The following is a 72089-nucleotide window of genomic DNA, read 5'->3' as shown; positions in this document are numbered from 1 at the left end:
GCCCTGCAATGGATCGACTGCAGGGAGCGGCACGTCAGCCGGGTCCATGGCTGATCAAACTGTCAGGTCACCTAGAGCCCAGGTGACAGGTGCACACCGTAGGGTTGGGGATGCACCGCAAGGCTGTGGACCCTACGGCTGACGGCTGCAGACGGGGGACAGATCCCACTGGGGTAAGAGCGTAAGATTCCCCGGGGCGCGGAGTCTAAGAGCCAGCTGGTGTTCACCAGAGCTTCGAGTGGTGAAGATGGTCTTGGCTGCAACTGGCTCCAGGTCGCGACCCCCAGGGTCCCCCAGCTCACACCCACAGTAGGTAACAGGAGGATAGGGATGGTGAGGGACAAAGCCAAGGTCGGGGCCACAAGCAGAACAGAATAGTCGGGTACACGCCAATAGGTCAGGGTCACAGGCAAGCAGGGATGGTCAGAACACGCCAAGGTCGGTAACGGAAATCAGAAGCAGAGCACACGACAGGAAACAGGAAGCTAACACACAAAGGTTGATCAGCAGGATAGGCTAGCAGTGCAAAGGTTAATATAGTGTAGTCTGATAGGGGCTAGGGTGGAGCCATTCCAGAGGAAGGAAATAAAAGCAGTCAGGTGAAGCTCGGCTGGTCTCTAGAAATGAACACATGCAGACAGGTAAGGAGAACAACTCTAATGCATAACCATGACAGTACTTACTCAGGAACAAGTCTCTGCCACAGACTTTGTTGTAGAACATACAAGAATAAGTCTCTGCCACAGACGTTGTTGTAGAACACTTAGGAAAACGAAACTTGTAGAACACTTGTGTGATACCTGGATCTTTGAGCCAGCTTGGTGATATCCACGAGACTGGATTCTCTTGGGTATGTTGCCTTCTTCTGAAGAGTCCTCCCCTGGATAGCGTGAAGTCACTGGGTCTCTCCCAAACCGGAGACGGCACCCAAACACCTCAGAATCCTCCTTTAGTTTCCTTGCATCGGGCTAGCCATCCCCGAGACAACAAGATCAGGTGGATCCGCACCCCAGGCCATAGCCTTCCCGGGGGCTGGTCAGGAGGACCAGGACCATGAAGTCAGTACATCCTTCTGGACCGGAATCCCGAACCACGTGACATCCGCATCTTAAATACGCTCTCCCAGAAAGCACAGCAAGAGCGACACTCCCACTGGGCAGGCTCTGAGAGAGTAACTTAAGCACACAACCAGACCATAGTTCCATGCCTGCCAGAAGAGACAGTGCCCCCTGTGGCCAGGCTGAACATCCCATAGTCCAGTCAGACTGATGCTGAGGTCCAAATTTAGACAATTGTACCCAAACCAAACTGCAGTTCAGGTTTAGCCTTAAATTAGAAAAACACATAGCGCGTGCTCTTCAGGAGACGGTGCTACATTTAAAATACTGAAGCAAGAGGGACTAGAAATATCGGCGAACATCTGGTGAATGAACCTGGAAAGCGACAAGAAATTTGTCACTTCTGGGTTTACACATGTCATTCCCTGACAGAGCTAGAAAACAAGTTCATCAAGCATCAGAGGCAGACTTGGCCAGGGGCAGGGGGACAATTGCCCCCCCCCCGGCCACTCTGATGCCCTGTAAAAAGGCCACACCTGAGCCTTTGATCATTGCCCAATGTGGGTCTTGGTGTCTCCACCTTTGTGCTTGGAAAGGGGATTTGGAATCTGGGGGGAAGAGGAAATTTGAAGGATAGAGGATTTGTACTAGAAGGGGTGATTTATTTGGGGAGGGATTACTCAATATCTCATTCACACAAATCCTGTGAGTGAGTTATTGAGGGACAGGATTCAGAGTGAACAACTCCACCCATACTCCAGCCCCTGATGTGGACACACTTACAGCCCTGTTCTAGAAGTACAGAAGGTGTGTGTGCCACAGGCGACAAATTGAAGGACAAACTCACTATAGGCTGCAAAATTGGTGAGTGAGTCCACTCTCAGGTTATAACATTTCAAAATCAAGTATAGCGTGATGCTGTCTGCATTGGCTGTTGAAATGTGAGAGAAGATGTTGACCTTGTGTAATTACTGTATTTCCATCAATCTACTGCCATCCACTCCTGCAGTCTTCAAATGTTTATAGTGTTGTCATGTTTCAGACACTGGGAGAGGGTGGAGGAAGTGAACAGTTAGCAAACACAGGTTTAAGAATGCGACAGTCAGGGACCACATAATGAATTTATCAGAAGATCAAAAGATGCATTTACAGGCTTCAAGCTAAATAGCTATAAAGCATGAGGATACATTTTCTTATCAAAGGCTATCTGCATAAAAAGATAAAAAGTACAAAGTATAAGGATCCAAAAAAATGAAACCACAAAAGCAAGAGAAAGCAACAGAAGGGGCGGAAAGGAAATACAACAAAGGTCCACTCTTTTCCAATCTGGGTCAGGTATATCACCTTTTGCCAGTCAAAGAGTTATGAAGTCTCCATAAACTCCCACTATTCAGAAGTGTAAAGGAACTTATGCTAGTAAAACTATTTTTAAAAAGAATTTGTCACACGTGCCACTCTCAGTCATTATCAAATATTCCATCTCACATACCGTATATCATTCGTTTTAGCCAACCACATAACCTGGAGAGTGACTGCTGTTGTGTCCAGACATCTGGGATACAGCTTTGTGCTGCATTGATTAAATGTGGCAAGATTGCTCGCCAATAAGAGGAGCTAGGGAAGTCATTATGTTGCAACAGAAAGAAGGCAGAGTTCAATGGAAGTTCATAGTTTGTAACCCTTCTGTAAGGTTGGACCGGAATCATCGGGAGCAAACTCTCCCAACCCGCCCCCACCATTACCCACTCACAGACCCACAACTGAGTGTGTCAGTCCAGAGCAATCTCCATTCCTTAAGAGCAACAGAAAGAAGACAGGGTTCAATGGAAGTTCATGGTTTGTAAATTTCTGGGCAATGTGGTGTACTTCAGACCAGAATGTACTAAAATTATCACATGATCAGAAAATATTCAATATGCCTCCCATAGCCTCGCCACACCTCCAGCATAATTCAGAACTCCTCGGAAACATGTTATGTAATCTATGTGGTGTATAATACCACCTGGTTAATATTTTAAAACCAGATTCCTGGAATTTAGAACATATGGAAGTTTTGTAAGTGAAGAGCAGCATTCTATCATTTTCTGCGGTGGAGAGCGTAATCTGCAAATCCCATTCACACTTAGATATGAATGGCAATTTGGAATCCAGATAATTAAGCAGTACATGAATCAAGGATAGTGCATTTCGAAGGGGGGGGGGGGGTCAAAGAGTGGCACAGTTGTTCAAATTGTATAAGATCCCACGATAAAGCTGACACTGGTGGGAGAAATGTCAAGTAGTGCGAAAGCTAGGCTTTGCTACAGAATGTCAAGTTAGCCAAATGCGGATGCAATGTAATTTGATGTATTGTGGGTCACCAGCCCCTAAGCACAAAGTGGTGGGCTCTATACTGGTAGAATTGCTGGTGCAGTAAGACTCTAAAGCAGGGGTCTCCAGGCCAGGCCTAAAGGTGGGATTCCCCTAAATTGACATAAGTGAAGGAGAAGGCTAACAGTCCAGGTAAATCCAATGGTGGGATGGGACTTAAGGGAGTGCAGTATCCCATTCGAGCACCATGGAAAGGCGGAATGGGCAACACTGAAGCCCATTGCTTAAGGGAACTATGTCTGTAGAAGTCAATAACTCTAGTCAACTGGCATGCAGTGCGGTAGAGAACAATGTCAGGGTTGTGCCATTCCACCATGTAACTTCGCAGGTTGAAGGCACATTTGAGTAAGTCTCAGAGGTTTACTGGTCCAGGGAAAATGCTATGCTTAATGATTTCAAATTAGACATGTGCAAAAGGAAAAAATTAGTTTAGTTTCGTTTCGTTTTAATTCGTTAATTCATTAATTTCGTTTAGTTATATTCGTTAACTTCCTTAAATTCGTTTTCGGATTTCGTTTAGTTTTCTACCGAATCCGAAAAATCGGCCACATTCGAAAATATTTCAACGAAATTCGAAAATATTTCTACTGGATTCGAAATGATTTCAACATGATTCGACATTATTTCAACCACATTCGAAAATATTTTGTGACCCGACTTTAGGGCCATGTATCTCGGGGTCACTTGGTGCTAGAAACTCCAAATTTGGATATGTTGTAGTGCTAGTACTATTGTGTTTGCATACCACATTTGGGGTTTCTAGCTATAAGTGACCCCGAGATATGTGGCCCCAAAATCGTGTCGCAAAATGTTATTAGTTAATAAAGCAGAGAATGACATTTTGCGACCCGATTTTGGGGCCACATATCTCGGGGTCACTTATAGCTAGAAACCCCAAATTTGGTATGCAAACACAATAGTAGAATTACAACATATCCAAATTTGGAGTTTCTAGCACCAAGTGACCCCGAGATACATGGCCCTAAAGTAGGGTCACAAAATATTTTCGAATGTGGTTGAAATAATGTCAAATCATGTTGAAATCATTTTGAATCCAGTAGAAATATTTTTGAATTTCGTTGAAATATTTTCGAATGTGGCCGATTTTTCGAATTCGGTAGAAAACTAAACGAAATCCGAAAACGAATTGAAGGAAGTTAACGAATATAACTAAACGAAATTAATGAATTAACGAATTAAAACGAAACGAAACTAAACAAATTTTTTCCTTTTGCACATGTCTAATTTGAAATCATAGATACATGGCCCTAAAGTCGGGTCCCAAAATATTTTCGAATGCGGTTGAAATAATGTTGAATCATGTTGAAATCATTTCGAATGCAGTTGAAATAATGTCGAATCATGTTGAAATAATTTCGAATGCGGTTGAAATCATTTCGAATCATGTCGAATTCATTCGAATTCATTCGTTATATTTCTTTCGTATTCGTTGTAATTTGTTATTTTTTTAAGATGCAAAATTCGGCCGAATTTCGATTAGTTACTAAATGAATTGCACAAGCCTATTTCAAATAGGTGGTTGGCACCTGTATTAAGAGAGCATGCACAAAGTAATATAAAATTCAGGGCATAATACAGGCATACCTTACTTTTAAGTACACAATGGGGTTTATTTACTAAAGTTGTAAAATGCAAAATCAGGCTCACTTCTACATAGAAAACAATAAGCTTCTAACTTCAGCTTGTTCAATTAAGCTTTGGTAATAAAACCTGGAAAGTCATTGGTTTCTATGCAGAAGTGAGCCTGATTTTGCACTTTCCAACTTTAGTAAATAAACCCCATTGTGCACTCAAAAGTGGGGTATGCCTGTATTCATTTTGTATATATTGCACCTTCCAACCAAGAGAAGGTGCTGAGTTACCTTCATAGCATCTCTTAATATTAAAGGTTTAGATATGTTTATTCTCCAATTCAGTGGTCTCCAAGCTGCAGTCCTTTGCTTGCTTTTATTTGGCCATTGAGGTACTATTCCTCCACTAATATGAGGCATTTTTCCTCCCACTGACATCAACAGTGAGACACTAGTCTTTTCGCTGGCACCAACAGTGGGGCATTATTTTTCCATTGACACCAATAATGGGGCATTATTCCTCTCACTATTACCCATGATAGGGCGCTATTCCTCTCACTGATACCAGCATTGGGGTACTATTCCTCTCACTGGGACCAACAATGGGACACCCCACTGACACCAACAATGGGGCACTATCCATCCTACTAATAATAATAATGCTGAACTATTCCTCCTACTAATGATCATAGGCCCTATGTATTTTTTTTTTTTGCTCTCACTTGCCACCAAGATGAAGGTGTTGTTTAAACTCACTGGCACTGAGGCATTTACTACAGTATGATTGACATTAAACTGGCCTTTAGTTTACAAAGTTTGGAGACCCCTTCACTATTTAAAAGCTGGATTGAAGACTGAAAGAAAATACAAGCAATCTCACCTTGCTCCCTTATTCCTTCTCAATTGTATTGCTTTGTTTGACTTTGTGAGATTTTATCATCAGTTATATAGGGCTGCCCTTTTTACGATATACTGTTTTTGCTTTTCTGTATATTCTAAAATGAAACTTTTCATATATTCTACAGCTACCATCTGCAATTCACATTGTGCTCTTTATTTTGTCTGACAAATTATGTCTATGTAATGTGATGACTGTCAATAAACCTTTTGTTAAAGAAAATACAAGCAATCTCACCACATCTGTAATTCTCATTTAACCAGTTTTGAATGATATTGATTAAAGCGTAACTAAACTTTCTCAATCAAAATTCACCATTTGTAATCCTTATGCTGCTAGCATGAGTAAATAGATACAAAGGAGCATTATATTTACTTGGATTAAACTTTTTTATATCATTTCTTCAGTTGCTTCCTGGTTTCTGTCCTAGGCTCATATGATAGAATACATGCCAGAAGCATTTCTTCTGGAGGAAAGTGCTTTCCCAGCTAAGCACACGCTCCTGCCTACATTCCTGAGCTAAGGGCAGATGGATTCCAGGAAGTACATTTTACATTAAGCATCTGCCCTTACTCAAGATGACCACAGCTATAAATGCTAGGGTTGTTTTTCAAATTGATTTCTCAACAAAAAAAAGCATGGAGGCATGGATGGTGAGTTTGCTTTGAGTATTAAAAATTACCTAAATAGTGTTTTCAGTTTGTGGTGCTCAGATACATAGTTCTGATTTGAAAAGTTTAAATCATGTCTAAAATGTCATTCTACCTGTATTACATTCCTTTACTAGTTACAATTTCATTGGCCACTACATAAAACTAGAAAATAACTAAAAATAAAAGATGACTGAATAAAATTGACCTATGGGCATATTCAATAAGTGGTACAATGGAGTTGGATACTGCATCAACTACCGTATATACTCGAGTATAGGTCGACTCGAATATAAGCCGAGGCCCCTAATTTACCACAAAAAAACTGGGAAAACTTATTGACTCGTGTATAAGCCGAAGATGAGACATGCAGCAGCTACTGTAAGTGGAAAAGAGGGTCAACAATGCCCATCTGCAGCTGCATACCTCCCTGTGTACCTCCCTGTGTCCATTGCAGCCTACCTGTGTCCTGTGCATGCCTCCGTGTGCCAATCTGCAGCCTCCGTGTGCCAATCTGTAGCCTCTGTGTCCTTCTGCAGCCTCTGTGTCCTTCTGCAGCTCCGTGTGCCATTTTGCACCGATCAGCATGTCATAAAAACATACGGCGGCCATTCCAGGATTCAAAAGCCGCACTTCTCCTCCTCGTCTGTGATAGGCGGAACACTCAATTTCCCAGCAGTCAGTGTTCCGCCTATCATGGACATCCGCTCATCCTCATACTACGGACGTGGATGAGAGGATGTCCGTGATAGGCGGAACACTGACTGCTGGAAAATTGAGTGTTCCGCCTATCACAGACAGGGAGGCGCGGCTTTTGAACAGTGGAATGGCCGCCGTCTGTCTGCACGACACGCTGATCAGGTAGGCAGACGGCGGTGACTCGAGTATAAGCCGAGGGGGGCACTTTCAGCCTAAAAAAAGGGGCTGAAAATCTCGGCTTATACTCGAGTATATACGGTATATTGGGGTTGATTTACTAAAACTGGAGAGTGCAAAATCCGATGCAACTCTGCAAAGAAACCAATGAGCTTCCAGGTTTTTTTGTCAAAGCTTAACCTCCCTGGCGGTATGATTATTTCAGATTTTTGGTGCTGAAAGCGGTACCATTATTTTGCATGGAATTTTTGCGTTTTATATTGTAGGCCTGTCATTCTTAGGAATAACACACTTAAATCTGTCCAAACCAGAGTCTAGCAGACATCCCGAGTATAATAAAGTTTGAAAAACTAAATCATAAATTATAATATAATAAATAATTATAAATAATTATACCAAATAATAATATACTAATAATAAACAATATTCAATAATGTAATCAAATCAAAAACACTGAAATTTGCTCGGTTGCAGAATTGTCGCTGTCATTACTTTTCGTTATTTGATGACGGATCTCCCCACAAATCGCTATCGCTCAATTCTGCGAGTGATTCTAATTTATTATCGCTGTTTTCTAGCTGGTCTAAAACCCCTTTTGATGTAAAGGGACGGTTTTGCTTGCTATGGACAATCTCCAGTTTCCAGGCAGAAAGAACAGTTTTTATAATGTAAAACTGAATGAAGGGCACTGGGCAGACCACTAGGGACAAAAGGGATGTGAAATAATTTCATAAAGTAATGTAATCTGTACGATTACAGTAAACTGTATGTATAGTGTGTTTCACTTTTTGAATTTGGCGCCGTTCTCCGTCCCTGTGCATCACAACGCTCGCAGGGAACGGAGCCCGGCTCCGTGATGAAACGAGCGGAGGACGAGCCGTTCACACTTCAGGCAGACATCGCAGGATCCTGGGGACAAGGTAAGTAAGCTCTTCCTGGATCCTGCAATGCGATCCCGAGTCTGGCTCGGGGGTTACCGCTTTTGGTTCTGAAATTCCACCCCAAGCCAGACTCGGGAATACCACTAAGGAGGTTAAGTGAACGTTAGAAGCCGATTGGCTACCATGCACACCTGCACCAGATTGTGCACTCTCCAGTTTTAGTAAATCAACCCAATTATGTTTTTGAAATAGTAAATGCTGTAAAATATACAGGAAAACATAATGTTCATGTTCAAGTTCATGTAAACACATGGGCAAAAAAAGAGAAGACATGAATTGTGCAGTTTTCTTTCTAGAACGAATAAAAACAGAATAAGTAGTCCTAGGCCAACACAGCAAACACAATGGCCAAAATTTGAAAGGAGAGAAATAATTGTACCTCGCTGTCACCTTAATCAATATTTTGCACTTAAGATCACGCCCACAGATGAAGACGTGATGACGAAACGCGTATGGGCGTGACCAAGCAGCTATTCGTAACTACAGAGCGGTCGATTTGTACGATTGCCCGGGACCCGCCGTGGAAGCCGAGCCTGCATTCGATCTAAGACGCCCGGAGCCGCGGTGAGACAAATCCGGTTGTTCTAGTGGTTACATCTCTGTGAATGAATTTTTATTGATTATGTACGTATGGTGTATATGCGCACAAATTTTTTAAAGAATAAAGCAGTTTGCACTATGGAACCTCTTTTTGCTGTTTTCTATATGTGAACTTGCTGCTGGGAGTGAAGTATTAAATCCGAAAAATCTATGAGGACACAGGAATTGGGTACAGAGGAATACCAGTGAAAGACTATTTATAAAGAGGTGCCTGTTAACCCATTGGGTTCTGGTGAGTGCTTTACCATAAGGGGTGTCACCGGCTAACAAGCTCTTTCTGCACTGGTGGTCTTTTCTTGGAGATGGACTTTTCTTTCTGTTTTCCATCATTTTGGTGTTTCAACTAAAATCCCATCCTCAGATGTGTGGGACTTTTTAAGGACATTACTGTGGTTTTTGTTGTAAACCATGGGGCTTCTACCCTCTTAAGAATGATTGTTTTGTTGTTTTAGCGCTGTCAATATGGTATATATTGGACAATAGATTCACGAGGGCTATATACTATATAATTTTTAATATTTTGCACTTGTTTACTTAAGTTGTTTGGCAAGTAAATGTGCAGTCTCTACGGGTACGGTAATTTATTTATTTCAATTTTCTGCTCTGTAAAACCAAATGTTGTAAATATTATGTGTAGAAGGTTGGCACAGGAACTGCATATTTAAGTGTGGACACTGATATTTTGCTTGGACCATGCAGTAAACCACAAACTGCACTGAGGAAAGCAGCTCTGTCTGTATAGAAGGGAGAATGTTTGACCTGCTTTTAAAAGAAAAGTGACAAATTACACTATGGATGGGTGAAAATGAGATTCATAGTTGTATAATGCCCTTTACTTTATTTGGAATCTCCCATCCTACCCATGTACAGCAATAGCTGAGATGTAAGGTTCCATAGTCTGCATAATGCTTGATACAGTTGTGATTGCTTCGTGGTCCATCTTGTAGTAGCGATAGGCACCTTCCAGCAAACTGCGATTTGAGTATGAAGTTATGAGTACGAGTCCGATAAACATATGTGGGGCTCGGAGACCAGTAGCTATAGCAGTAGAGAGGCTCCCACCAACCAGCTGGAAAAGTACACAAGTAGGTCACCCTGGCAGATGACACAGACTCACCAGAGCACCTAGCATTTAACTGCTTGTCGGCCAGCCGCCGTCATTATACGACAGCAGGTTGGCACAGCTGCACGAATCACCGTAGGTGTACGTCGGACGTTTTAAGAGCTATAGGGGGCGCACGCGCCTGCAGCACGACGCCGGAGCCAATCACTACTCAAAGAGCCAGAACGGGGATCTGTCAATGTTAACAGACAGATCCCTGTTCTGTCAGGGAAGCCAGTCCACTTCCCCATAGTTAGAAACATCTCCCTAGGGAACATTTAACCCCTTGATCGCCCCTTAGGCCGCGTACACACGCGGGGACTGTTTGCTCAACTTTGTCCGTCAAACAGTTTCAGCAAACAGTCCGCTCAAAATTAGCATGGACGGACTTGCCCACACACGACGAACTAACAGTTTGCTGAAACCGTGCGCGATGACGTGAACGGCACGTACGACGGGACGGAAAATACGACGTCCTATACACTGCATTATAACTTTCGGCGTGTAAATCCTTTCTGAGCATGCGCGGAACTTATTTTGACGAACAAGCCTACACACGAGGGGACTGTTCGCTGAAACCAAGTTTCAGCGGACAGTTTTTCGGAATTTCCGAAAAACTTTGTTCAGCAGACTGTTCGCTGAAACTGTCCGCTGAAAGCCCACACACGAGCGGACTGTCCGCCGAAACACTGTTCAGCGGACAAAGTTGGGCGAACAGTCCCCGCGTGTGTACGCGGCCTTAGTGTTAACCCCTTCCCTACCAGTGACATTTATACAGTAATCAGTGGCTATTTTTAGCTTTGTATAAATGTCCATGGTCCCAAAAAAGTGTCAAAAGTGTCCGATCTGTCTGTCGCAATGTCGCAGCCCCGCTAAAAATCGCTGATCACCACCATTACTAATAAAAAAAATGAATAATAAAAGTGCCATAAATATATCCCCTATTTTGTAGACATTATAACTTTTGCACAAACCAATCAATATACGTTTATTGCGATTTTTTTTCTTTTTACCAAAAATATGTATAAAGAATACATATTGGCCTAAACTGAGGAAGAAATTAGTTTTTCGCCCTTTTTTTGTTAATAGCTTAAGAAATAAAAATTGCAAAGGTGATCAAATGCCACCAAAAGAAAGCTCTATTTGTAGGGAAAAAAAGGACATTTTGTTTGGAAACAATGTCACACACCTGCGCAATTGTTAGTTAAAGCGACGCAGTGCCAAATTGCAAAAAAATGGCCTGGTCATTAAGTGGGGTAAATCCTTCCGGTTCTTAAGTGGTTGAACAAAATTTCTGTGAATAGTAGGAGAGAGCAGAGAGATGATCTTATTAGTCTGTTGCTGGTCCTCCACTATCCAGTCAAAGTTTGAGGTCAGGAAGGTGACCTAGCTGTGTTGCTTAACCTCCCTGGCGGTAATCCCGAGTCTGGCTCGGGTTGGGATTTTACTATCACAAGCGGTAACCTCGAGCCAGACTCGGGACACAGGGAGAGTTACTTACCTTGTCCCCTGGATCCAGCGATGTCCTCCGCGCTGTGTGATCGAGCTGTCCTCCGCTCGATTCACACAGTGCCGAATCCCGCTGAGCTCCGTTCCCTGCGACGTTACGGCGCACGGGAGTGGAGATCGGCGCCAAATTCAAAAAAGTAAAAAGACACAAAACACACACAGTACTGTAATCTTACAGATTACAGTAATAATAATCTGTATAATTTTTATTATTTTTTATTATATTATAAACTTTATCATACCCGGGATGTCTGCTAGACTCTGGTTTGAACAGATTTAAGAGAGTTATTCCTAAGAATTACATGCAAAATAATTGTACCGCTTTCAGCACCTAAAACCAGAATGAATCATACCGCCAGGGAGGTTAAAGTGGAACTTTAGTCAGAAAATTAAGTCCTGCTAGATCACTTCAGGTTGGCCCTTTTTTCAGGCATAGCTTTGTAGAACATTAAAAATAAGTACCTATTATCCTCTCTATTTCATGTCCCCTTCCACAAGGACCCCAAATTTGCATTACTTCATTGCCCGCTCCTGGGCCTTTTCTCTCACCAACAGAAACTAGCAACATATCTATTTATCGCAGCCAAGCGAACAATAGCGAGGGCTTGGAAAAAACCTTCTGTCTCATTTGCAGAGGTAAAGAATACCCTGACGACCCTTATGATCCACGAAAAAATGTCCAGCATCCTCCACGACTCCCATGCAAAATTTCTTAAGGTATGGGCCCCGTGGTGGTCCTTTGCACTCCCTAATGTCAGTCTATAATCTAAACCCCCATAACATATGTTCTATTTTGCACTTTTAAGTGAACTTCTTTCTTATATTTTATGTTCATACTGTATCCCCTGAGTGGGAATTTGTCACCTGGTTCGTCCCCTTTTTTTTATATTTTTATATTTCAATCAAAACATTGTACCAGAAAAATAAGTGCCTATACTGTTTAAAATCCAGTAATATACTGTCTCACCCTGCTCTGCACACGCTCAGTTGCTCTCTATTTTTTTTACATATATAGGCTGATCTGCTGACAGCCTAAAGATTCACTGCTGTTCAGGGGCTCGGGGCTTCAGCAAAATGGCAACCTCTGTGAAGAAGAAACAGGAACAATCCTGGAGACAATTTACAGCACATACTGAATTTGGTAGCAAAATTATTAATGTGGCATGTATGTTTCCTGCTTTATCAAGTTGTTATGGGTAAAGTTCTGCTTTAACTGCTGAGAAAAGGTAGGTTGCTTGGCTGGGCATGCTGTACATGAGGGTGGTATAAATCGCAGGAATGGGTAGACTGAAATACAAATCCTTTGGCAAGTAGTACAGTTCCCACATACTGCCTGTATTTCAGCTGTGTATTTTCCTGGTTTATTGGAGTTTGGCTTTAAAGTCTATCCTCTACTTGAATGGCTCTAAAATCATTCTATTTTTTATTTTTTTGTTATGTATTTTTGCAGATGCTTCAATGTCTGTTTGCTCTCTTGCACAGTGCTTTCCAATATTCTGATAGCCACTTTGATCTTTTATACTCTGATTCACACACAGTACAACATTTTATAGAACTACTAAAGTAACTAGAGACCTTCGTGTATTTAAGTCCCAAGGTTTTCCCTCGGTTTTCTTCCCTCTTGATCTTTCACCAGTCTTTGATACAGTTGCAGTAGACTACTGGTCCTGATTAATTATCTGTGCACAGGTGGCATTAGCAATTACACACGTGTTTTTCATGTTTCTGTAGTATCATATCAGTGTTTCTTTTTCGCCTCCCTTTTTTATTTCTCGGATCATTTTTGGGAGTAGCCTTTTCCTGCATGGCTGTGACTATTTTAAAGTCATTTCCAGGGAACCTAATAATAGGCCAGGACATCAAAGCCTAAACTCATAAAACTTTATTGAAGAATGACAAAGCATTACATTTCCCAACAGGAATTCGTTTTCAACGTTGTGTTACAATTTTCTTAAAGGGCAGCTTGAGTAAAACAGCCAAGTAGACCATTGAAGCACATACATAGGAAAAGTTGTGCTTATAATATAAACTAACTGTAACGTCTTTTTTTTTTTTTTAAATCCCTGCCCATTCTGTTTCATTGTTCCACGTCTTGCCTGCACTTTGGAGCACTAGTGAACAGATTGGGGGTTATTTACGAAAGGCAAATCCACTTTGCACTGAAAGTGCACTTGGAAGTGCAGCCGCTCTAAATCTAAGGGGTAGATCTGAAATGAGTGGAAGCTCTGCTGATTTGATCATCCAATCATGTGCAAGCTAAAATGCTGTTTTTTATTTTCCTTGCATGTCCCCCGCGGATCTACAGCAACTTTACTTTCAAGTGCGCTTGCAGTGCAAAGTGGATTTTCCTTTATAACCCTCATTGTGTCACATTCTTTGTGCTGTTTTTGTCCTAAAAACCCTACCTACAGTACAGGCATACCCCACTTTTAAGTACACAATGGAGTTTATTTACTAAAGCTGGAAAGTGCAAAATAAGACTCACTTCTGCATAGAAAGAAAATGAGCTTCCAGGTTTTATTACCAAAGCTTAATTGAACAAGCTGGGTTGGAAGCTTATTGGTTTCTATGCAGAAGTGAGTCTGATTTTGCACTTTCCAGTTTTAGTAAATAAACCCCATTGCGTACTTAAAAGTGGGGTATGCCTGTAAGTACTTCTACCTCCAACCTGTCACAAGTGTAGTATGTTCAGCTTTCAGCGCTGTCACAATTTGAATGACAAGATGTGCAGTCATCCAATACTGTCCACATACTAAATTTTTATCATTTTGTTCACACAACTAGAACTGGTATTTAATCACCACTGGGTTTTTTATTTTTTTGCTAAATATACAAAAAAAGACGGACATTTTTGAAAAAATTATTTCCTGAAAGGCTCCATGGCAGCATACGTGTGGGTAGCCCCGCCTCCACGATTACCCAATAGGACCCAACTCCCATAAATCTTTGCTCCTGGCCACTATCAGTGTTCCTTTTTTGTCCTCCCCAGTAGGACCAGATGGTTTCTTTCCTGGAAATAAAACTTCACGACGATCGATTGGCTGATTGACTGAGAAATTTTCCTCCGATAGGCCCTGACTGTTAAGCAGGGTATGGAGAGTATTTGCAGAGTAGCGCTGAAGAAAGGATTTCCTACCTGAGTGCGCACGGTCTGTGTCCCGTTGTTATGGGTGACCATTATCTGCTGGAGGTATGGCGTGTGTGTTCCAGTCCGTTCGGCCAGGTGATCGTTGGTGGAGTGGTGAGCCTTTTATCTATCCATGGCAGCATTGTATTTGTGTGTATTTCTTTTGTTTGTCTTGCGGTCTCCTCCATGCCGTTTGCGTTCGCTTCCGCGTTCCAGCAAACCTCTCTCCTACTTCCGGGTTATGCAGGCGTTCTGCGCATGTGCGAACCCGGTATGAGACCGAGGCTTGGTTCCCGCGCATGCGCGCGAGCGCCTCGCGTCTGACGTCGGCGATGACGTCACGGGCGCCAAATTTAAAAGGCTTTGGAAGCTGTCAGAACCCTGGGAATGTTTGCAGTGGTCGCAGCGACTTCCCGGGGCTGTCAGCACGGCGGTTTAAGGTAAGAGCGTGTCCCTTAGGCTGGGGAAATGCTTTTTTAAAAAAAAAAAAAAAAAAAAATGTGTGTTTTATTTTTCTCTTTGGTTGCAGTGTTTCTTAAACTGTGGGTTTATTGTGAATATGGACGCCTTACTGCCTCCTAGTGGCCAGCCCGCTCATGTTAGGTAGGTCTTTTAGTATTTATGCTTTTTATATATTGGAGAGAGTGTTTGGCATAGGTAGGATTGACTGTATATCCTTTTCTCTCTCTGTCTGTTTTACCCTTACAGCCCTTCTGGGTCTGATCCACAGCCTAACACTTCTAGACGCAGTGGATCATCAAGATCACACCGCCATAAATCCTCCTCAAGATCTAGACAGCATAGGTCAAGATCTGAACAGCATAATAAGAATTATTCTCACCCCCCTGCTGCTCACTCCAGCAAGCGTACGGAAAAATCATGCTGGGGGTGCAGGATGCCTGTTCCTTCGGACGTATCCTTATGCGATCATTGCTTCTTCAAAGCTGCAGATGAAAGGGATGGTGCAGACCAGCGTTTGGAGTCAATAGTAAGACGGGTTGTGAAGGAGTCTCTGCAGGAGAGGGATGCTCTACAGCTGTGTGAATCCCCGTCAGAATTATTGGCTCCTCCACCTGGAGAGAACCCATTGCAGGAGACATGGGAATCCTCTCAACCAAGTCGCCTATCTGCTCCCATCTCAGATAGTGAATCTGACTGTGAGGATCCTAGTTTAGGTTTTGACTATGGACTGGTGCCTTCGTTGGTCAAAGCAGTGAGAGAGGCTCTGAAGTGGGAAGACCCTATTACTTCCCCACCAAAGCAGAGAAAGTTCTTTAAACAGCTCAATAAGGAGCGACAATTTTTTTCCCTTCCTTTCAGAGTTGGGTGACATTATTACCGAGGAATGGAGCAAGGTGGATAAAAAGGGTTCCATGCAGTCAAAAATCCTGAAATTATATCCCTTTAAAGAAGAGGATGTGAAGCACCTGGAGTCAGCACCACTGGTGGATGCAGCGCTCATGCGTTTGGTGAGATATGTAACCCTACCCTTAGAGGATACGGTATCCTTTAAAGATCCTTTGGAAAGGCGGATCGATTCAGACCTTAAGAGGATATATCTGACTTCTGGAATGGCTTGCGAACCAGTGCTTGCAATGGCAGCGGTATCCAAGGCCATAGAATCATGGGCTGATTCTGTAGAGGAATTCCTGAGGGGTATTTCTATTGAATCAGCAAAAGACTCCCCTATTCAAGAAATCAGGATGGCGTCTGCCTTTTTGGGGGAGGCATCTATTGATGTTATCCGCCTGATATCTCGGGATATGTTAGCAGCAGTCTCAGCTCGCCGTGCGTTATGGCTCCGTCCATGGCTGGCGGATCCAGCATCCAAACAGGCCTGGTGCCGTATTCCCTTTGAGGGGTCATCTTTGTTTGGTAACAAGCTGGATACTGCCATATCCCGGGCTACAGGTGGGAAATCTGGGTTTCTTCCCCAGGACAGACGTCTTCAAAATCAAAGGCGTCCATTTCCTAGAAGACAAGGCCCTGATCGTGCCAGGGAGGCGCGGAGCTATAGACCTGGTCGAGAATTCTCAAGGTCATGGAGATCCAGGCAATCTTCTTTCAAAAATACCTCAAAAGGGGGTTCGTCCGGCAAGCAGGATTCCGCGAAATCCTTTTGAAATTGGGCCCGCTCAAACTTGTCAGGTGGGGGCTCGTCTTCTCCACTTCAGGCATGTTTGGGCGGCCTCAATTCGGGATTTTTGGACTGTAAAACAATTTCCTCAGGTCACAAGTGGGGTTTTATCAGCACCCCAAAGCTAAGATTTATTCCCACAAATCTTCCAGAATCAAAAGAGAAGAAACAAGTCCTATTGACCTACGTGAACTCTTTACTGGATCAAGGCGCAGCCGTTCCCGTTCCAGAAGAAGAACGTGGAGAGGGCATGTATTCCCCTTTGTTTCTGGTTCAAAAGAAAAACGGCACATGGAGGCCGGTAATAGATTTGACCCATCTCAATTCCTTCATTCGCAAAGAGAAGTTCAAGATGGAATCTCTGCTTACCATCCAGCAGTCCGTGTATCTGGGGGACTGGATGATATCAGTCGATTTGAAGGACGCTTACTTCCATGTTCCCGTGGCAAAGGAGTTTCAACAATACCTCCGCTTTGCAGTAGGCATTCAACATCTTCAATTTACATGTCTTCCCTTTGGGTTAACAACGTCCCCACGGGTCTTCTCCAAAGTTCTTTTGGCAGTTGTGGCCTTTCTCAGAGTCAAAGGTGTTCGTCTCCATCACTATCTCGACGACCTTCTTCTGCTATCCCAGAACAAAGTTCAGCTCTTGGAGCACAAAGACCTAGTCATCTCCACTCTACAGGAGTTCGGGTGGCTTCTGAACTTAGAAAAGAGTCACCTAGATCCAACTCAGTCTCTTGTTTTCCTAGGGGCGCAGTTCAACACAGCAGAAGGTACTATCGCCCTTCCAGAAGAGAAGGTTGGAGTCATACGAGACAGGATTCATGCAGCCCTTGCAGCATCCCATCTCTCGGCTCTCCAATGTCTGAGGGTGATTGGCACAATGTCAGCCACCATTCCCATGGTAAAGTGGGCCCAGTGGCACACTCGTCCCTTTCAGAAGGGGTTTCTACAACAGTGGGACTTATCCAGCCAGACACAGCGCATATTCCTCACTCCAGCCATGAGGACATCTCTCTTCGTTGGTGGCTACAGGGGAAGAACCTGCGCAACCACCATTCAATCATTCCCATCTCATGGGTCACGGTAACTTCAGATGCCAGCAACCGAGGATGGGGCGCTCACTGCCTTTCGGAGGTCGCTCAGGGCAGGTGGACGTTTCCATCACAGAGAGTCGTCTCCAATGTTCTGGAGCTAAGAGCGGCCTTCCAGGCGCTTCGGTCATTCCATCATCTGACAGCGAATGCCTCGGTCATGCTAAGGTTGGACAACACAACCGCGGTGGCTTACGTAAAGAAGCAAGGGGGAACTCGCAGCTGGTCCCTGTTACAGGAGACGGAGCCAATAATGAATTGGGCTCAGAAGAATTTGTCCAACCTTTCTGCAGTCTACATCCCAGGGGTGCAGAATGTTCAGGCGGACTTCCTATCGCGTGTCGAGTTGGACAACAACGAGTGGTCTCTACACCGGGAAGTATTCGATTGGCTCCTGACCTTAGGATTGTCCCTGGAAGTCGACTTGTTCGCTTCCCCGTGCAATCGGAAGCTTCCGAAATATTACTCAAGGTTCAGGGATCCCCAGGCATATGTGATAGATGCCCTCACAGAACATTGGAAGTTTCAGACAGCTTACGCCTTCCCTCCAGTTCCGGTGATCCTGCAATTCCTTCGGAGACTCAGGTCAGAGAAGGCGGAGATTCTCGCAGTAATTCCTTTCTGGCCCAACAGACCTTGGTTCCCTCTACTGCTGCTCCTCAGTTATCAAGAGCCAGTTCCCCTGCCTCTCAGGTCGGATTTGCTATCTCAAGGCACAAGGTTACATCCATGCCCATCATGTCTGAACCTCAAGGTATGGTTTTTGAGAGGGAAAGGCTAGAAGCTCTTGGTTGTCCGGAAGAGGTCATCCCAACCCTTCTCAATTCCAGACGCGGGAGTACTAATAGGGTATATGAGTGTATATGGTCCAAGTTTTCGGCCCATATGTCCTCCAGAGAAAATTCTTGCAGTTCTCCAACAATACAAGACATACTAAGCTTTCTTCAAACAGGCCTTGATTTACCTCTAGCTATCAGTTCATTGAGAGTCCAAGTATCGGCTATTTCAGCCTTTACGGGTATTTCCTGGGCAAACCATGCACTGGTACAACAATTCTTCAAGGGAGCTACTAGGCTCAGACCCCAAAGAAAACCAAGGTTTCCTAAATGGGACCTCCCTTTAGTGCTGGATTTTCTCTCAAACCTTGGAAAGGATTCTACGGAGCCTCTGTCCATAAGGGATCTCACTCTCAAGACCATCTTCTTGGTAGCTATAACCTCAGCCAAGAGAGTTTCTGAGATTAGGAATCTAGGTTCGGAAGAACCCTTTCTGACTTTCTTTCCAGATAGGGCAGTATTGATTCCCATGTTGGGATCGCATCCCAAAGTAACCTCGGTCTTCCATGAGAATCAGGAAGTTGTGCTTCCCACTTTCAAAAACTCAGAGAGTCAGGATGTTCATCCTCTGGACGTAGGACACGCGCTGAAACAATATTTGGAAGTCACAGCTCCCTTTAGACAAACGAAATTTCTTTTTGTTCTCCCTCATGGCAAGAATAAAGGATTGCGAGCTTCGGCTAGATCTATCTCTACCTGGATCGTTCAGATCATTCAGAGGGCGTACAGAGCAAAGGGCTTGGCTCCTCCTGAGGCATTAACGGCTCATTCAACACAGAGTATTTCAACATCGTGGGCAGCTTCTCGCCATGTGGCGCCTGAAGTTATTTGCAGAGCGGCCTCTTGGTCTTCTATTAATACCTTTATTTCTCATTACTGTGTAGAGCCAGCGGCTCTGTCTTCTGTTAATTTTGGTTTGCAAGTTTTGTCGGTTGACAATGCTAAATAAACTTTTGTTCTTTGCTCGACATTTTGCCCACCCGGGTGTGTTTGGCGAGTTATTTCCCACACGTATGCTGCCATGGAGCCTTTCAGGAAAACGGAAAATTTATATCAAATACTTACCGTAATTTTCCTTTCCTGATAGGCTCCATGGCAGCAGGAGTTCCCTCCCAAATGTCTGGAGTCGGCTAGTTACGGAACACTGATAGTGGCCAGGAGCAAAGATTTATGGGAGTTGGGTCCTATTGGGTAATCGTGGAGGCGGGGCTACCCACACGTATGCTGCCATGGAGCCTATCAGGAAAGGAAAATTACGGTAAGTATTTGATATAAATTTTCCGTTTTTCTTTCTTTTGTTTTCTTTGTTTCTGTTACAATTTTGAAAATAAATAATTGTTCTTCATAAATTTAGGCCAAAATTTATTCTGCTACATTTGTTTGGGGAAAATAACCCAAATCAGTGTATATTATTTTATCTATAGGAAAGTTATAGAGTCCACAAACTATGGAATATATCTGAAAATTGATCAATCCTGATTTACTGAAGGCCTTTCTCATTTCTTGAGGCCCGAAAATGTCAGGACAGTACTGATATCCCCCAAATTACCCCTTTTTGGAAAGTAGTAATTCCAAGGTATTTAGTAAGAGTCATAACAAGTTTTTTTCAAGCTGTATTTTTTTGTCATTATTTTTGGATTAAAAAAAAGAAAGAATTTTCCATTTTTTTTTCTACATACTGTCACCAGTGCAGTACAGATTCATCATATAACTGGTGCGGTGGTGATTAGGGACACTGACTGGTGACAGTACAAAAAAAAAAACTTTAAAACATTTTTTTTATGTTTTGTTTTTTTCCATAATTTTTATTGTTTTTTTATCATACAGAATGTGTCAAATAACGCTTATATTGAAAGAATGTTAAATACAGTATGTACGGTTCATCTGATAATAATAATTTGTACTCTTAACGTAATAGTAATTGTTATGGTTTGTTGATGATTTTTTTTTAACACACTGACCACAGCAATATAATGTTACCATACTAACATTGTACTACTCTGGGGAAGTGATCTGGATTTTTTTTTATGATTGCTTATTGCCAGTGGCATCGCTAGAGGGTGGCTATTGGGGCTATAGTCCCGAGTCTGAGGCCCATAGCCCGATGTTTCTTATCGGGTGGGTGCAGTATGTCCCGGTCCGGAATGCAGGGGACAGGGGCGGACTGAACCGTGGTAGCACTAGCCTCCACCTGACTCTACTCTTGATCACTGGTTGCTAGAGCCGCCTAGCATCTAGTAACCAGTGACGCCACGGCTACAACTCCCTTCCTGCCCAACTTTCAAAGCGGAGGAGGATTCCATTTCCTCCTCCTCTGCACTAGTGCTCATGGGGCCTAAAGAGTCAGGGTCCTGGGATTCCTGGACTGAAGCGTCCCACCGCTGGTCCAGTGGCAGCATGGGGTGCAGCAGCATCAAACAGGGAGGATGAGGCCTCACCGTCACCCTGAGCAGCATCCCCAGCACCTCCCAGAGCCTGCACTCCTTCTCCTCTTCCAGCTCACTGTGACTGGAACAGGAAGAAAACAGGCTAACCAAGGATGGGTGGGAGGTACGTGCATCACACATACCTACCCTCACAGACAGGGGCTGGGACAGTAGGAATTGCAGGCATTACTAAGTACACTAAGCAGTTATCTGCTGTGTCCGATGGACACAGCCAGTGACAGATCATGCCACAGGCGCTAGGCATGATCCAGGAAGATGTCACATAACGATTAACAAAAGGGCTGTCCAGTCATCATTTTGCCATAGGCCAGACGGAAACTGCCTAAAAGCCAGTTTCTAACTTAGTCTGTACTAATTCTGCCTGCTTATGCAGTTTTGCTGGAACTTTCTATTTAGAATATATTGTTATCTGACCTGTATTGGCTCATGTAGTGTTCTGATTTGACTAAGAGGTAATTTTGGAAAACAACTGATCCCTGTGGGAGACCAGCAGATCAACACTACCAGCAGTGTCAGTTCCAGAAGAAGACTTCCTCTTCAGTGGAGCAATATTCTACAGCATGGGCAGCAGTAGAAAGACCTGAACTTCAGCCTTACCTTCAGTCTTAGACAATAGTGTAGGATCCTCTCCTGTTCTAAAATGTCTTATACTTGAAAGAAGGTTGAGGTTCAGAGTTAAGTATACTCCTGGGTTTTCTGTAATTTTGACTGGTTCTGGCCCAGTGGTTTTGTGTGATGCAAAAAGGAACCACCTAGGTGGATAAAGCCTGAACCTAAAAAAGGTAAAAGAGTAAGAGATGGCTGGAGTCAGATGGGGCTCAGAAATGCGGGGGTTGGAATGCTGCCCTGCTGTCATCAGAGCCTGGAAGACCAGAGGCTTTCTGAAATCGGCTTTAACCCACTATGGACTCATCCAATTATGGACTTAACCTAAGTAGGTATGCTGGGGTAGCCACAAGCCTGAAGCTAGGGACTAGGGATTTTAGGTGAATGTCTGCACTTTATTCAGAACTGTTACCTGTAATTGTGACTGTGTTAATTTATCCTTCAGTAAAGCTTTTGGAACTTTGCCTTTGCCTGGTCTGAAGTTACTAAAGGGGTGCAATGTAAGTAATGTAAGCATATATAGTCTATAGATCGGGTCACTAAATACATGAAGGTATGAAGACACTAGTACAACTTGTAGTGTAAAGTGGATTTGCCTTTCATAAATAACATTTATCTAGTATTGTTACTCAACAGTTATTTCAGTACCTGGTCTATTTTCCACTTTCCACAAAGACCTCTGGTCAGAATTGGGCCAATCACCATACAATTTAAAAGAAAAGAGACCCAGTGTACCCCATTGTGTGCTCTTGGTCTGTTTCCTTTTACAATGCAAATGCAGCCCACCTAACTGCCTTATGAGCCAGCCCACTACTTACGTCAATGCTGAGGGTTCTTGGGAGAAATACAGATTCAAAGATCTAATAGCTCTTGAAAGAAGAACTGAGGCAGTAAAGTAAAATGCACATGGACAGGGCATTTCACATAACAATACAATCAAAAAAATCACAGCACATTTACCACCTAGTCAGCATAAGAAAAAAATAATTCTACACAGTTGCATCTATTAATTATGGTAAAAATGTAGGTTTTAGTTGCACCCATATGCCACTGAGAGGCAGTTAGGGACTCCCATGTGGCTTGGTGGGCTAGCAGTTCAAACTTCAGGGTTAGACCAATGTAACTATGTGTTATATATGTATAAAATATCCATTACTGGAATCCCTCGTAAACTGAGACCTGAGTAAGGGAATGGACACAACTCCCTCTACACGAGGCAGGGATATGCAATTAGTGGACCTCCAGCTGTTGCAGTACTACAAGTCCCATGAGGCATAGCAAGACTCTGACAGCCATAAGCATGACACCCAGAGGCAGAGACATGATGGGGATTGCAGTTTTGCAACAGCTGGAGGTCCATTAACCCCCCTAGCGAGTCTGGCTCGGGTTGGGATTTTAATTACAGGAGCGGTAACCCCGAGCCAGACTCGGGATCGCATCGCTCGATGCAGGGGAGGACACATGGAGAGTTACTTACCTTGTCCCCTGGATCCAGCGATGTCCGCTGCGCTGTGTGATCGAGCTGTCCTCCGCTCGATTCACAGTGCCGAATGCCGCCGAGCTCCGTTCCCTGCGACGTTACGGCGCACGGGAGCGGAGAACGGCGGCAAATTCAAAAAAGTAAAAGTACACAAAACACACACAGCACTGTAATCTTACAGATTACAGTGCTGTATTACAAAATTACACACCCCCTTTGTCCCTAGTGGCCTGTGCAATGCCCTGCATGCACTTTTATATTATAAATACAGTTTTTTCTGCCTGGAATTTGGAGATTGTCCATAGCAACCAAAACGTGTCCCTTTTTCAGTGTTTTAGGATTTGATTACATTACTGAATATTTTTTATTATTCTTTATTATATTATAAACTTTATCATACCCAGGTTGTCTGCTAGACTCTGGTTTGAACAGATTTAAGAGCGTTATTCCTAAGAATTACAGGACTACAAAATAAAACGCCAGATTTCCATGCAAAATAATTGTACCGCTTTCAGCACCTTATTCCAGACTGAATCATACCGCCAGGGAGGTTAATTGCATATCCCTGTCAGAGGGAATCATGCACAGCTGAGGCTGTTAATCACAGGGTGTGTCCTGAATGTGCCCTTCCCTGCCCCTTTGATTATTTGAAGTTACTACAACCTATAGCTCTCCAGGACACTCTTCAGCAGTGAAGATTCTCCCGATGCTTCAAAAATGCTCCAGCTTCACTCCTCCTTTATAAGCCTGTTAAATTCCAGAGGCCTCTAACACATCATTTTCTCTTGGCAACAGCCTAGGAGGCAAGAACAAAAGATCCTTCTGGAAGCTTACCCTAAATATTTAAACCCTCCCCCAGCATGCACCAGTGATTAAAAAAAAAACTCCTAGTGGTTGGCCATGGAGACATAAATATAAAAAATTCAGACCTATTGCATTTCTTGGTTTGTTGCCAGGGGCATTCCCTAACAGAATGCGGATGCAAATAATAAACTGAGCTTAGGAAAAACCCAATTAAAACAAAAACCATAACAATTTTGAGCTTTGGCTGACTACAGCTTAGCTACAACATTGAATTTAAGCCAGGGACACTCCTGCTTAGGACATGGTTCATACTCATAGCTTTGATGAGACCATTGTCTCATCAAGACTCGTCTGTAAAGTGTGGTACCTAACTCTAATCTAACAGAGCTCCCATTTTGGGACATACTTAGCATTTAATAAATTGAGGAAAAGAATGCCTGAAGGTAATTATTTCCTACTTAAAATTGAGTTTTACCCATAACAACTTTATAAAAAAATATATATTTTTTAACAAGGAACATAAATTTCTAAATTAATGTGTGCTGTAAATTGCCTCCAGTATTACTCCTGTTTTTTCTTACCGGAGGCTACCATTTTGCTGAACACCAGAGCCCCTGAGCAGCAGTAAAGCCATAGACTGTCAGCAGATTCACCTCTAGTGGCTCTGATTTTAGGCACAGTGCCAAAAATAGAAAGCAATAGAAAGCAACTGAGCATGTGCAGAGAAGGGAGAGACCGTGTTTTACGATATTTTCATGTTTTACGTAGCTATACCTGCAAAAGGGACCAGCATGAAGTAATTTAGCAAGACTTAATTTTCTGAGTAAAGTTCTACTTTAAGTGCATACACACCAGAAGTCTAGCACCACCAAATGGCAGCTAATATTTCCAGTGTGTCTCTGCACCAAATCCAGAAAGCAAACAAAAATGGCAATGGCTCCAAGAAATGAATTTTAGCTCGTTAGTGAAAGGTGCACATGGACATGGCATTTCACAGACATTCCAAATCATAAGCCCGCAACCAAAACCTCCTGGTCTCCACCAACCGTCTTTGGGCAGACTATCTCCCCAAAGACCAAAGCGAAGAGTCTCGGGGTTATTTTAGATGCACAAATGTCAATGGATGCGCAAATAGGATCTGTAGTCAGTGGATCTCACCATCTGCTGCGCATGCTTCGCAGACTCATCCCTTTTATCCCAAAGAATGACAAAGCAGTGGTAGTTGGAACAATCATTAATTCACGTCTGGACTACGCAAATTCGCTTTACATAGGATTACCACAATATCAACTTGCGCGATTACAACTGATCCAAAACACGGCGGCAAGGCTGATAACAGGAAGAAAAAACCCTGGGAATCCATCTCTCCTTCGCTGAGGAGCTTACATTGGCTAACCGTAAAAAATCGGATCACGTTCAAGACCCTTTGCCTCACCCATAAATGCGTGCATAGAGAAGCTCCGCAATACCTAATGGAGAAAATAAATCATTACACACCAAACCGCAGTCTTCGATCAGCCAACAAAAACCTCCTCCTCGTGCCCAAAGCCCGGTATAAATCCAAGGGTGATCGGAGATTCGCTGTCCAAGGGCCTCGGCTATGGTATGCTCTACCAATCAACATCCGCCTGGAAGAAAATCACCTGGCTTTTAGAAAAAAACTCAAGACCTTCCTCTTTTAGCAGATGATCAAAGCTCGCCACAGCGCCTAGAGGAGATTCAGTTTGCATTGTGCGCTATACAAGTATTTCATTCATTCATTCACAGAACAATACAATACAAGAAATGATCTCCGCACATTTTGACCTAAATCATTTTGGTGTACTTAAGCCTATACCCGTGTGAAGGCCATCTTTGCCCATACAGGATTAACAGGTGTTCAAGGCATCCTATGCAAGCAGTCTCATTCAGGTCATTTGGGACTCAGTGACTGCATGGACACAGCCGCTGCTCCCAATTTGACATCATGTAGGTGCGGGGGGGGGGCGTGTCCAGAACTCACACAATATGCATTCGGGGACATTTACCCACACCCATATGGATGTCAGATCGGGAACAGTGGCTGTGTCCATGCAGCCGCTGCATCCCAGTTGACATGAATGGGGCTGCTTGCACGCAGTTGCTCAGCACACCTAAGCATCTCACGCAGGCAAAGGCGACCCTGTGAATGAGGCCTTACCAGGTAGTCCTCAAAAGAAAATTATACAGTTTCAAGAATGAGTTAAAAAAAAAATGAGATATTGGTTGTATATACTTTCAAGGATATGTGGAAGCCATGCTACCTCGCCAAGGCCCCTCTCTGTAGTGTAGTCGCTAGACTAGAGTTGCAAGTCTTGGGTGAGTTGTTAGAGAGGGTCCAAGGTTGGGTCTCATGTTGTTTGCCTGGAACAATAAAGTTTTATCTATGTGGAATTCTATGGTGTGCCGTTGGTCTTTTCCCAGTGACTCACAAATGGTTATAAAACCTTTCAGAGCCTGTAACCCTCTCTCACTCTATCCAAAGGTTAAAAAAAAAGTTTGTCTGGACTTAGGTTTTAACTGCAGTTGAGAAATGTGCAGACTTGCCAGTGCTCGCTTGTAGGGGTCATGAATTGCACAACTAGCTAAATAAAAATGAAGATCCTTTGGCAGGTAAAACAGTTTACATTTCTGTATCTTAAGCTGTTTTCCTGATGCTCAGTTTTATCATTTAGACTAGCTAAAAATCCTAAATTCCAGTTTATCAGATCCTGGATGATGTTATTTAAGATTATTTAAACCAGAAACAGTACGAAAACTTGAAATAAAAATGCTCAGCTTTTCCTTGACTGTTTGCTGATCCACTGTTCACTTATAAATTGTACAAGAGCTCCCCCTATCTAGCTATTAGACCTCCTTATAGTTTAGTTTAGCTCCATGGTTTTCCTGCTGATGGAAAAAATGACTGCATATAAATTGGCAACTCAACAGTCAGATATTGTTTTTAAATAATAACTTTTTTTTTGTTTACTTTAGGGCTACGTTTTTAGGGCTTTTTTGCTTTTAGAGGGCGGTAAAGCAGCAGCTGCCCGGTGTTCAAAAGGCAATTGTGACACCTCTGGAATGTACGTTTTTTTTAAAATGTATACGGCCGGTCGAATTTTGTATTAAAATACCACACCGCAAGCCAAGCATTTGGCTAATTGTTGAGGCACACTCTCAAAGATTAATGAACACATAAGACAGGTGATGCGGCCTGTCAAACTGGAAGTTGAGTTAAAATTTCTGCAATCCCAAAGCAAAGCATCGTTAATTTTTCACAATAAACATTTTATTGTTTAAAAAAAAATTAAGGTAAAAATCAAATCAATTTGTAAACAGTGGCATTTTGTTTCCTTGTATATCTTATTATTAGAGTATGAGACAACTTTTTCAGCAAATTTTTTATGCTGAAAAAGCCCCCCTCAGCTTATACTCAAGTGAGGGTCTGTGTCATGTCCTGCTTTATCGTCTGCAACTACAGTCTGTTTGGCGACCATCCACTGTAACAAAGCCACGCCTCCTCCTTGTCCATGATAGATGGAACGCTGAACACTGATACAATGCTGAGAAACTGAATCAGTATCCCGTCTATCACAGAAGAGGAGGAGGCGGGGCTTTGTTACATTGGATGGCCGCCAAACAGACTGCAGTTGCATGACACAGTGGGAGACACCAGCTGTGTGTAATCAAAGGTGAAGCATTATTAAAATCACTGTTCCCAAAAAAACTTCAGTTTTTAAAACTTATTTTTGCATTGATACATGTCCCCGGGGGCAGGACCCAGGTCCCCAAACACTTTTTATGACAATACCATGCATATAAGCCTTTAAAATTGGCACTTTTGATTTCTCCCATAGACAATTCATTATAGCCGCGAGTAGTTTTAAATGACTATTTTTCCTTTAGAAATGTCATTTTGTGCAGGGATTTTTGTAGACATGGGAAAAATGTGCCACTTTACAGGCATACTATAGACACCCCCTAGGTACAAATTTAAAGGAATATTTCATATTTTATTGTTTCACTTTAAGCATTATTAAAATCACTGCTACCGAAAAAACTGCAGTTTTTTAATTTTTCTTTTTTGAATTGATACATGTCCCCTGGGGCAGGACCCAGGTCCCCAACACTTTTTATGACAATACCAAGCATATAAGCCTTTAAAATTAGAACTTTGGGTTTCTCCCATAGACTTTTAAAGGGTGTTTTACGGCTTTCGTATTTGCAGCGAACACCCCAAATTGTTCGCTATTCGGCGAACAGGCAAACACCCGATGTTCGAGTCGAACCTAGGTATGATTCAAATAACGTCCCTATTGCCCACTTCTAAGGAACTGGCTTCCATTTTTGCTTGGGAGATCTTCAGCTTACATGGGCTACCCAAAGTGATTGTCTCGGACAGGGGTAGTCAGTTTGTGTCCGGGTTCTGGCAAGCTTTTTGTGCATAGTTGTGAATTCAGCGTACTTTCTCCTCTGTGTATCAGCCGCAGTCTAATGGGGCCACAGAACGAGCCAATCAGTCCTTGGAGCAATTCCTACATTGCTATATTTCTGACCATCATAACAACTGGTCAGACCTCTTACCGTGGGCTGAGTTTACTCACAATAGTGCCTTTAATTCTGCTTCCCGATTGTCCCCGTTTATGGAGAACTATGGTTTCCAACCATCCATGTTGCCTGACTTCTTTGTTCCGCAGAGTATTCCTGCTTTAAAGGAGCATCTCCATGGTCTTCGTTCCACTTGGGCACAAGTCAAGGAGGCTTTGCGGCATGCTAATGATAGGTACAGACTCCATGCTGACCCCAGACGCCTGCCTGAGCCTTCTTACCAGGTTGGGGACAGGGTCTGGCTGTCATCTCGCAACCTCTGACTTCTAGTTCCCTCTCTGAAGTTTGCACCTCGGTTTAGTGGGCCTTTCCGTATCCTTCGCAGGATTAACCCAGTGGCTTACGCATTAGACCTTCTCTCTAATATGTGTATTTTTAATGTATTTCATGTCTCCTTATTAAAACCTTTGGTCTATTAAGTGAGTACACAACGTATACGTATACAAAGTGCAGTATATTAAAATGATTAATGATGAATTTATTAAGATAATAAATTTAAATAAGAAATAACTCACAGGAGAAGGGTAAAAAAAAATTGGCCAGGAACCGTGCTTTTCAGGAAGAGGTGATTGCCCTGTTCTGGGCAGAAGCTCCATGTCCCTGCTCTATCCACAGTTCACAATCCAAGAATGAATTGGCACGCAGACTACCTCAGGCATTGGCAATTGTCTCCAGGAGAATGGTTCCTCCATCCAGAGGTGTTTAGAGCACTCTTTTGATGTTTGGGAAAGCCAGATGTGGATCTGATAGCATCCAGATTCAATACAAAACTGGATGAGTTCATCTCCAGGTTCAGGGAGCCTCAGGCATTGTGGTAGATGCCCTGATGATGCTGAGGGAACCTGTTCTCTCTGATTTATGCCTTTTTTCCTATACAACTTATTCCATGCCTGTTATGAAGAATTTGGTTGGAAGTTATACCAGTGACTCTAGTAGCATCGCCTTGGCCAAGGAGCACACAGTTTGCAGACATAGCAGATGTGTCAGAGAGTTTTTTCCTGCCCTTTTTGGACTCGGCTGGACCTTTGGGCCCAAGGTCCAATCATCCCTCTTAGTTTAGGGTTTCTGGCTTAATAGGCTTTGGCTTTTGAAACTGGAATCTTGAAGGATGGTGGAGTGTCAGAGACAGTCATTCCCACACTCTTGAGGGCCAGAAAAGCTAGGAAGATTTACCCTAGCAGGCTAGCACCTAGAAATCTTATGTGGGATGGTGTCAGGCTAGAAAGCTGCATCCTTGCAAGTGTGCTGTGGGCCCGGATATTGTCTTTCCTCCAGTGTGGGATAGATATAATGATGGTCTTGGGTACGATCAAGGGACAGGTTTCAGCTTTGGCTATTTTCAAAGCCCAATTGCTTCTCTCTTCTTGGTACTTACTTTTGTTCAAGTTGTCACACACGGTGCCAGTTGTCAGTTCTACAGAGGCCACCTTTTAAGCTGATTCAGGGCCTTCCATCGGTTCTTTTTTCTTGGAAGTTTGTGTTCTTTATTACTAGTACTTCAGCAAGAAATGTCAGGATGGGTAGTCTTTTTTTGCCAAGAGCCATTTTTTGATAGTATGTTATGATGGGGGTGATTCTTCAACCTCAGCCATCATTTTTGAGGGAATATGACTCTTGTCTTGCATCTAGCTGACCCCTGTCATCTGTCCTGCTGACCACTGTAATCTGTTCTGCTGACCACTGTCCTCTGTCTTACTGACCCCTGTCCTCTGTCCTGTTGACCCCTGTCCTGCTAACCCCTGTCCTCCACCAGCAAATTATTTTTCTCTGTCCTACTGACCCCTGTCCTCTGCCCTCTGACCCTTTTCCTCCGTCCTGCTGACCCTTGCCCTCTGCCCTGCTGACCCCTGTTCTCTGTCCAGCTGACACCTGTTCTCTGTCTAGCTGGGCAGTGTCCTCCACCCTGCTGACCCCTGTTTTCCATCCTGCTGACCCCTGTCCTCCGCTTTGCTGATTCCTGTCCTCTTAACCTCTGCCCTGCTGATCCCTGTCCTCCATCCTGTTGACCCCTGTCCTCCGCCCTGCTAATTCCTGTCTGTAATCTGTCCTGCTGACCACTGTCCTCTGTCTTACTGACCCCTGTCCTCCACCCTGCTGGCCCCTGTCCTCTGTCCTGCTGACCCATGTCCTCTGTCCTGCTGACCCCTGTCCTCCATTCTGCTGACCTCTGTCCTCTATCCTGCTGACCCCTGTCTTCTGTCGTGCTGTCTACCATCCTGCTGATCCCTGTACACTGCCCTTCTGTCCACTGTACATTGCCTTTCTGACCCCCTTACCTCTGCTCTTCTGATCCATGTCCTCTATCTTGCTGGCCCCTGTACACTGCCCTGCAGACCCTTCTCCTCAGCCATACTGATCCCTGTCCTTTGCCCTGCTCACCCCTGTCCTCCATTCTGATGACCCCTGTACACTGTCATGCAAATCCTTCTCTTCTGCCCTGCTAATCCCTTTTCTCTGCCCTTGTGACCCCTGTTCTCTGTCCTACTGACCCCTGTACACTGCCCTACTGACCTCTGTCTTCTGCCCCGCTAATCCCTGCTCTCCACCCAGCTGATCCCTGTCCTCTGCCCTGTTAACATCCTATGCACTGCCCTGCTGACTTCCTGTCCTCTGCCCTGATGACCTCTCATCCTCTGCCCTGGTGACCCCCCCCTGCACACTGCCCTGCTGACTCCCTGCCTTCCACCCTGCTAACCCCTGTACACTTCCTTGCTAACCCACTGTACACTGTCCAACAAACTAATGGCCTCTATACACTGCCCTACAAACTAAAGGCCTCTGTACAAGTCCTACAAACTGCTGACCCTATTCTCTGCCTTGCTGATCCCCTGTACACTGCCCTACCTACTCCTATACACTGTCCTGCTGTCTTTGCATCCTCTGCTCCCTGACATTTTTTACTTCACCCCCACATCAGGCAGGCTAGATCCAGCCCTGTTCTTGAGTAGGATTGGTTATATAGAGAGACTTCCTGTCTGTTTTTTCTGCCAGTGTCCATTCATCTATAGGTGGCGCATAACTCACATAGTCATGATTTATAGCCTGCTCTGCGTCCCATGATGTACTCCAAGAAATAGATTTTACAGGCAAGTATAAAAATCAAATTTTTGCTTCTCTTCCTCCCAAAACATTTTATTTTGCTTGCTGATATTTCACTAAAAGTATGCATCATATAGAAATCATATTAAAATTCGCATTCAATCTGATGCGATCTATTGCAGTAATACATGTAAAATGTTAACACACAACACAATGTGCATTATGGTGTCATTCATAAAAAAAAAAAAAAAAACTGCACACTTGCCCATCAGCTGCCAACCTACCTTCAATGCAAGTAGTTTCCCTGAAAATACTGCAGGTGTGTTTTTCTCATAAGTTACAGCCCAATGACAGAAGTGCAAAGACAACCACTCATTCTAGGTGTAGCGATGGAAGGATTTTATGCCCCAAAAGTTGGAAAGTCAAATCAGCAGAGGCACCTATTTAAAAAATACGCACTTGAGTAGTCGGACTGATTCATTACAAAATATAAATTTTTTAATCCTAAAACCAATAGCATAAAACACTGACAGCATGTTTCATGGAGCACAGCCTGTTCTACAGAAGGGTGTATGAACACTTTTCATTTATATTATAGAGTGCTTCTTCCACAGGGCTTGCTGTGGGTTTTCTAGGGGTACGAGAGATTTTCACTTTTAAACTGAAGGTGGAAAGCCCCTTTATGTACCTATACTCTTTGTTATAAATATGCTTATTACACCAAAACTGTATAATAGGACATGCACACTATTTTTAAATACAAATCAGTTTTTGTTTCCTTTTTTGTAATTAGGTAGAGATTAGAACCGCTTATATTGTTTACTTCCATTAGTAAAGCCCAGTCCTGTACACTTCAGCTTATAAGAAAATCAGCTCAGAACATGTATAATGAATGGAGTCAACAGAAAATCAGGGTTAGGGGCAACATGATGTGTTTTTTTCTTTAGAAAAAAAAAAATTACCCAATAAGAAGCCCTAGCTGCTAGAAATACGTATTATTTATGTGCAATTTTATTTTCCAGAATCTCTGAAGAGACTGAAGAATGCAGTCTTGCAAAACAGGAGAAAGTCATCCCTTCAGTTTTTACATGATGTGAAAGACAAAGATAGACTTTGTTCTGGAATGCCAAGAGTTCTACGGTAAGTGGTGCTTTTAGAATCCATCATTGTAGTGTTACCCTCATTAGGTTAGCTAAGCAGAAAGAACAATGCAAGGAAAGAAAAGACATCAAAATAAATGCCACAACACTGCATTAGGTCTGGTGTAACATGTTTTGCCTACAGGACTTCATAAAATATTAACATCATGAAAATGTTAGTTTGTGGCTTTTGTTTTACATTATTTGGTATGTCCTTTGCATTTTGTGTTTAATTTTGTATTTCAAATGCATTTTGAAATTACCTATTCTTGTTTGTCAGGATAACAAAGCAAAAAACGTTTTGTAAATAATGGTGTACATTTCTTTAAAAAATTAGAAATAAATGAAAAGCTGTGCAGTTAAATTTCATTTAATTTACCAGTATGCAGCATGTCTCCTTTGCACATGAGTAAGTAGTTGCCACCTTGTGGTGTGTTAGCAGTAGTGATAATAAAAAATGTAACATTTATTAGTATTACAGTATGTTGTAGCCCTTCATTTTCAATTTTTTTATTGAAATGCGTTCCATAGTTTTGTCTTGACTAAGCTAAAGATTTTGGTGACCAGGCATCTAAGCAGATGTGACCAATTTGGCTTTAGCTGTTTTTTTTTTTAGGGATTGTAGATTACACTCCTTTGTATAATATGTATATATGAAGCCTAATTAGTAAAGCATATGGAATAGGACTTAAAAAACACCATCCAGGTGTCAGTCTTTCCTTTCTTTGGACCTTCCACCAGTACTGACCATATCGTATTGTACATCAGTGAGGTCTATCCAACAGAAGTACCCACAGATAGTGATTTTTGAATGCTGTGATGTTTCTTAGCCCCTGTACACGGACATTCTGCCAACCAAATCCGTCGGATTTTGTCCGACGGATTGTGTCCGAAACTGTTGCATACACACAGTCGGACCAAGTTGTCGGAAAATCCAATCATTCAGAACGTGATGACGTTATTTAGTTATTATGGGACTACGTTCAGGCTAGTAGCCAATAGCTTTGGTCTAGGAATTTGATCTGAGCATGCATGACACTTGGTCCGATCAAAATTCTCTACACATGATCGGAGTATGTCCGATCGAACCAGTTGGTCGGAAAATATTTCCAACATGTTGGAAAATTGGGTCCGACGGATATTCAGACGGAATCAGTCCGATGCATACCACACACAGTCGGATTATCCAACAACACGGTCCGATAGGACACATTCCGACGGATTCTCTGACCGTGTGTACAAGGGCTTAGTGGGATGTGCAGACTCTGGACACAAATCCACAAATCGTTACTGTTTTAGATCGATTTTGATATATCCATGACTAAGGTATATACTTTATATTTCATAATGTTTGTTTTTCTTTCCCAAATGTTGTTTTCTTGTTTCTCTAGAGAAGAGTCTGCTAGTGGTGGAAATCCAAAACTAAGTGGAGACAGACAATGCCTACTTGCCTAACAACATATTAGTTAATAAGTAGGGTCCAAAATTAATTTTGGATCCACATGAGGCATTTGCCTTTCACAAAAAATCTCACACAGAGTTCTAGGCAAAGCAAGGAGAACAAATCTACAACTGTCATAAGTCAGGGGGAAAAGTGAAAAATGCCTTTACATTCTGGTTTATCAGTTCTCTTTTCCATAGACTATCAACTTATCGCCTTGGACAATAGAATTAGTGTTTGCTGCATGTATATTAGGCCCCATTCACACATAGCTAGGGCTGAAACAACTAATCAATTAATCGACAACTAATCGATTATGAAATTAATCGATTACTATTTTCATAATCGATTAATCGGCCATGTAACATAATGGGATTAAAAAAAACTAAAATGAGCCCTTTATAGTACAAAAATAGCAAATAATCGCTACCGTAAATACGACTTTCACAGTTCTACAGTTAATATAAATGAACCCCTTACAGTAGTGATTATCTGCTTTTTGTTGTAGCATAAAGGGCTACTTTTAGTTTTTTTTAACCCCATTATGTTACTAAACGTCTTAGCCCTTGTACACACGGTCCAACATTCCGACAACAAAATCCGTTGGATTTTTTCCGAAAGTTGTGTTGCATACACATGGTCGGACAAAGTTGTCGGGAAAATCCGATCGTACGTAACGTGATGACGTTATTTCGTTACGACGGGACTACGTTCAGGCTAGTAGCCAATAGCTTTGGTCTAGGAATTTGATCTGAGCATATGTGGCACTTTGTTCGATCGGAATTCTCTACACACAAGTCCAATCGGATCATGTTGTCGGAAAGTTTTAGAGCCCAGCTCTAAAACTTTGTCGGTCGGATATTCCAACGGAAACAGTCCGATGGAGCCCACACACAGTCGGATTATCTGACAACACGGTCCGATCAGACATATTCCGTGGGAATATCCGACCGTGTGTACAAGGGCTTAGACCTGGTTCACATCTATGTGTTTTTTGGTGCTTTTTTCAGAAACACACTACAGTTCATTTATATGGTTTCTTATGGGACACGTTCACATCTATGCTTTTTTCAGCTGTTGTGTATTTGGAAACGGTCCGGGACTTTTTTTTTGGTTCAATGGTTCAACCAAACCATTGGTTCAATGGTTCAACGGAGAAGCTGCAGAAAAGCATGCAATGGGTTTTGCAGCAAATTGTGTTTTTTAATCTGCCCAACAACAAATTGGCCAAAAAAAAATGCAAAAACTCACATCACAGCAAAATCACGTGCGCAAAAATCAAAACGCATAGCAAAAAGCACTGCAGAAACAGATCAAAAGCAAACTGCATACCGAGGCTTATGCTGGCCACACGGATCAATTTTCAGACGAAAAATCTTTGTACATTCGCTGAAAGAATGTTGTTTGGAAATGTTCACTTGTTTTTAACATTTTGTTTTTAAAATGAGTGTAATTTCTGAACGAAAACCACATACACTGTCTGAAAATTCCTTTCACCAAGAAGTTTTCTATTTCCAAATTTTCCCGTCACTGTGGTTGAAAATGAACATCAATTTGACCCCACTAACGATTAGAAAATCGAACAAATGTTCTTCAAATTACATTTTTTTTGAGGGAAGATCTCCTCTAATAGTATATGCAGCATATCTCTTCTGTCTGTTGTTCTCAGAGTGGATTAGAGATTTTTCTCTCTAACCATATAGTTGGTTATTTATATTAACGACTGCATATATTTAAGAATAAATTGCTTTTTTTTTTTTTAACGTTACATATTAACTAAATTAACTAAAGTACCCGAGTACCTGTCACAGCCCATCAGAGTACCCGAGTAGCTGTCACAGCCCATCAGAGTACCTGTCACAGCCCATCAGAGTACCCGAGTAGCTGTCACAGCCCATCAGAGTACCTGTCACAGCCCATCAGAGTACCCGAATATCTGTCACAGCCCATCAGAGTCCCTGAGTACCTGTCACAGCTCATCAGAGTCCCAGAGTACCTGTCACAGCCCCTCAGAGTCCCAGAGTACCTGTCACAGCCCATCAGAGTACCAGAGTACCTGTCACAGCCCATCAGGGTACCCGAGTACCTGAATACCAGTCACCAGGCCATCAGAGAACCTGTCACCAGGCCATCAGAGTACCCGAGTACCTGTCACCAAGCCATCAGAGTACCCGAGTACCTGTCACCAGGCCATCGGAGTACCCGAGTACCTGTCACCAGGCCATCAGGGTACTCAAATACCTATCTGCCGCCCATCAGAGTACCCGAGTCCCTGTCACAGTACATCTGAGTACCCGAGTACCTGTCACAGTTCATCTGAGTACCTTTCAAAGTCCATATGAGTACCTGAATACCTGTCACAGTTCATCTGAGTACCTGAGTACCTGTCAGTCCATCTGAGTACCTGAGTACCTATCACAGTCCATATGAGTACCTGAGTACCTATCACCGCCCTTCAGAGTACCTGAATACCAGTCACCAGGCCATCAGAGAACCTGTCACCAGGCCATCAGAGTACCCGAGTACCTGTCACCAAGCCATCAGAGTACCCGAGTACCTGTCACCAGGCCATCAGAGTACCCGAGTACCTGTCACCAGGCCATCAGGGTACTCAAATACCTATCTGCAGCCCATCAGAGTACCTGAGTACCTATTTGCAGCCCATGCCTCATAGAATATATGTTGGGGTGTTTGCTTTCCAAAATAGGGTCATTTTGTGGGTAATTCCATTGTCCTGGTGCTCCTGGACCTTCAAAAGTGTAATGGGTAGGAATAAAATGAGATGTGTAATTTTTGCTCCTAGAACGCCTGAAGGTACTACTTCAATGGTCGGCCTCCCTATGTGAACAGGCTGTGTAAAAGTCCTACACATGTGGTATCACCGTACTTGGGAGGAGTAGCAGAATGTGTTTTGGGGTGTAATTTTTGCTATATACATGCTGTGTTAGAAATATCTTATAAATTGACAACTTTGTGTAAAAAAAAAGTGTTTTAATTTTTTTCCACATTTTCCAAAAAGTTCTGGAAAAAATGAACCGTTCAAAAGACACATTTTGACTCATAGATTATTCATTGGGGTGTTAGCTTTACAAAATGGGGTCATTTTGTGGGCAATTCCATTGTCCTCGTGCTCCAGGGCCTTCAAAGGTGTAATAGGTGGTTGTGAAATGAGATGTGTAATTTTTGCTCGTAAAAGGTGCCACTTCAATGTTGGTGCTTTGTATGTGGCCAGGCTGTGTAAAAGTCTCACACATGTGGTATCGCCATACTCGGGAAGAGTAGCAAAATGTATTTTGGGGTGTAATTTGTTGTATGCATATGCTGTGTGTGAGAAATAACCTGATAATATGACAATTTTGTAAAAAAAAAATAAAAAAGTAAAAAAAAAGTCTTCCTTTTCAAAGAATTATGGGAAAAAATGACAGCTTAAAAAAACTCACCATGCTACTTACGTATTACCTTAGAATGTTTACTTTTTAAAAAGGGGTAATTTGGGGGGTATTTGTATTTTCCTGACTTGTTAGGCCGCGTACACACGCGGGGACTGTTCGCTCAACTTTGTCCGTCAAACAGTTTCAGCGGACAGTCCGCTCAAAATTAGCATGGACGGACTTGCCCACACACGACGAACGAACAGTCCGCTGAAACCGTGCGCGATGACGTGAACGGCACGTACGACGGGACTAGAAAACGACGTCCTATACACTGCAATGCAACCTTCGGCGTGTAAATTCTTTCTGAGTATGCGCGAGACTTAGTTTGACGAACAAGCCTACACACGGGCGGACTGTCCACTCAAACCAAGTTTCAGCGGACAGTTTTTCGGAATTTCCGAAAAACTTTGTTCGTCAGACTGTCCGCTGAAACTGTCCGCTGAAAGCCCACACACGAGCGGACTGTCCGCCGAAACACTGTTCAGCGGACAAAGTTGAGCGAACAGTCCCCGCGTGTGTACGCAGCCTTAGTGTCTCAAGAAATTAGATACACCTGATGTACTGAAGGCCTGATCAGATGTGATCAATTTTCAGTAAATTGGCACCATAGTTTGTAGACTCTATAACTTTCACAAAGACCAAATAATATACACTAATTTGGGTTATTTTTACCAACGATATGTAGCAGTATAAATTTTGGCCAAAATGTATGAAGAAAAAAATTACTAATTAGCAAAATTTTATAACAGAAACAAAGAAAAAGGCATTTTTTTCACAAAATTTACGTATTTTTTTATTTATAGCACAAAAAATAAAAAACCCACTAGTGATTAAATACCACTAAAAGAAAGCTCTATTTGTGTGGAAAAAAAGGACGCAAGTTTCATATGGGTACAGTGTTGCATGAGTAATTGTCATTCAAACTGTGAGAGCGCTGAAAGCTGAAAATTGGTCTGGTGTGGAAGGGGGTGTAAGTGCACTGTGTTGAGGTGGCTAGAGTGCACTTTAGGAGAACAGCTAGGATATGGTGCAATGTCCCATGAGAGGTACCTCTTAGCATAAACAATAGGTGAAAGCCTCTGTGTAACAGATGCAAAGGGACAGTCTTTGGTCCTAACTCTTTAGCCGGCTACCATTGGGGACCAGTTGTACCATTGGTGCACATGAGAATAGTCCCAGTCAAGCATGCAGGCAGCAAAAAGGTTACTAGATGGATGTATGGTCAGTTCCTAAAGGACTCAGTCTCTCTCTCTCTAGCAGAAGATAGTAAATCCTCAAAAGCAGCAGTTCACCAGTCCTAGCAGCATTGCAGCTTACCATCTGGTCACACACAGCAATTAGTCCACTCTCTGCTCTGTACCCAGGTGACTCTGGCTGTCGGCACACTTGTACTCAGCATTTCAGATCGTGCTCAGGCCGCCGATGCAGAAGTGGTGGTGGTGCCATAAGGGAGCCTGTGCACTCTCCAGGCTCCCTCATGGCAAGAGGAAGCTGTGTATAGCTTGAGAAAATGCAGCTCTTTCCCTTCCTCCTGGCAATCTCCTTCTGGGAAATGCAGTTCAAATCTTGATTACAGTAGAGTCTCTCTCCTCTGGACCACAATCCCCAGAGTGCAATGCTGCCTGACTCTACTGAACTGAACTTGTCCTGCTCAACAGTTTGCTTCTCTTACTAATATAGCTGTTAGCCAGTTAGCCAGTTCAGCACTGCAGAGCAGCAGCTACAGAGAGCAGATGCAGCCAATGTTTCTCTCATTCTCTATTCTTAGCCAAGCACCTGGCTACAGTTAATTAGGAACAACTATTATTAAAAAAAAAAAAATGTAACTTGAAAAGTTGTAGCATATGCGAATCAAAGTTTTTTTTGGGTATATGTGGCACGCCCAAGGCACAACACTGTTTGTGGTGAACAACTTTCCACCAAGTTTACTATGTGGACTATTTATATACTTATGCAAGCTGATTATACCTTGCCTCTGCTTAGGGTTGATAAATTCAGTTCAGATAAACTATTTATAAAGCTGAGATCCTCCAGCTATGAAGAAAGATTAGCTAAACTGAATTATACTTATGAATTTATGATTGAGCAAAAGGACGCAGATTCTATTATGTGACAGCCTGTGTAACTGAGTGCTTAAGTGGATGTACTTGAGGATTAACAGAATTCATAGCAGAGCATCCCTACAGCAGATGAAAAACTAAACATAGAACAATATGTTCAGTACATGAATATGGTTAGTGTTGTATCATTATATTTAATACTACCATCATCTGAGTGAATGCTTCACTTAAATGGTTTGTATTTGGAGGCAGTAGAGCCTGCCAAACATGGCCTGTTGTATAAATTTTGCCGCACTGCAACCATGCTTGTTTGAACTAACATGGCCAGCCTTGAAGTGTGTTGGTATGGGGCAGTAAAACCATGACTCAACCCCCTATTTTAATGCCCCCTAGCCGCCCATGTATATGAAGCCCAACATATAATGTATAGACTGAAGCTTATCCCTTTGAAACCAAGTAGACTCAAAAATGCCAGTTTTAGACACATTACAATTTTAGGCCTTTTTTACTTGGGAGGCCAGAGTACGGTAAAAACAGTCAGTTGAACTGCAGTTTTACTGTTCCCGACCACCCATCTAAAACTTACTATACAGTAAATGTTGCATGGCTTGTTGAATTGACAGGCTGTCAAACTCGTCCATTCAAGTCAATGTGGTTTGTGGCTGCGGTACTTAAAAAAAATCTTCCTTAGGCAAAAAAAAAGGTCTTCAAGGACCCCTGATGAAGTCACGTGATGTGACGATATACGTCGGGATTGGAGCAACAGGTATCACCAGGATTTGATGGATGCTGCAAGGGGTACAATAGAGGAGCAGAAGAACAGGGCATACTGTGTGCTTCCAATACATTTTTTGGCTGTGTGTAGTATGCCCGGTGTCCATAACTCGTTAAGACAGTAGCATGGCTCATACATACACTTCTGCACTTGCCAACACTGCAACAACATGCTCTCTTGTACTTGCCATTGCTGCAATTAAGTGTACAATTGCACTTGCTTACTCTACACTAATGAGCACTTCTGTACTTGCCAACACCATACCAACACACACTTTTGCACTCGCTTATGCCACACTAAGGAGCACTTCTGCTCTAATCAACACACACTTTTCTACACTACACCACAGTGATGTCAACTTTTGCACTCACCAATACCACCCACATTTCTGAACTTGCCAACACTTACACACACATACTTAACATGGATTTCTGCATTTGCCAGTACAGCAAAACTTTATCTGCAGTGGACAACACAACGTGTGCCAACAGAGAATCAATTTGCCTTTTTGTACTCAACAAACCCCACCAACATGCACTTTTCACTCACCAATGATGCCCAGTTTTGCTGTTGCTTATGCCTCAATGCATTTCAGCACTAGCTGATACAGCAAAAAGTTTCTATTCTGCCCTTGCCAGGATCAAAACCATATGCCCTTTTTCGCTTACCAACACTGCAGCCAGCAATTTGCACTTCTGCATTCCCCAACAACACGCTTTCCTTAATTTTTCAACCCTAAAACTATGCACGTTTGACACTCATTGACACCACAATGATGCACACCTTTCCATTCATCGACACCACAACACCACAAACTTTCATATTCTTTCCAATCAACTTTTGCTAGTTGCTATCATTACATCAATTTAGTAAAAATTTTATTTTTGTCTCACCCTTCTCATTGGGCCTGATTTACTGAAAGGAAATGCACAATAAAGATAAATCACTATTAAGATTAGTCATGTGTTTCCCGTGGGTTCACATAAGCTCTTAATCCTTTTCACAGCCAGTGAATGTAATTTTTTGATCTTTAAAGATATACACTCATGTTTAGTGAAGTTGTAGGACCTTGTCTTAATCTTGAATGTTATTAATCTTTTTGTGTTGTTAAAGCAGCTAGACTGTAGTCAGAATGGGAGAAATCAAAAACGAAATTATAAATATTTATCCTCACTAGCCAATCACTGAGGCATTGGTAAGTAGTGCTCTTTTCTCTTCTTGGCTCTGCCTCAGATGGAGCGGGGAGGAAGGGTCTGTGTTGAAGATTTTGTCTGCTGAAAGGTCTGAAGATACACTATATTACCAAAAGTATTGGGACCCCTACACGTGAACTTTAATGGCATCCCAGTCTTAGTCCGTAGGGTTCAATATTGAGTTGGCCCACCCTCTTAGTCCTTGTACACACGATCGGAGATTCCGACAACCAAATCCGTCAGATTTTGTCCAACGGATTTTGTCCGAAACTGTTGTATACACACGGTCGGACGAAGTTGTCGGAAAATCCGATCGTTCAGAACGTGATGACGTTATTTCGTTATGACGGGACTATGTTCAGGCTAGTAGCCAATAGCTTTGATGTAGGAATTTGTTCTGAGCATGCGTGGCACTTTGTCCGATCGGAATTCTCTACACATGATCGGAGTATGTCCGATTTGAGCATTTTGTCGGAAAATATTTACGGCAAGTTGGAAAATTTGGTCCGATAGATATTCCAACGGAAACAGTCCGATGCAGACCACACACAGTCGGAATATCCGACAAAACGCTCCGATCGGACACATTCAGTCAGAATCTCCGATCGTGTGTACAAGGGCTAACAGCTTCAACTCTTCTGGGAAGGCTGTCCACAAGGTTTAGGAGTGTGTCTATGAGAATGTTTGACAATTCTTACAGAAGCGCAACCTGATAGAACACCTTTGGGATGAATTAGAGTGGAGACTGCGAGCCAAGCTTTCTCGTCCACATCAGTGCCTGACCTCACAAATGCGCTTCTGGAAGAATGGTCAAACATTCCCATAGAAATACTCCTAAACTTTGTGGACAGCCTTCCTAGAAGAGTTGAAGCTGCTATAGCTGAAAAGGGTGGGCCAACTCAATTTTGAACCCTAGAGACTAAGACGCTATTAAAGTTCATGTGTGTGTAAAGGCAGGTGTCTCAATATTTTTGGTAATATAGTGTATCTGCTAGTAAACAGCATGAGCTGAGGTTATTCTGCGCTGACGTAAGTCCAGAGATGGCTTGCTAAAAGGTGCATCTTGACTGGCAAGAAGGATTACTTACTAATCAGAGGGAAGAGACTATAAAGGCTTTTATGTTGTCACAAGTGTCACACTCACTAAGCAGAGAAAAGAGACTGTGATTGCACTTACAAAGTCATAGACCTGATATGTAGTTGCTCTTACAGGGCCAAAGATTACCAACTGAACCAACTAGAAGGCAGATACAAGCTACACAATAATTGGGATTTGGAAATTTGTGATTCACTCCACTACCCCTCTGAAATTTTCATCAATAAAATTAGAAAAATAAACACCGAAGTGAATCATGCCCACATTTTTCATCCCACCATAAGCCTGGGATCTCGTTCTGAGGGTGGATGCGTTTTTCCAATCACTGCCACACCAGTCACCAAACCAGTGTGTAGCCAGGTGCTGGGCTACAGCAATAGGGAGGTGGAGTCATTGCCCTTTATTCTTCTCTTACTGAGATACTAATGTTATGCTGCACCATCCTCCTCTGGCTAGCAGGGGTAGAGCTAAATGCAAGCAAGCCCATAGACTTCTATGCAGAGTGCTGAGAGTCCTGGGAGCGGTAGTTTGAGACAGCAGACATATAATGGTAACTCTATAAGGATTACACTAGAGATCCCAATATGCACTGTGTGTGCCGTAGGAGTGGAGAGATGATTTTTATTAAACTGTCTGAGAAAGCTCTTCCTCTTGGTACCGAGGGAGTTAGAGAAAGAGTATCTCTGTCTAGATTTTCACCTGCCAGCGGGAGATCATAGGAGCAGAGATCCGACCACTGCTTCCCACCGCTGATCACCAGAGGCTTTCTGGGAGAGGCCGAGGGGGCCCCCTACCTTCTACAGTGAGAGGTCACTGCAGCATCCTGGGGACTGGTGAGAGGGCTATTTGCCCATTGCTGATACTGCTAGCAGGAACCGAGCCCCCGATAGCAGGACACCAAGTGTACCCAATCTATACTGCACCAATACTGCACTCTTTACTACACTTTTCTGAACCTAGACTGCACCTATACCAACCCTATTAAACCAAGCTTTTTCCACATCTGCGTTGCATCTGTTCGGAGACTATACTATAGCTATACTGTAGCTCTACTGCATGCAGGTTAACTGGTCCTGTCATCAAGTACAAAGACGCTATTAAAAGGCCCCAATGATAGCCGGTGGCAGGTCATATGCCCGTTCATCAGCTCTCAGAAATAAGGTATATATGGCATTTTTTTTATAAAACAGACACACAGGGGGAAATGTCCTTAGGAGTCAGAGCAGATTAAATCAATTAGGACATGTTATTTCAGCAGCAGGAGGGGGGGGCTGACACAGGAGCTGACAGGGAGGGGGAGAGGATGGAGGAGAGCACAGAGGGGGACAGATTAGGACTGCGGATAATGGAGACACGTAAACTGACCACGATGTCAGGGCTCAGCAGCCACGATTATCATAGTCAGTTTACATGGGGAGGGCAGAAACTGTCAGGATCAGCCAGGTATTTCAGGTGATACAAGGGGCCAAATGACACAGCACAAGCACTGTGCTGTATAACATGCTTTAACGAAACAGGATCATATATATTTTTTTTAAGTTAACAAACACTTTGAGTTTGCCTTTACTACCTGGTTTGGTGCCTGTTTTCTTTGATATAGCACTACTATTGCGTACAAAGTATAATTTAGTATGCTGTGATATTGTATGTATGTACACTCAACCTGGTGTGTCAGAGGGGCTGCAGTTCTTGAGAAGGCCACGCTACAGGTGTATGCCAGCATTAGTGATCCTTATCACTGCCACACCATTCACAGTGTCGCCAACAACAGTGTAAGCCAGTAATGCTGTCCTTAATTGTCACCACACCAGTCCCGGTGTCACTGGACCAGTGTAAATCAGCAGGAGTGTTCCTGATTGGTGCCACAATAGTCCCCAGTGTCACCATGCCAGTGTAAGCCAGCAACAATGTTCCTGATCACCACTACACAAGTCTCAGTGTCACCAGACCAGTGCAGCCAGCAACAATGTTCCTGATCATCGCATCACCAGTGGAGTGATGCCTAAGCCTTCCGCCTGTACTGACCCTGGCCTGTTTATTGACTATGCTTCTGCCTGTTGCCTTTGACTGTGTGCTGACCATGTCTCTGTCTACCACCTGAACTTACCCATCTTCACGCCCAACTGACTATGTTCCTGCGAGACACCAGTGTCAGCCATCCCCTGCGGACAACTGCACTCCTGGAACCACAGGAACTCTTTTGTTCTTCCTTTCTTCACCATTCAATGTTTTGACTGATTATGTACTGGACATTGTGTCTTTTGTATCACACAAATCAACCAATTGTATGAAAACCAATGTACTGTAATGGTTAGCCCTGTACGAGTGGTCAGGGAATATAGCTCAGTGTAACATCACCTATAGCAGTCCATGTTCCTATAAGCAGGGCTTCTGTTAGAAATTAAGGGGACCCATACAGCCTACCAGACAGGGTGTCCCCAAATTTATCAAATTAAATTTTTCCTAAAATGCAATGGTCACAATGCTGTTTTGCAGCTATGGCAGAAATTATACCCTTGCTAACATTGCCTCCTGACACCTGTATTTTAAAATTGCTGAATAGTAATTTTACTTTGCGAGACTGGCTGAAACTTTAAGCCAAGTGTTTTGCTTGCAGTTGCAGAGAAGCCCTATTGAAATCAAGGGGGCATTTGATAGGTCATGCTACTTGTCAAACTCTGCAGCCTGTGTTTAAATGCCACAGCTGTGTAGTTAAACATTGCAGCCACAGCATGAGTACAGCCCTGTCTGACTGCATTGTTAAGATTTGGGTGCACAGCCAGGGGTGGCGATAAATCCATGGCTTAGCCACCCATGGGAAAGAGTCCTTATACTGCATTCACATTTGTATTTCCTGAACATGTGACAAAGGGCATGGGAAACGCACGCTTTGCATGCATTTTAGATTTGCACTGCAATCTCACATAGCGCTTGAGGTGCCGTTAATTGTTAATGGCACTCCAAAAACAGCAGACTTGTGTTTTGTCATGTGACAAGCGTGCAAAGCTTCACGCCTGAAAATGTTCTAGACCTTTTATGGCGTGTTTGTCAAACGTCGGGCAGCCCATTCAAGTGAATGGGCTGCCCCATGCATAAACAAACTAGAAAAAAAAAATGTGCAGGAGCATGCGTTCCCGCTATGCTACGTGTAAATGGAGCCTCAGGAGTGGCATATAGAAATAGCTGGTGCTGGAATTCTGAACTTTCTGCAGCTTCACTCCCCCCGCCCCCCTCCTTTTCCCCACTCACCCCTTTCCAGCAGAAGCATTACCACATTCAAACCCTACAGCCACTATGCACACAGAGCACGGTGTTTAGGTCAGGAGAGCAGAGCTTTGTACTCAGGGAGGAGCAAGCAGAGAACTTCTTCCCTCCTTGATCTTTCTTCTTTGCAAGATAACACTGCCAATCACAAGGGGAGGGGAGGGGGGTTTCAGGACCCGACAGTGTAATAATTAGGGAGGCAGAATGCTATCAGCAGTGCAGTGGGATTCACAGGAGTCACAAGGCAGAACAGTTGACTCTCCTCTCCTGCAGGTGTCCGGGTTCCCTTTTGGACTGATGAGGCTCGGGCCCGCTACGGGTGGGCTGGCTTTACTGCCTTATCAGCGGCCCTGCCTATAAGCCAAGCAAGACTAGTCTACTTGTACATGGCTGTCCCCAGGAATGCCATGTTCGCTGTCAATGAACCTGTGCCAAAAAGTCTTCAAATGTCTCACCATGTGGAAAAAGTCCTTGTGAATACTTTCCAAATGTATTGTATTCTGGCCTAAATTTATGAAGAAAGATTATTTATCTAGAAAATGTTATAACAAAAACAAACTTTTTTTTGCAAAATTTTCAGTCTTTTCAGTCTCAGCAAAAAGAAAATAAACCCAGTGGTTAAATACCACCAAAATAAAGCTCTATCTCTCTCAAAAAAGATATAAAAAGAATTTGGGTACAGTTCTACATACCTGAGTAATTGTCATTCAAAGTGTGACAGCGATGAAAAAAAATGGCCTGGGCAGTAGGGGGTGAAACAGTCCAGTCTTGAGGTGATTAAAGTACCTTAGGGTCAGTTTTACTCAATAGTCCACCTGTAAAAGAAGCATTGATATATTTATCTTCTGGCACCCCATGTGTCAAAAAGCAGATTTTTCTTTTTGCCCCAGCATGTTTTTTATACTTGCTCCTCAGCTAGTCACTCTGGTCCTTCCATTGGCTTGCACAACACTACAGGATGAACAAACAGGAGTTACCACAGTGTATGGCAGGGGAGCAAGTAGTTAAGCCATCTGGTTGGTTGAATCCTTCAGGGGCTGGGTAGCAGAGAAGCGGAGGCCTTTCTAAATACATGCTACAGAAATATAAGTATAAGTATAAGTCTGCTATAGAGAAAGTGACTCTGTTGTGACAGGGTCACTTTAAAATTAAAATTATTAATTATATCTATAATAATATATATAAATATGTAACGGAACTGCAAATATCATCCACAACTACAAATGTAAAAACACCCACACTGAACAGACATTTATATAGCTAACAATAATGTAATTATGCTGTGCGGCTTCTACATTAGCTACCATTGCTCATACTGTTTACAGTATAATCATGTGTCATATAATCAATAAAATTTTCCTTGCTCTAGATTCAGACTGCATAACAAAAAAATCATTAACAGTAACCTCATCAACAAGGACTGAACATTTTCAAACTTTTTAGTTTCTTTTAACTTCCGCATAAAAAAATAATCTAAAAGGATTGAAAAATGACGATACATAGATCAATATTTCTTGTCAATCTGATCAGTTTATTGATTTAAGGAATTATCTTTATGTAGTATTCAAGGATGATGATCAGTGCAATTTGTATGATTTACAGGCTACCATGAAAACAAGCGTCATGAAGAAGAGATTAAGATTATGATACAATGCGATTGATTCACTAGAACTGGAGAGTGCAACATTTGGTGCAACTCTGCATAGAAATCAATCAGCTCCCAGATTTTTTGTCAAAGCTTAAAGTGGCTGATCACTCAGGATAAAAAAATAAATAAAAGTCAGCAGCTACAAATGCTGTAGCTGCTGACTTTTAATAAAAGGACATTTACCTTTTAATGGGTTCCAGCGTGGTCCTAACCCGGACTAGTTCTTTACTATTCTTCTGGTTCCTGGCATCCTAACTATGGGCAGCTGGCTATGCTGCTTTTGGCTTCACAGCCAACTGCTCACTGCACATGCACAAGCCGCTGTGCTTTGTGAATGGCCCTGCAGTCTTCTGGGACCTGTAATGTGTCCCAGTAGACTGTGGGGATGGAGAGGTGGGGGAGAACTTCTGCTTGGATCGCTTGATAAAACTAGGTACCCACTCCCCCCCCCAAAAAATAAAAATGATATGTCAAATATGGCAGAGCAGGGTGGAGGAGCACCCAGAGTACTCCTTTTTGGGTAGAGGTCCACTTTAATTGAATAAGCAGAAGCTGAAAGCTGATTGGCTAGCATGAACAGCTGCACCAGATTTTACACTCTCGAGTTTTAGTAAATCAGCCTCACTGTTTTCTAAGATTACAAAAATGAAATGCAAATCTTGGACCTATTTCTATTGTTATCAGCCTTGATTGCTTAGCATAAACCATCCTTTAAATCTCATTCACAAAATCTACAATACCAATTTATCATAAAGGTCTAATTGGAAGAGCAGTGCTCGTTGGATGTATTGTTGAGGCTGGAAAGGAATTTGTGTAGAACCTTATGTTTTTGATTATTCATACTGTTGTGCTTCTCTGTAGGATGAATGCTATATCCTAATGCCGCGTACACACGATCAGAATTCCTGCCAGAAAAAGACAAATGAGACCTTTTCATCGGAAAATGCGACCGTATGTATGCTCCATCGGAATTTAGCTGTCCGAATTTACACCAGCCAAAAATTGATAGCATGTTCACAATTTTCCCAACGGAAAAAATTCCGATTGTGTGTATGCAATTCCGACATGTTAAAAATCATGCATGCTCAGATTTAACTACGAGACGGAAGCTATTGGCTACTGGCTATTGAACTTCCTCGTTCTAGTCCCGTTGTACGTGTTGTACGTCACCACGTTCTAAATGATCGGAATTTGGTGTGACCGTGTGTAGGTAAGACAGCTTGAGCGGAATTCCATCGGAATTCCGTCAGGAAAACCATCAGAGATTTTTCCGACGAGAATTCCGATCGTGTGTACGTGGCATAAGAATGACTGGAGGGGAAGGATTTCTGAAGTTCTCAGTAATATTCATGATATTATGCCTATTTCTTGGGTTCGAGGTTAAAGCAGAACTCCAGGAATTATCTTGCCAATGTCGTGCCAATGTACATTGGTTCAGTTTGGTATGATATAATTATCCTTTCCTTATATCTGGAGGGCCACTGGGAATGCTGAAAACCACTGTAGTATCCCACACTACATACAGCGATAGCCTCAATCTTTCTGATTCTGCTCAAGCAACAGAAAACATCTTGTATTTTTTTGCAATGAATACAAGGCATTTCTCCAAATCAACAAGGTGGAGAAGAGAAATGAATGAGGTTGTGATCTGCCCTTGTTCCAATTAGAGGATGAATTATATTCATTGAAATTGCAGCTATCATTGTAATAGCATGGACTACTACAGTTGTTTTCAGCTTCTCCAGTGGCCCACCAGGTATAAGTTATGGATAATTACAATTGTGCCAAGCTGGACCAAAGTAAATTAACAATAAAAATAAGTCCTGTCATTTCTCTTTTATGTAGGGATATGGAAACAGTAAAAAAAGCTATATGATAAGATAGAGGTCCTAACTTCCCCACTGTTCACCTTTACTAGAAAATTGCTATTACTTACAACCTTTGTCTCTATACTTTTTTTTTTTGTGGTCATACATACTGTGTCCTCAAAAGGGAAAGTTTTTCCTCAATTTATGTGTGGTCATTGGACACAAAGTGAGGGTAAACTTCCCCAACGAGTACACAAAATGAAAGGAAACATCCCCTTTGAAGACACAGCATGTAAAGAATATGAAAAAAGGCTGGAACAAAAGGGATAGTCTTATATGTCCTAAATGCCTAAATGAGCTGAGCTGGCCAGGCCAGGACTAGGTAGGTCTTTCTCCTCCCATGGTTTCCCAGGACCTCATATGTAGAGTTTCAAAACCCTGTCCAGGTCGTGGCTGTTTTTATTACAGAGCACACAGCATGGGTAGGGCCAAAAGACCACACAGTGCTGTACAGTATTTCATTGCTTGATGGGCCTATTTTAACCCTGGTTTACATGTATGTGAGTTTGCACAGGCACAGCAGTCCGTGCATGCAGCATTTTAAAAATGCAGTGGCCTTGAAAATCCATTCTGCATTTGCACCATGTAATTTACCCTACAGTTTCCGCATTGGCAAACTTGCTGCGTTTTTAAATGCGCAGGCCACGCTTTTAAAAACACAGTATGTTTGGGTGTGCAGGAACTGCAGGTAAGTTACATGGTGCTACAAGCAAGAAGCGATTTCAAGGCCACTGCATTTTTAAAATGCTGCATGCACCTTTTTTTTCTGTGGGAAACGCAGGCATGGCAGCCCATTCAAATTAATGGGCTGCTGTGCATGTGCAAATGTGGGCCGCCAACCCACATACATGTGAACCAGGCCTAAAGTAGTAGTAAAGTAATTTACAAACAAAAACACTTATGTGAAAATGGCTGCAATGTAAAGGTGCACTGTGCTGTGATAAGGGGTACTGTGATGTGTAATGGGGCACTATGACATGGAAATGGCTGCAATGTAAAGGGGCGCTGTGACATGGAAATGGCTCTAATGTAAAGGGGCGCTATGGCATGGAAATGTCTACAATGTAAAGGGGCACCATGACGTGGAAATGGCTGCAATGTAAAGGGGAGCTGTGATTTGGAAATTGCTGCAGCACAAAGGGGCACTGTGGCATGAAAATGGCTGCAATGTAAAGGGGCGCTATGACGCGGAAATGTCTGCAATGAAAAGGGGCGCTGTGACGTGGAAATGGTTGCAATGTAAAGGCAGTGGCGGTAAAACATGGTGTCGCCCCCCCCACTAGTAGAACACCCCCCCCCCCCACCCCAGCCTGCCGGAGTGCTAATTGATAGTCGCATTCTTCTTAGAGAAAAGGTGCAGGAACTCAACCACGCTCCACATCTTTCCCCAAGTAGGGGGGTGGGGGGTTGAGCATGCCACAGCAACAGGGTGTGGGAGGGTCCTTAAGGGGGGTGAGAGTGCAGGTGGGTGCAGAGTGCAGGTGGGTGCAGAGTTCAGGTGGGTGCAAAGTTCAGGAGGGTGCAGGGAGCAGAGTTCAGGTGGGTGCAGGGTTCAGGTAGGTGCAGGGTGCAGGTGGGTGCAGAGTGCAGGTGGGTGCAGGGTGCAGAGTTCAGGTGGGTGCAGAGGGCAGGTGGGTGTAGGTAGGTACATGGTGCAGGTAGGTACATGGTGCAGGTAGGTACAGGGTGCAGGTAGGTACAGGGTGCAGGTAGGTACAGGGTACAGAGTGCAGTTAGGTACCAGGTGCTTAAAAATGCCAAAAATAAATGCTAAAAAACACAGCTATTCTACATTTATCAGCATTTTTGAGCCATAAGCGTTTGTGGAAGTATAATTCTGTAAAAAAAGCTAAAAAACGCTATAGCTAAAAAACCCTGAAAAACTCATTCTACAGCTACACCTTTCTACAGCTGTGCATGAGGCCTTAACTGCTTAACTGCTTGGGACCAGCCGCCGCAGTTTCACTGCGGCAGGTTGGCTCCGCTGTGTGAAATCACGTTATTGTACGTGATCTTGCGGGGCTTGGATAGCAGGCGCGCACGTGTGTACTGCTGCAAGCTCCGTGAGTCCAACCGCGGGTCCCGCAGACTCGATGTCCGCGGGGATACCCACAATCGTCTCACGGAGAGGAAGAATGGGGAAATGCTGATGTAAACAAGCAATTCCTTGTTCTGCCTAGTGACACTGTCACTGATCACAGCTCCCTGTATTCGGGAGCAGTGATCAGTGTTGTGTCACACACAGCCCCTCCCCCCCACAGTTAGAATCACTCCTTAGGACACACTTAACCCCTGCAGCACCCCCTCCTGGTTAACCCCTTCAATGCCAGTCACATTTACACAGTAATCAGTGCGTTTCTAATCGCACTGATCGCTATATGAATGTGAATGTTCCCAAAATAGCACCAAAAGTGTCCGATGTGTCCGTCATAATGTTGCAGTCACAATAGAAATTGCTGATCGCCGCCATTACTAGTAAAAAAAAAATTATTAATAAAAATGGCATAATACGATACCCTATTTTGTAGACGCTATAACTTTTGCGCAAACCAATGAATAAATGCTTATTGTGATTTTTCTTTTTACCAAAAATATGTATAAGAATATGTATTGGCTTAAACTGAGGGAAAAAAAAAAATTTTATATATATATTTTGGGGATATTTATTATAGCAAAAAGTTAAAAATAATGCGTTTTTTTTTTTTTTTCAAAATTGTCGTTCTTTTTTTGTTTACAGCGCAAAGAATAAAAACTGCAGAGATGGTGAAAAATACCACCAAAAGAAAGTTCTATTTGTGCGGAAAAAAGGTAGTCAGTTTTGTTTGGGAGCCACGTTGCACGACCACGCAATTGTCAGTTAAAGCGACGCAGTGCCGAATTGCAAAAAGTGCTCTGGTCTTTGGCCAGCCAAATGCTCCGGGGCTGAAGTGGTTAAAGTGGAGGGCCACCCTAAAAAAAAAAAAGATCATTAATATTCTTAAAAAAATGTAAAAAAAAAAATTTACCTTGTCAGAAATCCCTGTTGCTAGGCAGTCTTCCTAATCTGCCTTCTTCCTGCTCCTCGGTGATCTTCGTCTTCTCTCCTCATCGCGTTGTCTTCTGGGTAATGGGGCGCGCTGTGTTCTGGGAACTGTGTGTTCCCTAACACAGCGCGTCCCATTCACAAAGCGCTGCGCGACTCGCGCATACGCAGTAGGAAACGGGCAGTGAAGCCGCAAGGCTCCACTGCCTGTTTCCCTTAGTGAGGATGGTGGCGCTGGGACCCGAGAGCCGAGGGACATGTCGGCCTCAGCGGCCGACATCGCAGGCGCCCTGGAAAGGTAAGTCTCCTTATTAAAAGTCAGCAGCTACTTTTTTTTTAGCTGCTGACTTTAAAAAAAAAATTTCAGCTGAAACACCGCTTTAAAGTAGATGCCTAGACTGTGCACAGATTGCTTTATTGCATATGAAGAACTGAGCATGAATTGAATTGTTAAAACCTGAAAGGGGGAGTGTATCTGTATTCTGTAAATGTACCTTACCATATATTTTAACCAATAAAAACCTTTGTCAGTGATATGGAATCATTTTCCAGAGCACATGTACATTGGCTGACACCTACATTTGTAATTTATAAGGAATCAGCACAAGCTTACATTTAACATTAAGTTGACCTTTTCAAGGTAGATGTGAGTGTGCATTTTGCTCTTTTTTTTTTGCAAAAATTCTACATTTGTGCTAAAAATCCAGCAGTCTAGCAGAGATACCAAAAACAGTGGAAGGCTAAACACACTATGAATTGCAAGGTGGAAACTCTGCTCTATACTAAACTTATCTTGTAATTTCCTCAAAATTTTCATCTAAAATGGAAAATTGTATACTTACCTGATGGTAATTTTCCCTTATTGATGTAAAGTATGACAGCATACACAAATGGGATAGGCTTAGCCCCTCGCCCAATCAGGACTGGTTATACTATATATAAATGAGTCGCCTCCCCCTAGGCGGCATTCTCATAACTATACTCAAATGCGAAACCCACATGGAAGGGACCTGTATGCTGTCATGCTTTGCATCAGGAAAGGAAAATTACCATCAGGTAATCATCCGTTTTCCTGACACAAGCATGACCTATAAGGGAGGGCCATGCTGAGGCATTTGAATCAACAGAACTGAATTCAACTCCCCTGCTTCCAATGTTGCTTAACTGACTTTGCAATAGGCAAATAAATGGTTTGTAGTATATGAACCTGGTTGGTATCCTGTAAGATTCTGGACCTCTGTGTTTTGCCCATTGGCACGCCACCCATCTGATAAAGTGAACTCTGGACTAGATTGATGAATTTATCTTCTTCCTATAAGCCCCTTAGGCTACTCTGAACCGAGATAATGCCATTGTCCTAGTGGATAGTGAAAAGTCTTCTTCTGATACTGCCAGGCCTGAAGAGGCCACTGTCTGACCTTCTAGAGAAGGGCCGTTTCCATGTATTTCTTCCACATAAAGTCCATTACTCCAGATTGTGGTGACGCAGACATTTCAGTTTGGACATGTCGGAATGGTGATGTCTTGACCCAGAAGCAAGGATGCAGACCCTCGTCTGGTGCTGGAGAGGAAGAAACCAGAGCTATTTTGTTTGATTATGGAAGCAATACTGGCAGGCACTATGCTTATCATACTTCCTGTAGGTTGGGGTAAGTTTGTTTTGATTACTCGGAAAAGAGAATATTATTAAGCCTGAGCCATAGTGGCTGGGTTTATTTATTTATGTATCTATACTTTTAAGTGATGTGATAATAAAATTATTTGTATATATTTTAGAAAATGGATTAAACCAATAAACACAGCCGCAGCCAAAATATTTATCCAATAAAATATTTTATTTCAAATTAATTGCTTGTCTGGTTTTGAATTTATTATATATACAATGTAAAATGGCTGCTGCCTTCTATCCCATGTAAAGGAAAAAGGCCCCCCACCCTTTCCTCATGGGATCTGAGGCAGCGGTAATTGTCTTAAATACATCCCAATAGTTTTGAAAATGGGATAAATTCATAGGCTAGCATGAGTTATCCAATAAAATTATATACATTTTAAATTTAATATAGGATAGGTCAGTTAAAAATCCGTTAACCCACCAATGAATGCATGTATACTGCAAAATACCCCTATAAATAGGGGCTACTGGTTATGGACCGTTGACAGTTGCCAGAAGTTGCCCCTCCCTTGTTGCGGCTTTTTTATGTGGTTCAGATCTTTGTCTTTGGGGTAAGCTTGTTTTGATTACTCAGAAGAGAGAATATTATTAAGCCTGAGCCGTAGTGGCTGGGTTTATTTATTTATTTATCTATACTTTTAAGTGATGTGATAATAAAATAATTTGTAAATATTTTAGAAAATGTATTTATGTAATAAAAGCAGCCGCGGCCAAAATATTTATCCAATAAAATGTTTTATTTCAAATTAATTGCTTGTCTGGTTTTGAATTTATTATATATACAATGTAAAATTCCTGCTGCCTTCTATCCCATGTGTGTAATTTCTCACATGTTCCTACAACCGCATGCGGCCACATACATTTGTCTTCATTTTCAACTGCTGTATCTTTTTTTCTATTGAAATTTAATCCAATACTTTAAACATAAAATACAATTACAATCCATGTTAATATCAAAAAATCTGCCACTTGAAAAAGAATAATATAGAAAGTCCTCCTAAGATCAGAATAAAATAAAAAACAGCCCACTACTGGTCAAAGATTCACAAAATTACAAAAAGGAATTTATTATAAATACTCAATCCCTACATTTTTCTCTTGTGCAAAACAATGTCCCTTACAGTTCTTCTATCAAACATCATGTATAGCCTATACTATTACACATGGGATATGGTAGGGGTTTTAAGAGAAAACAACAATTGTAAAGTCACATAAAAAAAAAAGTAAAATTTGACAAAGCTTGGCAGATACAATAAAAAATCATGGTGGGAAGATGGATGGAGCCAAATACAGGGCAATCTTCGAAGAAACCCTGCTAGAGTCTGAAAAAGACTTGAGACTGAGGTGGAAGCTCACCTTCCAGCAGGACAAGGACCCTAAACATACAGCCAGAACTACAATGGAATGGTTTAGATCAAAGTATATTAATGTGATAGAATGGCTCAGTCAAAGTTCTGACCTAAAACCAATTGAAAATGTGTGGCAAGACTTGAAAATTGTTGTTCACAGACGCTCTCCAGCCAATCTGACAGGGCTTGAGCTATTTTGCAAAGAAGAATGGGCAAAAATTTAACTCTCTAGATGTACAAAGTTGGTAGAGATATCTCCAAAAAGAGTTGCAGCTGTAATTGCAGCGAAAGTTTTACAAAGTATTGACTCTGGGGGCTGAATACAAATGGAAGCCACACTTTTCAGATATTTATTTGTATACAATTTTGAAAACCATTTATCATTTTCCTTCCACTTATTATGTGCCACTTTGTGTTGGTCTATCACATAAAATCCCAATAAAATACATTTATGTTTTTGGTTGTAACAAAATGTGGAAAATTTCCAGGGATATAAATACTTTTTCAAGGCACTGTAAATGTTGATGAAGGGACAGTCCTGTCATATCTGCAGCATTCCCTATTCCTGGCAGCACACATGCAATAACAAACTTTTTAATAAAGGAACATTTAGCAATGTTCTGGGATAGGGCTTTGGCTGCTAAGCCCAGGGTGAGTCTGTAGGATTACAGGTTACTAAGAATTGTCCATCCTAGGACCCTTCTTAGGTCCAGCAACTTTAATAGCAGGCTGGTCATAGATAAGATACCCAATACATCTAAAACTACTGGCCCACTGTGCAGATGACATGTCACCCTGTTGTTGCCATCTAGCCTCCTCCGATGACAAGTTCCTCTCCTCCTCCTGCTTAGTCTAACCTAACTTCCACAGTTTTTTCCTCTATGGACCAACATTGGTTACTTGGCTAATGGTTACCCCCTCCCATCCCAATAAGTATCACCCTCCTCCAGTATGATGCTCCAATCTGGTCGTTCAGCTATGGTGATCTTGGTTGGTAGCTCAAGGGTGCCTTAACTGAAGTTGTAAGGAGGACATTAGATGGACCTGAAGTTACTACCATAATTGCAGGATACGTAGTAGCTTGACTCTTGATGACTAGTTGAACTAATGGAGGGTACTCACACACTGCTGATACTGCCAGGGGGGGCACCTCCTCTCTCATTTAACCAATAGCCTAGTCCACAGTGTAGGTATTAGGTGTCTGAAAATCCAATAGCGGGTTCAGTAAGTGCTCACTGGAGACAGTCTGACTCACATGTCTACCAGCACATCTCTCTCTCTTCAAAATGGCAGCTGCTCTATTGACTGAGTATTCATACTCTTTACCAAGCTTGGTGTAAAGAAGCATTGCACATACTACAGTTCATGCTGGAAAATGCTGACCAGCTCTCACTCTCTGCATCTTCCTACGTGGTCTGCCTGTCCTGAACAAGGCAGCAGCTACTTCCATATCCTCTCAGCATACTGGCACTGTTTCAGATGGTGGGTTCATGCCAAAATCTTCCCACCAATGCAGGGACAAGGATTAAGCGTCAGTTAAATTCATCATTACTAGCCAAAGTAGCAAATGCTGGAGTGCTTTTCCAATAAAAAATCCAATCACAAAAGGCTCTGCAGATGTCTATTTTTAAAAATAAAATAGCCCACAAAGAACCACTCAATTTCAAATACAACCTACATTTTCAATGAGCAACACCATTCACGGCTTCGTGTTGGGCACCAAAATGTAGCACTATTTGTACTGATTTTCAACAGTTACACATGAATAATGAATAATAAATTACCGTATATACTCGAGTATAGGCCGACCCGAATATAAGCCGAGGCCCCCAATTTACCCCCAAAAAACTGGAAAACTTATTGACTCGTGTATAAGCCGAGGGTGAGACATGGCTGTCCATCCCTGTGTGTCCGTCCATCCCTGTGTGTGTGTCCGTCCATCCATCCCTGTGTGTGTGTCCATCCATCCATCCCTGTGTGTGTGTCCGTCCATCCATCCCTGTGTGTGTGTCCATCCATCCATCCATCCCTGTGTGTGTGTGTGTGTGTGTGTGTGTTTGTGTATCCATCCATCCATCCATCCATCCATCCCTGTGTGTGTGTGTGTGTGTGTGTGTGTGTATCCATCCATCCATCCATCCATCCCTGTGTGTGTGTGTGTGTGTGTGTGTGTGTGTGTGTGTGTGTGTGTGTGTGTGTGTGTCCATCCATCCATCCCTGTGTGTGTGTCCGTGCAGCCTTGTGTGTGTGTCCAGCCTACCTGTGTCCCGAGCCTCCGTCCCGAGCCTCCTCCGTCCCGAGCCTCCTCCGTCCCGTGCCTCCTCCGTCCCGTGCCTCCTCCGTCCCGTGCCTCCTCCGTCCCGTGCCTCCTCCGTCCCGTGCCTCCTCCGCCCCGTGTCGTGCCGATGGATCGCCGCTCTTCTCGGCGGCCATTCTACAATTCAAAAGCCGCGCCTCCGCCTCCGCCTGTGATAGGCGGAACACTCAATTTCCCAGCAGCCTGTGTTCCGCCTATCACGGACATCCTCTCATCGTCGTCCGTAGTATGAGAATGAGCGGATGTCCGTGATAGGCGGAACACTGACTGCTGGGAAATTCAGTGTTCCGCCTATCACAGGCGGAGGCGGAGAAGGAGGCGCGGCTTTTGAATTTTAATGTCCGCCGTCTGTCTGCTCGATACGCTGATCGAGCAGTCAGACAGCGGTGACTCGAGTATAAGCCGAGGGGGCACTTTCAGCCTCAAAAAAGAGGCTGAAAATCTCGGCTTATACTCGAGTATATACGGTAATAATAATTTGGTTCTCAGAAAGCTACAGTAACAATGTCCTTGGTGCACTTACTTGGCAGTAAAGTCCCAGACACATTAACTCTCAGTGTGGATATTTGCTCAGGATGATTAGAAATTAGTGTCATGCAATTTGGTTGATTTTAAAACAGAATAGGATTTACTGCATATTCAATATGGGAAGAGCGGTGAGGCCTGGATCAGGATATCTCCATAGTACAGTGGATTTTAAATAATAGACTAGACAATAATTGCTTCTGGTTCTTTTTCTCTGAAGTCTCTCAGGGTTACCTCCTGAACCACAGACTGTGTTGGTTTGACGCTTTGCAGAGCTCTGGCTCCTTGGCAATTGAGTTTCATGTGGTATCTCAATCTTTTTTGCCAAGGTAAGATAGAATGGAATGATTTCTGGGTATAAATTCCCACTCAACTATATCTCACCACATATCTATATGTGCGGACAGTTGCAGCTTTGCTTCCCTTAAAGCCTTAAGCCTAGTACACACTAGCAGTTTTTTTATTTCGTTCAACCCAGCAGGGCTGAACTAAAAAAAATCTGGTAGCTTAGGAGTAGCCACTATACTATCTTTCTGATGTTAATAACCTTTTTTGGTCATGCCCTATGCCCCGAACAACTGGCTTCTGTCGATCTGGCTGCAGTGCACATGGGCTGAATGCTGGCCGGTTTCTATTGAACCAGCCGATACCACCTGACATTCGGCCCATGTGTACTAAGCTTTAAACTCTTGTCTCCAGCAGCCAACACATCCAGGGGCACTTCCCTGGAGGGTACACACATCGGTTTTTTTCTGACGGATTTTAGCCCAAACTTGTCTTGCATGCACACAGTCACACAAAGTTGTCAGAAAATCCGATCGCTCTGAACGAGGTGACGTAAAATACATACAACAGGACTATAATGAGGGCAGTAGCCAATAGCTTTCATCTCGTAATTTATTCTGAGCATGCGTGGCACTTTGACCGTTGGAATTGTCTACACACGATCTGAATTTGAACAATCTGATTTTGTTGTCAGAAAATTTTAGATCAAGCTCTCAAACTCTGTGTGGCGAAAATTGTGTGTCATTAAGAATGCGGTGCCGTACAGCATGTACGACGGGACTATAAAAAGGAAGTTCAATAGCCAGTAGCCAGTAGCTTCCGTCTCATACTTGCTTCAGAGCATGCATTTTTGGTCAGTTGGAACAACATAGAGACGAACGGTTTTCCCGATAGGACTTGGTTCCGTCGGAAATATTTAAAACATGTTCTATTTCTAGGTCCGTCAGAATTTTTAGTAAAAAAAAAAAGTCAGATGGAACATACACACTATCGGAATACAGTGGTGTGAAAAAGTGTTTGCCCCCTTCCTCATTTCCTGTTCCTTTGCATGTTTGTCACACTTAAGTGTTTCGGAACATCAAACCAATTTAAACAATAGTCAAGGACAACACAAGTAAACACAAAATGCAATTTGTAAATGAAGGTGTTTATTATTAAAGGTGAAAAAAAATCCAAACCATCATGGCCCTGTGTGAAAAAGTGATTGCCCTAATTAAACCTAATAACTGGTTGGGCCACCCTTAGCAGCAACAACTGCAATCAAGCGTTTGCGATAACGTGCAATGAGGCTTTTACAGCGTCCTGGAGGAATTTTGGCCCACTCATCTTTGCAGAATTGTCCTAATTCAGTTACATTAGAGGGTTTTCGAGCATGAACGGCCTTTTTAAGGTCATACCACAACATCTCAATAGGATTCAGGTCAGGACTTTGGCTAGGCCACTCCAAAGTCTTCATTTTGTTTTTCTTCAGCCATTCGGTGGTGGACTTGCTGGTGTGTTTAGGATCATTGTCCTGCTGCAGAACCCAAGTTCGTTTCAGCTTGAGTACACGAACAGATGGTCGGACATTCTCCTTCAGGATCTCTTGGTAGACAGCAGAATTCATTGTTCCTTTTATCACGGCAAGTCTTCCAGGTCCTGAAGCAGCAAAACAGCCCCAGACCATCACACTACCACCACCATATTTTACTGTTGGTATAATGTTCTTTTTATGAAATGCAGTGTTCCTTCTACGCCAGATATACTTGGACACACACCTTCCAAAGAGTTCCACTTTTGTCTCATCGGTCCACAGAATGTTGTCCCAAAAGTCTTGGGGATCATCAAGATGTGTTGTGGAGAAATTTAGACGAGCTTTGATGTTCTTTTTGCTCAGCAGTGGTTTTCTCCTTGGAACTCTGCCATGCAGGCCATTTTTGCCCAGTCTTTTCCTGATGGTGGAGGCATGAACGCTGACCTTAACTGAGGCAAGTGAGGCCTGCAGTTCCTTGGACGTTGTTGTGGGGTCTTTTGTGACCTCTTGGATGAGTCGTCACTGCGCTCTTGGGGTAATTTTGGGCGGCCGGCCACTCCTGGGAAGGTTCACCACTGTTCCATGTCTTCGCCATTTGTGGATAATGGCTCTCACTGTGGTTCGCTGGATTCCCAAAGCTTTGGAAATGGCCTTATAACCCTTTCCAGACTGATAGATCTCAATTACTTTCTTTCTCAATTGTTCCTGAATTTCTTTGGGTCTCGGCATGATGTGTAGCTTTTAAGGATCTTCTGGTGGACCTTACTGTGTCAAGCAGCTCCTATTTAAGTGATGCCTTGATTGTGAACAGGTGTGGCAATAATCAGGGCTGGGTGTGGCTAGAGAAATTGAACTCAGGTGTGGACAACCACAGTTATAGTATGTTTTAACAAGGGGGGCAATCACTTTTTCACACAGGGCCATGATGGTTTGGATTTTTTTTCACCTTTAATAATAAACACCTTCATTTACAAATTGCATTTTGTGTTTACTTGTGTTGTCCTTGACTATTGTTTAAATTGGTTTGATGTTCCGAAACACTTAAGTGTGACAAACATGCAAAGGAACAGGAAATGAGGAAGGGGCAAACACTTTTTCACACCACTGTATATGATGCAAAGCTTCCGTCTGACATTTTCTGCCTGACATTCCGCTCGTGTGTATGCGGCATTAGGCTGACAAGGCAGAAGCCCAGGATGGAGAACACAGAACGGGAAGTACTTTAGATATTTAATAGCTCTCCAAGGATGCCTCAGCAGAATCCCCAGATCCACTGATTGGCAAGGCTATTAAATGTCAGCAACAAAATCAAATCTTTGTAGCACACACTGCTAGTACAAGGTCAAACAATATGTGGCAGAGAAAATGCCAGTGTTTCTCAAAGTTACTTCAGCAGAGGTACTCTTTAAAATGATAGTCTCTGTACAATGTAAAATACTAAACTAATAGTTTTACACAATGCAACAACATCCACACATGTAGGACACCACACCCAACATAAGTGATGATTTATTTTTTTAAAGCAATATACCTTGCACGCTGGTACTGATTAGTGTTCCAGCATTTCTCTTCTTTTTCAGTGTCTCTTCCTCATTCAGTTAACATGACTCCATTTCTGACGGAGAGGGGCAAAGGATGCCCTCAGGTACCCGATATATCCTCCTTATCAACCCTATGATGTCATCAGTTACTGACCACTTTGCCTCTCACACCTAGTTTACCCACTATGGACCTAAGCAATTTTTACAATTCTGCTATGGAGTTGTTTGTTTGGCAATAACTTTGTCATTACTTAACCACTGAAGCCCCGGACCATTTTGCAGGCCAAAGAACAGAGCACTTTTTGCGATTCGACACTGCGTCCCTTTCACTGACAATTGCGCAGTTGTGCGACGTGGCTCCCAAACTAAATTGACATCCTTTTTTTCCCACAAATAGAGCTTTCTTTTGGTGGTATTTGATCCCCCTTGTGGTTATTATTGTTTGCGCTATAAACCAAATAAAGAGCGACAATTTTGAAAAAAAAACAAATTTTTTACATTTTGTTATAATAAATATCCCCCAAAAATATATAAAAAATATATTTTTTCCTCAGTTTAGGCGATACATATCCTTCTACATATTTGTGGCAAAAAAAATTGCAATAAGCGATTATTGATTGGTTTGCGCAGAAGTTATAGCGTTTACAAAATAGAGGATTGTTTTATGGCATTTTTATATATATATTTTTTTGCTAGTAATGGCGCCGATCATCGATTTTTATCATGACTGCGACTTTATGGCGGACACATCAGACATTTTTGACCCATTTTTGGGACCATTGTCGTTTATACAGCAATCAGTGCTATACAAATGCACTGATTCCTGTGTAAATGACACTGGCAGTGCAGGGCTTAACCACTAGGTGGCAGTGTAGGAGTTAAATGAGCACTGGGGAGTGTTTCTAACTGTGGGGGGGGGGGGGGGGCATGGCTGTGTATGACACATCACTGATCTCTGCTCCGATCACAGGTAGACTGTCACTAGGCAGAACGGGGAGATACTTGTTTACAGCATCTCCCCATGAGACAAACGCAGGTATCCCCACGGCGATCGAGTCCACGGGACCCGCCATCAGACTCATGGAGGTCCCAACCGACGATGGCATGGCGGCAAATTTAAAGGGATGTACCTGAACAACCATTTGCCTGTCCGTGCCAGTTTGCCAACATATATCTGCATGCGCCGGTCAGCATGTGGTTAAAGTGTCACTAAACCCAGGACTCTGCATTCATTATATCTGGTCTCCCACAGTGAACAGAACATGTAAATGCAATTATTTTAGTAATCATAAAATTCTAAATATCTTTTTTTATCAGCAGTTAGAGCAGTCTTGTGACTTCTATGAGTGTCTGGTTAAAGCTTGCAGGAGGAGTTTTCAAATACTGCTCTCACTGTCCTATAAGACTTCATGACCCCTGACCCTCTGTCTGGACAGTGCTGATTTGCCCTGTGCTGATCACATGCATTCTCTCAAGAAAAAAAATATCTCTAGCAATACTCACCAAACTGAGCATGTGCAGTCTGACCCCTGGCTCTGTAAATAGCAGGTTATTTTTTGGAGACAGTGGAAGAAGGAGATGATTGGAGAAGACAGGATTGAACAGCCTTTTTACACAATGCAGAGGATTAACCCCTAAGGTTACACAGTGAGTATAACAAGCATGCTTTACTTCATATACAGACTTATTTTTACTGTTGTGGTTTTAGTAACACATTAAAGTGGAGGGCCACCCTGAAAAAAAAAGTATATTAAAAATTAGAAAAAAATCAGAAAAAAAAAAATGAAAATTTTTTTTTTTTAACTTACCAGAAATGCCTGTTGATAGGCACATCATCCTAATCTGCCTCTTCCTCCTCCGTGGAGATCTTCTGGTCTTCTCTCCTCCGTGCGGCGTCTTCTGGGTAATGAGTTGCGCTGTGTTCTGGGAACTGTGTGTCCAAGAACACAGCGCGCCCCATTCACAAAGCGCTGCGCAACTTGCGCATGCGCAGTAGGAAACAGGCAGTGAAGCCGGCCCTCCTCTTTAAGGTAACAAAGCAATACGTATATTGTGGGTTTTTTTTAAGGGCAAACAGGGCTTTCTTTTCATGATATTTTCTTGTAATATTTTTTTTTCACAATCCTTAGACAAGAAAAATGCAAAAAAAGAAACAAAACTCACCTTTTCTCATTTGACCAGTGTTAGTTTTAAAATAAATAGCGTTGCTGCAGGTAAAAACTATGCATTTTATTCTGTAATTTATAATAAAATAATTTAATTTATAATAAAATAAAATAGGATAAAATAGGAAATGTATAATTAAATGTTAAATGTGTATAAATATTAACAGAAAAGATACAAAGTAACATAACGTTATATTTGTATCTACTTGGTTCATTCATCTGCAGATCAAAAGGTTACTTTAAGGTTAGAGGATCACTCCTGTTGAGGTGCTGACTACAGCCCACTGCTAGCTGTAAACAAAAAAAAAATTCAGTAAAAATATATATATTTTTTTAAATCAGAAAAAAGGTTTTATTTGGTCTTTTACAGTACATGGTATATGACATTCAGTATACAGTAGAAAAAAGGGGCAAACATTTGACATCCCATATTATGTTGTCAGTCAGTATAGTGTATACAGGACCATGCAAATGACTTTTTCTAGTACTGGGGTATATAGAAGAACGTATGAGAGAGAAAAAGAGGAAAGAAAAAAGGAAAGGAACAAACAGTTGAACTTTTGTAGACCCTCAGAGCCCAAAGGGTGTGATAAACCCAAACAAATGAACCACCTCGACCAACCAGAGTCTTCTGTATCCCCTAGGATTGTATATGCTACTAAGCATTTGCAGCCACTAATTTGTGGTTCTCGTGTCACCTACCCTTGTAGGATCCTGTCTTTAATCAGCTAATGTGGTGCCAATCCTGGGACATCTAACCAGGCCTGCCATAATGAGTACATTTTACGTAGGACATTTCTGTGTTAGTATGTTAATTTTTCTCTTATCAGTAGTTTGTTAACTTGTTCCACCCATTGCCTCCTAGTGGGGACCCTGGGGATGATCCACAGTTGTGCAATCAGCTTGCTTGCAGCATACAACAATCGTAAGAGCGCTGTATGAGCCAAAGGGGTTAGGGTCTCCTCGTTCAGTGCACCCAGCAGACACACAACTGGGTCTCATGGGATGGTTATCATATAAACATGAGCTATCACGTCTATAACCTCCTTCCAATAGTGGAAGAGTTTGGGACATTTCCAAAGCATGTGAATTAGATCACCATGGTCACCTTCACATCTTGGACAGAGTGGGGTATCCCTAGTCCCCCATTTGTGCAGCTGCACAGAGGTCCTGTATGCCTGTGTAGAAGATACAAGTGTAAGGCTGACCGCAAGTAGGAGGAGTCCGGCTGCATAAAGCCTGCCCTCCTTTGCCTCCTCCCTTGTGGTCGTAGGCTCTTGTGTCCCACCCACCCATTCCCCTTTTCTTTTTCCATTCCATTCCCATTCCCATTCTTTTTGCATTCCATTCCCCTTTTCTTTTTCATTTCATTTCATACTTGGGTATGCCCCCTTTTAGGTATACTGACCACGTGACCCCGGCACACTTCAGGTCTATGTTCTCTGTTGCTCTTTGTTCCTTTCCTATACTATCCACAGATTGACTCCGAGTACAAATGCAACAGTTTTTGAGAGGCAGATACTGACACCAAAGGGGCGGAGGAGAGACAAAGGTCCCACGTCTCCCCATCTTTGGTCCCTATATCCCCGTACCAACCTCACCTACAAGGCAGACTGGAGGGGTCCTGTAGGCCATTAAGGAGAATATTATCGCTTCTAGAGATCATTCCCTTTTTGTTGCCTTCCATAAGGATCCCCTGTAGCAGTGTATGGTCAGTCAGCTTAAGTGGAGCATGGTTTGTTTGTGTTTGTAATGCGTGGCGTAACTGCAAATATTTAAAGAAGTTGGGGCGTGGTATGTCGAATTCTGCTTGAACTTCCATGAAGGACTTAAGATTTGGTCCGTTGTATAGTTGTGAAAGATAGAATATTCCTGCCAACTGTTATAAAGTTGTGAAAGATAACGTATTCCTGCCAACTGTAAAAATACTTTTTAAGTCATATACAAGACTAGGGATGAGCCGAACACCCCCCGGTTCGGTTCGCACCAGAACTTGCGAACGACCCCCGCGTTCGGTACGAACGTTAGAACCCCATTGAAGTCTATGGGACTCGAACGTTCGAATTGGAAAGTGCTCATTTTAACGGCTAATATGCAAGATAGTGTCCTAAAAAGGGTTTGGCGACCTGCCTCCTGCCTCAGGGGACATGGGTCACTGCAAAAAAAAGTTTTAAAAACTACCGTTTTGGCGGGAGCACTGATTTTAATGACGATTAAAGTGAAAAAAAAAAAGTGAAATATTCCTTTAAATATGGTGCCTGCGGGGTGTCTGTAGTATGCCTGTGAAGTGCCACGTGTTTCCCGTGTTTAGAACAGTCCCTGCACAAAATGACATTAAACGGAAATAACACCATTTAAAACTGCTTGCGGTTTTAATGTTATATCTGGTTCCTGCAATATGGTTGAAAATCATTGAGAAACATGGCATGGGTAGCCCTCCCTGCCCATTACCAGCCTATTTGGGTCTTGTACGCATATTAAGGGGAACCCCGTACCCATATTAAAAAAAGGAAATGCGTGTGGCCCCCAGGCCCTATATACTCAGAACAGCAGTATACAGGCGGTGCAAACAAGACAGGGACTGTGTAGGTTTGTTGTGTTAAGTTGAATCTGTTTGTCATTTTCAACTGGTACATTTTTAAAGTGTAGCTCCAGTCAAAAAAACTATCTTTAAGCTTTTTGGAAAACATAGGGAAGGGTTATCACCCCTGTATAATTTGTTTTGTCGTCCATCTTTTTTCATCTCACTTGCTGCTGTCTCCTTGCGTTTGCAAGTAGGAGATGTTTGTAAGTTGGATGTTTGAAAGTAGGGGCCTGCCCTATATTATAGCGGTATGTACTGGGTACAGAGCACGCAGACAGCACGCACTCCTAACACTACTGACTGCAAGCTCTATTATTAACCACTTGTTAGCCCAATGTTTGCATAAAGTGAAAGATGAAGTTATGCTGAGTAAATAGATATCAAACATGTCACTCTTCAAAATTGCACATGCCCGTGGAATGGCGCCAAACGTCGCTACTTAAAAAATCCCCATAGGCGACGCTTTAAATATTTTTTTACTGGTTACATGTTTTGAGTTGCAGAGGAGGTCTAGGACTAGAATTATTGCTCTCGCTCTAACATTCTCGGCGATACCTCACATGTGTGTCACATGCGAGCACATGGGGACATGGGCGCTTTAATTTTTATTTTATTTTTTTATTGTTCATTTTACTTTATTTATTTTAGTTTGACATTTTTTTTCCCAAAAATATATTTTTGATCACTTTTATTCCTATTACAAGAAATGTAAACATCCCTTGTAATAGGAATATGGGGTGACAGGTCCTCTTTACAGTGAAATCTGGGGGGTCAATATGACCCCACATCTCACCTCTAGGCTGGGAAGCCTGAAATAAAAAATAAAAAAAAGATTCTGGCTTTGATCGTACTGGCGAGTTGGTAGAAGCACCGAAGGGCGGTGAGGGGTGGGGGGCGTCTATGGCTGGGTATTTCAGGGTATCACCGAGTATGGCTGGGTATCTCTGAGTATGGCTGGGTATGGCAATTTATGGCAGGGTATTACAGAGTATTGGCGGGGTATTGGCGGGGTACTACAGAGTAATAGCAGGGTACTGCACTGCAGAGTAATGGCAGGGTACTGCACTGCAGAGTAATGGCGGGGTACTGCACTGCAGAGTAATGGCGGGGTACTGCACTGCAGAGTAATGGCGGGGTACTGCAGAGTAATGGCGGGGTACTGCACTGCAGAGTAATGGCAGGGTACTGCACTGCAGAGTAATGGCGGGGTACTGCACTGCAGAGTAATGGCGGGGTACTACAGAGTAATGGCAGGGTACTGCACTGCAGAGTAATGGCGGGGTACTACAGAGTAATGGCAGGGTACTGCACTGCAGAGTAATGGCAGGGTACTGCACTGCAGAGTAATGGCGGGGTACTGCACTGCAGAGTAATGGCGGGGTACTGCAGAGTAATGGCGGGGTACTGCAGAGTAATGGCAGGGTACTGCAGAGTATGCACTGGTATTGCAGAGTATTGGCAGGGAATTGAGGGGTTAAATTCGGTGAGCAGCGATGTGGGCACTGCAGATGCAGCCCACATCGCTGCTGACACCGATCTCTTTCCCCTCCGCTGTACCGATCGGTACAGAAAGGGGAGGTAGGAACAGGCGTCATAACATGACGCCGGTTTGTTTCCAAGTGATCACTCCGTCATTTGACGGAGCAATCACGTGGTAAACGGCCGCTATGAGCGGCCGTTTACTGTGATGCGCCGGGTCCTATGGACCCGGCGGTCACGGATGCTCTTGAGTGCGCACACCTCGGGGCACGCGAGAGCAGAATTCTGGGAGGCCGTTAATTAACGGCCTCTCTGAGTTAAACAACCGCCCTGAAGCCGTTAATCGGCAATGGGCAGTTGTTAAGTGGTTAAAGCTAGATCACTAGCTATATAGGTGAGGTGAATATAGTGGTGTATACTGCAGTCAGGGCACAGACAACAACCACTACACAGCAGCAAGATAGGAAATCAGCCAAAAACGATTGGTGTGTACTGTGTTGAAGGTACACAGAACACCCACTGCTTCAGATGCAAAGTAACACACTACAGGAGGCCGCCTTAAAGGCGGCCTTATATAGTGTGGGGCGTGCACTACACAGCCTGAGCTATGATTGGCCACAGGCAGGATGCCTGTGGCCAATCATGGCTCTCCTCGCTGCCGGCGCTGCGATTGGCCAAGCATGCGGGGTCACAGTGCATGCTTGGCCAATCATCGGGCAGCAATGCACTGCGCCAACGCAGTGCATTGTGGTCCGCGCGCGCGTCACTCGAATTTTGACGCGAACGGCCAAAACGTTCGGAATTCGCCGAACGGCCAATGTTCGAGTCGAACGTACGTTCGACTCGAACACGAAGCTCATCCCTATACAAGACTAAAGTTGAATGCACACTATACAATGTTCTTTAGATTTTTTCCTTTAGATTTACCAAAACCATATAATATGAGGTCAAACCTTTAGAGTTTCAATTTGTCCGGTCTCAAGTGCGACTGCTGCGACCCTGATACTGAATCACAATATGACTTATATATGCTATAAATTTTACATTTTGTTGCTATTTTTTTCCCATGAAAGTGAAGTTACTGTTTAAGTATTATTGAGATCTCCGCTTTAGAGGCTTAAAGGGCTCGTAAAGGTATTTTTTTTTCTCTTAAAATAACAAACATGTTATACTTACCTCCACTGTGCAGCTCGTTTTGCACAGAGTGGCCCAGAACCTGCTCTTCTGGGGTCCCTCGGCGGCTGTCTCTGCTTCTTCCTGCAGGTGCTTCTCACCTTCATGCGAGCTCCCTCGCATGGTGAGAAGCACCTGCGGGCACGCTCCAGTGATACAGCCGGCGGCTATAGCCGCTCGCTGTATCACACGGCCCTGGCCCTGGCGCGCCGCGTCATTGGGTGTGATTGACAGCAGCGCGAGCCAATGGCTGCGCTACCTTCAATCCATCCACTCCAGCCAATCAGCGGCCAGGCTGAGTGGTGAAGAGGAAGTTGGGAGCGAGCACGGGACTTTCGAGGGGTGAGGTAAGTAAGACGGGGGGTGGGGGAGCCGGCACTGTGAGATGTTTTTTCACCTTAATGCATAGAATGCATTAAGGTGAAAAAACATTTACCTTTAAAACCCCTTTAATTAACCTTTCTGAGCATGTTTTCGGTTACACCTATATTTAGGGTGTTACATGAAACATGGTCAAATTTCCCAACCCCCCACCCTAAACCTCCTCTTAAAAATGCAGGATGATTCTCCCTGGAGCATCCTAATGAATTGTGTGTGGTTCTGCCCACACAGTCACACCATCCATTCACAGGGCTCTTTGAATGGAAAGACTACAAATCCCAGTGTGGCAGAGGGACTCATAGATTGTGCTGGTACAAGTGTGGTTTGCATCATCTGTAGTTTGTTTATTTCCTCCAGCCCCATAACAGTATGAATCTGGGGAAGTGTCAGAGTAAACTCTGTGAAGGCCCCTAGGTAGTCAAAACCTTGGGGCCCCCTCATGGGTTTCTGGAGGTTTCTTGGGCGGGTGCTCTAGTTGAACAACATGATAAAAGTAGTGTGCATGTCGGCTGGCATACGGAGATGTATATATGTAGGCTTACCAATTTTTTTTACAAACTGACAGCTCAAAGAAGCTGAGCTTTTAGGAGACAAACTGTAATGTGAACCTGATGTCTATGGTTTACGTACTTTATGTTTATGTAGTTCTAACTGGGTACATTAGATTAACCACTTCACCCCTGGAAGGATTTACATCCTTAAAGCGGAGGTCCACCCTAAAATGGACCTCCGCTCATCGGAATCCCCCCCCCCCTCCGGCGCCACAATTGGCACCTTTCAGGGGGGAGGGGGGGTGCAGTTACCTGGATAATCCAGGTAACTGCACCCACTTCCGGGATAGCTGTCTGCGGAAAGGGGCGTAGATTACGCCCCTTTCCGCAACTGCCCGCCCCTTTGCGCAAGTGCCCCGCTGCCTGCTGGGAAACACACAGTTCCCAGAGGCAGCGGGGACCGTCCGGATTGCGCCGCGCGGCTCGCGCATGCGCAGTAGGGAACCGGGAAATGAAGCCGAAAGGCTCCATTTCCTGATTCCCATACCCAAGATGGCGGCGGCAGGACCCGACAGACGACCTAGCGATCGGCTTCGGGTGCCGACATCGCGGGCGCGCTGGACAGGTAAGTGTCACTATTTTAAAAGTCAGCAGCTGCAGTATTTGTAGCTGCTGGCTTTTAAAAAAAAAAAAAACGCGGAGTCCCGGTGGACTCCCGCTTTAATGACTAGATCTGTTTTGCGATACGGCACTGAGTTATTTTAACTGACAATTGTCATGCAACACTGTTGCCAAACAAAATTGCTGTCCTTTTTTCCCTCAAATAGAGCTTTATTTTGGTGGTATTTGATCACCTCTGCGTTTTTTTATTTTTTGCGCTATAAACAAAAAAAGACTGAAAGAAAAAAAAAAAATTCCGGCTATAATACATATAAAAAATAAATAAATAAATAAATTATATATATATATATATATATATATATATATATATATATATATATATATATATATATATATAAACTATTTTGTTTTATTTATTCATCAGTTTAGGCCAATATGTATTCTTCTACATATTTCTGGTAAAAAAAAAAAATGTCATAAAGCGAATATTGATTGGTTTGCGCAAAAGTTATAGCATCTACAAAATAGAGGATAGATTTATGGACTTTGAATTTTTGATATTGTTTTTACTGGTAATGGTGGCAATCTCCGATTTTTAGCGGGACATTGCGGCGGACAAATCTGACCCTAAGTGACACTTTTTGTGGACCAGTCACACTAATACAGTGATCTGTGCTAAAAAAAAAGTCACTTATTACTGTATAAATGACACTGGCAGGGAAGGGGTTAACTACAGGGGCGATCAAGGGGTTAACAGTGTTCCCTCAGTGTGTTTCTAACTGTGTGGAGGAAGTTCTGGCAAAGGGGTTGATTTACTAAAGGTAAAGCCACTCTGCACTACAAGTGCACTTGGAAGTGTAGTTGCTGTAGATCTGAAATGAGGGGAAGCTCTGCTGATTTTATCACCCAATCATGTGCAGGCTAAAATGCTGTTTTTTTATTTTTCTTGCATGCCCCTCTACAGCGACTGCACTTCCAAGTGAATTTGTACTGCATAGTAGAGCTGCACAATTAATCTTTAAAAAATTGTGATCTCGATTCAATCCCTCTGACGATCTCTATTGCAGAGTTTGGCGATTATTTCATGTAACAAGTGGAGAGACTAAAGCCCCATACACACTATCAGATTTTCTGCTGATTTTTGTCTTCAGATTTACCAAAACCATGCAGTGCAAGGGCCTGCCTGATTGCATACAAATTGAAAATCCTAAGGTTTGACCTCATATTATATAGTTTCGGTAAATCTGAAGACAAAAATCAGCAGAAAATCTGATCG

Source organism: Lithobates pipiens, unplaced genomic scaffold, assembly GCF_037356315.1.
Source record: "Lithobates pipiens isolate NorthernLeopardFrog02 unplaced genomic scaffold, aLitPip1_a1.2 Scaffold_1, whole genome shotgun sequence".
In the NCBI taxonomy this organism is placed as follows: domain Eukaryota; kingdom Metazoa; phylum Chordata; class Amphibia; order Anura; family Ranidae; genus Lithobates; species Lithobates pipiens.
This window is presented reverse-complemented; position numbering follows the sequence as displayed.